The 50,883-nt window shown below is 37.6% G+C and overlaps 3 protein-coding genes and 1 pseudogene across 3 annotated transcripts; all 4 read left to right on the forward strand.

Moving 5' to 3' along the window:
- The first annotated feature begins 15,459 nt into the window (after positions 1 to 15,459).
- LOC116111690 (cyclic nucleotide-gated ion channel 1-like) lies at positions 15,460 to 21,781 on the forward strand. Its single transcript, XM_031397834.1, has 7 exons — positions 15,460 to 15,718; positions 15,884 to 16,418; positions 16,491 to 16,694; positions 17,086 to 17,366; positions 18,122 to 18,233; positions 18,332 to 18,568; positions 20,808 to 21,781. The coding sequence occupies exons 2-6, from the start codon at positions 15,909 to 15,911 to the stop codon at positions 18,458 to 18,460; spliced, it is 1,236 nt and encodes a 411-aa protein (XP_031253694.1). The 5' UTR covers positions 15,460 to 15,718; positions 15,884 to 15,908; the 3' UTR covers positions 18,461 to 18,568; positions 20,808 to 21,781.
- On the forward strand, positions 18,463 to 21,422 carry LOC116111681 (cyclic nucleotide-gated ion channel 1-like). Its single transcript, XM_031397825.1, has 4 exons — positions 18,463 to 18,479; positions 20,270 to 20,381; positions 20,481 to 20,717; positions 20,808 to 21,422. Exons 1-4 carry the CDS (start codon positions 18,463 to 18,465, stop codon positions 21,420 to 21,422), a joined length of 981 nt encoding a protein of 326 aa, XP_031253685.1.
- Positions 21,782 to 29,326: 7,545 nt separating the features above from the next.
- On the forward strand, positions 29,327 to 29,898 carry LOC116111682 (cyclic nucleotide-gated ion channel 1-like; the record flags this gene model as incomplete). Its single annotated transcript, XM_031397826.1, has 3 exons — positions 29,327 to 29,427; positions 29,524 to 29,736; positions 29,839 to 29,898. Coding segments are annotated over exons 1-3 (348 nt in total), but the record flags the coding sequence as incomplete, so codon positions are not given.
- Positions 29,899 to 30,624: 726 nt separating this feature from the next.
- Positions 30,625 to 32,337, forward strand: LOC116111683 (annotated as a pseudogene).
- Positions 32,338 to 50,883: the final 18,546 nt, after the last annotated feature.

A 50,883-nucleotide genomic window follows, 5' to 3' on the forward strand; every position in this document is an offset into this window, starting at 1 on the left:
TGATTTTACATTAAAAAAAAAAGGTATATTTAACCTCTAGCTAATTTAATACATTAGCAAAATAGTTTCTAAAATAACAGTTTGAAGTATACAATGACCAAATGTTCTATTAACAATTGATAAATTACCATTTTAAAATAGTTTTTATTTTTAAAATATATTTAACGTATATACTAAATTGTCATAATCTACACCCTCCTATTGTAACACAAGAATAGGAGCTGTGGTCAATCTTCTTTTACTCTTGAAAACTTTCTTCACAGGCATTCGACAAATGAAAGGAGTTCTCTGTTTAGTGAGAGTTGTAAGCGTTTTGGCCAACTGAGCAAACCCTGCTACAACCGCCTATAAATACCTGCTAGCCCCAAGAAACTTCTAACTTCCTTTACTGTCTTGGCTGTTGCCATCCAGAATTGCTTTACCTTACTGGATCCACTGATACACCCTCCTTTGAGACGGTATGACCCAAAAGAGATACTTGATCGTCCAAACTCACACTTAGAAAATTTGGCGAACAGCTTTTATCTCGCAATCGTTGTAGCAAAACCGTAAGCAACAAAAAATATTTAAACTTTATTCTTGTCCCACTTCAGTCGTCTTGTTACCTTGGTTTGTCAACTCAGCATATAACGGTATGCTTCTAATACTACATACCTGTGCTCCGACATGCCCCTCACAAAATCTTGTGCATGTTGTCTCCCTTTCCAGCATTTCTAATAGTAACAGCACATCCCAACTTTGTGTGCACAAGTCTTTTAATGTCTTTAGGAGATGGACCTTTCCCTCAATGAATGACTGACTTTTGACAGATTGTCCAATAACATCACGCGGAGGCTTGTCAATGCTCCTTGAAATAGTGTCCCAAACCATATGTGTGCTCACGGGTATATGTGCTAACATAAATTTTTGGGACTCCGCCAACCTTCTACAGTAAACCTGCCACTTGCACTTTCGGTCCACGACATGCAACCGTCACAACCGATGAATTAGACTTTTTGGTGATGAACTCAAAATTACCTCTCACGCAACAAGTTTTAGCTCTTTACCACTTCTTCTTTGTGTTCAATAAAATACCTTATGCACAACTTCGCTCCATCCGTAAAAACATGAGCTGATTCACTACTTCCGGCAATTGCCCCCTCTAAACCTGCATAAAGACCATAGTGTTCTCTTCCTCACAAACTACACCTTCACATAATTGTATTTAAAAATCTCTACATCTGCGGGAACATGTACGGGGTCCTCCTCCTCAACATTTTCATTTTGCCGCACATGACCAACCTCTTCTACAGTGTCCTCCTCACCACCCATCACCACCTACTCTTGATTTTTAACTAAGAAATTAATGCCCTCATAGTTCAAATTAAAACCAGCATTCTCTTGCCAATTCCTCGTCATCGCCCTCCTTTGAACAACTTCCAACGGTTCTATCTACAAAAAAACCCTTAAATCAGCCCTCGAACCATTACGCCCACATCAATCATATATAACTTCACACCTTCATCCGGCTTTATATAGCAGGAGGTACCTTATAATGTTCAAGAACTCGGCTTAAATTATACTTCACAACATATCTTACGTGAGCAACTCAAATCACCTTTTCTAATTATTCATCAATCAACCATCATCAAAATTAACCTTTGTGCTCACAGCAATTGGTATAACTTCTTTGCTCTTTCCCAATCCACTTCTACAACTTTCTTCCTTCACCCACTCACCAAAATTTCAACACTCAAAACAACTATCCCATGTCCAATAATACCAAGTACCTATAATGCAAGAAAAAAAAATATTATAAACTGATGTATTAAGGTTGTAAGATTTTAAAAGCATCTGCAGAGTTGTTTGAGCGATTTGGTGTATCGCTTAAGAATCTGGTATATCGCTTAGTGGATCGCTTAAACGTATAATGGATCGCTTAAGTGATCTGGTATAAATAAATCTGATCGCTTAAGCGATCTTCTATCTACACCCAGACTTATAGAGATCGCTTAAGTGATCTTCTGCCATTTACTTGATCGCTTAAGCCATCTGCTACCATATACCAGACTTATAGCAAATCACTTAAGCGATCTTCTACCATATACCTGATTGCTTAAGCGATCTACGATCTGCTGCATTATACCAGACATATTAGATCGCTTAAGCGATACACCAGATCACTTAAGCAATTCATCATATCAGAACACATTTTCAGTCATCTCCACCTACAATTGTGTGCTACCACCCCCAGCTACCCACAATGCAAGAAAATATTCAACAAATTTCATCATCATCATTCAACTTGCATTACATCAAACCACACCAACAACCTAAACTGTTAGGAAACGATCTAGTTACGCAACGAAAACAAAAACATTACAACAACGGATCATTCCTTAGAACCAAGATCAGGCCCAAAAAATACAGTTTATACATAATAATGGAATCTGCACAAAAATCAGTTTAAAGTTTAAGACATACGCACGTTTGAGGCTCCTCCAACTTGTCTCTAAACTACTTTGCTATCGACCAAGTGTAGATCGAACTGACATAGTCCCACACGAATAACCTCAAAGAACTAGTGAAGGATTTACTAGATCCTCTTAGCCTTTAAGAACCAAAAAGAATCAAGTGTATTTGATTTTTAACAAAACAAAACTGGTGTGAGAGTGTTTCAAGGGGCTGGAGTGTTTTCAATTGTGAATGAAATGAATGAGTGAATTTATTTCACAAATTGGTCACTTATATAGTGCACATTAACCCTATCCATCATGAAATGGGCTTAGCTCCAACCCAAACACCCCTTGTATCCAAACATCCCCTTTAAGATATTTTAATTTTAATTTATCATATCCAATTAATTCAATTAATATAATATTTACATATATATATTAACATTTAACAATAATGATAATTTATTTAAATATATGCGAACACATATTAAACGTAATCTCACTTATTATTTATTTTAATATCAAATTAAATAAAGGCTACGACCTCAGCAATTTAATTACACTGTGAAATTACAATATCCCATTTGCCTAAAAAGACAAAAACGCCCTTCTCTAAACTGGTTCTTAAATTACTTCTATGTGTGTGACTCATAGGCTTCTCATCATACCGCAATGTGTAGTATCGCGATTAACACCAATTAATCGTCTCATTACACACAGACTAAGATTGGCCCCTAGCAAGCATCATGACCACCCATGACTCGGATCCAACAAACAGCTACCTATCACGATATGGTTACCAACATCCGATCCTTTCATCATCCATTATCTCGACGAGACCTAGGCAAGAAATAGTGTCAACCTTCTGTTACTCTTGATATTATGTATTCAGTTACTTGACCAATGACCTGATAATAAATTGGATAGAGCAACAACTCAATTCCCACTGTGGCCACAGTTTTAGTGTCATTGTCTTACTGAATTGCACTATGAGATAACTCTCCCGTACCCGGAGTGATGAATCCTCTGTTATCCACCATAGTCTTGATACACTCCTGATGCACCAATCACTACCGTATTGACGCTCTGAATAGAACTGCGTTAGGCTAGTGTCAAACTACACCAATCGGTACACAAGGCACTCCGGTGATCTCAAGTCTAAGGATCACATGACCACCCATTCGTTAGAGGATTTGTTCCATAGAGACATGGGGTTACCATCCATATGGAATCCGCTGGTGTTAGTCCAGCGAACTTGCCTACACAAGCACCATGTGTTGCACCAGGTTTGTCACCAAACAACCTTGACAAATGAGATCAGTCACTGCCTTTCGACGGGTCGTTCACACTGATACTTACCTACGTATTATCTGTGTGCTTACTTCAGAATAATATTGGGGCTCCAGACGTTTCTAGAATGGCCACCATATGTGCTCATAGTTCTCACTATCAAGATTGAAGCTTGATACCCTCATAACGGTTCTACCATTCTAAGGACATATATCATCCATACAATGATGATTTATATTGAATATAATAATGTCTTTTATTGATCAATGAATATTATTACAAAAGGTCAATTCTACAATAATTGATTGGCTCTAGGGCACCTACTCTAACATAAACAACTAAATCAAAATCAACCCAAACCCAATCCATCATTAAATCTCTATAATCGAAATATAAAATGAAAATGGGAGATACACATACCTGGACGAAATGTCAGGAGGAGAGGGATCTGTGGCAGAGAAAATGTTAATGGGAGGAAAGATAGTGTTAATGCGGGAAGAAGAAGGTGTAAAGGAAGGATGAAGAAGAGATTTACAGAAGAAAAGATGTAGACGAAGAGAAATTGTGTACTCTGTCCATGTTGGTTGGTAGAGCCAACCTATAGGCTACCTTTCCCACTTGCTGTAATACTTCAAATAGACCAATGTATCTCGGTGCTAATTTTCCCTTGCTACCGAAACGCATCACCCGTTTGTAGGGGGCAACTCTTAGAAACACTTTATCACTCACTTCGAATTCAACATCTTTCCTCTTCAAGTCTGCATAACTTTTCTGCCTGTCTTGGGCTTGTTTCATTCTACTTCTGATTAACTTGACATCTTCTATCATTTTCTAAGTTAGTTCTGGCCCAAGAGTGGTATTCAACTCATCTTTCTCACATATCTCATCCCAATATAGTGGAGATCTACAACGTCTACCATATAAAGCCTCGTAAAGAGCCATCTTAATTGTAGACTGATAGCTGTTATTATAAGCAAACTCCACCAACAGTAACATCTCATGCCAAGACATCCTATAATCCATGAAACAAGCCCTTAACATATCCTCAAGTATGTGATTCGTTCTCTCTATCTAGCCATCTGTTTGAGGATGGTAGGCAATACTAAAAGTCAATCTGGTACCCAAGTTCCTCTGTAAACTAGTCCAGAAAGCTGAGACAAATCTGGAATCTCTATCTAATACTATTGTCTTGGGTACTCCATGTAGTCTCACTATCTTTTTAATGTAAATCTGGGCCAACTGATCTGAAGTAGTACTCTCCTTGACTAGAAGAAAATGGGCTGACTTGGTCAATCTATCTATTATCACCCATATAGCATTAAACCCTTTCTACACTCTAGGGAGACCTGTAATAAAATCCATCGAAATACTCTCCCATTTCCATTCAGGAATAATAAGCGGCTGAAGCAACCCTGATGGCCTTTGGTGTTCTGCTTTCACTTGTTGACAAACCAGGCACTTAGCTACAAAATCTCCAATATCCTTCTTCATACCTGGCCACCAATAGCATTTCTTTAAGTCTTGATACATCTTGGTTGCTCCAAGATGAGCAGTGTATGGTGTGTCATGAGCCTCCGTAAGAATTCTCTTCTTTAACTCATCATCTTGAGGAATGCACAAACGACTCTTGAAACGGAGGACACCATCTAACAGATGGAACTCTGGTATCTTACCCTCAAGCACTTGTTGACTTATTTTCTGACACCACTCATCGGCAGTTTGCTTTCCTCTGATTTCTTCCAGTAATGTAGACTGAACCTCTAACCTGGCAATCCTTCTTAGGATGACCTCAATCTGTTCTTTGCACAACTCTTCTATTAATTCTTTCTGCCTTGTGAGTCGGGGCAAGTAATCTTTTCTACTCAAGGCATCGGCTACTACATTGGCTTTCCCAGGTTGATATTTAATTTCACAGTCATAATCTTTAACCAACTCGAACCATCTCCTCTGTCTCATATTCAGCTCTCTTTGGGTGAAAAAATACTTCAAGCTTTTATGATCTGTATAAATGTTACTCTTTGCTCCATACAAATAATGCCTCCATATTTTCAGTGCAAAAACTACAGCAGCCAACTCTAGATCATGTGTAGGGTATCTCGTCTCATACTCTTTTAACTGACGAGAAGCATAGGCTATTAGTTTACCCAACTGCATCAATACTGCACTAAGTCCCTGAAATGAAGCATCTGTATAAATTCATAATTGCTACACCCTCTTAATTGTAACACAAGACTAGGAGCTGTGGTCCAAATCTTCTTTTTAACTCTTAAAACGTTCTTCACATGCCTTCGACCAAATGCAAGGGCTGCTTTGCTTTAGTGAAGCTGGAAGCGGTTTAGGCACTGAGCAAACCCTGCTACAAACTGCCTATAATAACCTGCTAGCCCCACGAAAATTCTACCTTCCTTTACTATCTTCGATTGTTGCCATTCCAGAATTGCTTTACTTACTGGATCCACTAGCACCTCTTTGAGACGGTATGACCCAAAAAGATAACTTGGAACTATGCCAAACTCCCTTAGACAATTTTGGCGACTAGCTTTTATCTCGCAATCGTTTTACAAAACCGTAACAACAAAAATATTAAACCGTATTTCTTGTCCCCCTTCAAAGTCGTCTTGCTACTTGGTTTTGTACCTCAGCCATAACGGTATCTTCTAAACTGCATACCTTGCTCCGTCTGCCCCTCACAAAATCTTGTGCATGTTGTCTCCCTTTCCAGATTTCTAGTAACAACAGCACACCAAACTTTGTGTGCCAAGTCTTTTAAATGTCTTTAGGAGATGGACCTTTTCCCGTCAATGAACTGACTTTTGACAATTGTCCAATAACAGCAGCGGAGGTTTGTCAATGCTCACTTGACATATGTCCCAAACCATATGTGTGCTCACGGGTTATGTGCTAACAATAAATTTTTGACTCCCAAACCTTCTACAATAAACCTCCACTTGCACGTTCCGTTCACGACATGCAATCGTCCCAACCGATGATTAGACTTTTTGTGTGAACGCAAAATTACCTCTCACGTCAATAAGGTTTTACTTCTTTCCACTCATCTCTTTTGTTATAAAATAATCCCTCCTGCCAACTCCGATCCATCCGTAAAAACATGAGCTGAGTCCACTACTACCCTCAATTGCCCCCTCTAACCTGGCATAAAGGACCCTAGTATTCTCTTACCTCACAAACTACCTCTTCTGCCTAAATTTGTATTTAAGAAGATCTCTATACTGCGGAACATGTACGGGGTTCCCTCCTCCTCACATTTTTCATTTTGCCCGCACATGACCAACCTCTTCTACAGTGTCCTCCCGACCACCCAAAAAAAAAAATCACCACCTACTCTTGAGTTTCAACTCGAAATCAATGCCCTCCTAGTTCAAATTAAAACCAGCATTCTCTTTGCCACATTCCTCCGTTTCCCCCTCCTTTGAACCAACTTCCACGGTTATCTACAAAAGAAACCCTTAAATCGGCCTCAACCATTATCGCCCACAATCAATCATATAACTTCACACCTCATCCACTTTAAGTAGAGCAGAGGGTACCTTATATGTTCAGAACTCGGCTTAAAATATCTTCACAACTATCTCATTGACGGGGCACTCAAAATCACCATTGTTTTTTTTTCTAATTATTTCATCAATCAACTCATCAAATTCCTTTGTGCTCACAGCAATTGGTATAACTTCTTTGCTCTTCTTCTTCCAATCCCTTCTGCCCTTTCTTCACCCCTCACCAAAATATTCAACACTCAAAACAACTTTTCCATGTCCAATATAGCGAAGTACCTCTAATGCAAGAAAAAAAAATATTATAAACTGATGTATTACGGGTTGAAAGCTTTTAAAAAGCTCTGTCTAGTTGTTTGCGCGATCTGGTGTATCGCTTAAAGATCCGTATAATCGCTTCTGTGTATCGCTTAAAAAAACGATATAATTTATCCCGCTTAAGCGATCTGGTATAAATAAATCTTATCGCTTAAGAGCGATTCTTCTATCATAACACCAACTTCTAGCAGATCGCTTTGAAGAAGATCTTCTTCTGCCATTTACTTGAATCGATTAAGCGATCTCTATCCTAACCAGACTTATAGCAAATCACTTAAGCGATCTTCTACCATATCCGATTCTTAAGCATCTACTATCTGCTGCATTTATACCAGACCTATTAGACGCTTAAGCGATACCCAGATCACTAGCAATTCCTCATATCCACACACATTTTCGTCATCTCCACCTAACAATTGTGCTAACACCCCCAGCGACCCACAATGCACGAAAATATTCACACATGTCACTCCTTTCAACTTGCATTACATCAAACACAACCCAACCAACCTAAACTATAGAAACCTCTGTTACGCAACGGAAAACAAAAAAAAAAAATTTACAACAACGGATCATTCCTTAGAACCAAGATCAGGCACAAAAAATACAGTTTAACCTATAATGGAATCTGTAGACAAACAGTTTTAAAGTTAAGAAATCATTATGCACGTTGGAGGCTCCCTCCAACTTTGTCTCTAAACGGATTTCGCTATGACGCACGTGTAGGATCGCACTGACATAGTCCACACGAGATACCTCAAAGAACTAGAGAAGGATTTACTAGAGTCCTCTTAACTTTAAAACCAAAAGAAACAAAGTATATTGATTTTTAACAAAACACAAAACTGGTGTGCTAGTGTTTCAAGGTGCTGGGTGTTTTTTCAATTGTGAATGAATGAATGGTGAATTTATTTCACAAAGTGGCACTTATTATGTGCACATTATCCCCTATTCCATCATGAAATGAGCTTGGGGCTCCAACCAAACACCCCTTGTATCCAAACATCCCCTGTAAGATATTTTAATTTTAATTATCATTTTCTCAATTAATTCCAATTAATATATACTTACAATATATCTATTCAACATTTACAATAATAATAATTTATTTAAATATATGCGAACCCATATTTAAACGTAATCTCACTTATTTAATTTTAATATCAACTTAATAGGCTAGACCCTCAGCAATTTAATTACATTGTGACTTACCAAAACCATTTGTCCTAAAGACGCAAAACGCCCCTCTCCTTCTAAACGTTTCTTAATTATGCTAGGCTCGTTGTTGTGACCATACCCTACAATATCCGCAGTAGTGTAGTTCGCGTTAACACAATATAATCGCTCGACACCACAGACCAAGATGGCCCCTAGCAAGGCTCATGCCCCCGATAGACGTCGGATCCAAGCGAAACAGCTACCTGTCACGATATGGTTAACCATCATCCCGATCCTTTCATCATCCATTATCTCGATGAGACCTAGCATAGAAATAAGTGTCAACTTTATCTGTTACCGTCGATATTATGTCTATCAGTTATACTTGACCAACTGATCTTATATAAATTGGATATGAGCACAAACTCATCCACATGTGGCCAACATTTAGTGTGGTCATAATGGTCATTTAGCATGATTGCGCTATGAGATAACTTCTGGCTTCTCACGTCCCCGTGGAGAGATGAATGCTCCTGCTATCACCCACCATGAGTCTTGATACACTCCTGGATGCATCCAATCCACTACCTTATTGACAGCTCTAATAGAACTGGTTAGGCTAGTTCAAACTACACCACAGACGTGCAACAAGGCACTCCGTGATTCTCAAGTCTAAGGATCACCATGCACCACCATTCTTTAGAGGATTGTGTGTCTATAGACAATGGGGTTACCATCCATAGGAATCCTCTATGAGTCAGTCCCAGCAAACTTGCCTACATCAAGCACCCATGTGGTTGCACCGGTTTGCACCAACAACCTTGACCAGTGAGATCAGTCACTGCCTTTTGACAGGGTCGTGCACACTATGATAGCCTTACCGTGTTTATGTGGCTGTACTTCATAATAGTATTGGGGCTACGGATGTTCGTAGAATGGCCACCATATGTGCTCATAGGGTTCCACTATCAAGATTTGAAGTACTGTGATACCCTCATAACGGTTCTACCATTCTAAGGACATATATCAATCCTAAAATGATGATTTACTGATTTAATAAAATTCTTTTATGATCATAAATATTATTCAAAGAGTCATTCTACATAATTGATTGGCTCTAGGTCACCTACTTTAACATAAACAACTAATCAAAATCATAACCCAAACCAATCCATCATTAAATCTCTATAATCGAATATAAAACTGAAAATGTGAGATACACATACCTAGACGAAATGTTAGAGGAGGAGGAGGACTGTGGCAAGAAAATTATTAATGGGGAGAAGAATAAAGGTTAGGCAGGAAGAAAAGATGTATAGGAAGGAGAAGAAGAATTTAGACGCAGACGAGGATTGTATATTAAGCTTAGGCAAGAACAACAACTAGGAGGAGAATGTGTTAATGGCGGGAGTAAGAAGAGAAGGTGTTTAGGTTTGTTTGCAAGAATTTCGGCTCTTTGGGGACATATTATAATTTTTAAAGATACACAATACTTCATTAATCCTAATTATCCCTACTCCTGTTTATTAACCTTTCATAATAAGGCTAGCTACTTAACACTTTCAACTACTGGCCTTTTTAATTAATTTAAACTTGATGTGCCTTTCCTAAAAAATACTCTCCTTAAACTTTAGACAAAAAGTTTGGGGAATAATCATATCGCTTCTTGAATGAGCCCAAAGAAAATTGTGCAAGTCCTAATGGAAATGTGTGTAGGTTTGTTAATATAGAGCAAATATCATAAGCTCCTCACAACTAGGGATGGGCGCAGGCTGGGTCGTGCCGAGGCCCCCATGGCCCGTACCCCGTCCCTATTATCCCCCTTCCTCGATCAGCCCGCGGCCCTCCCCGTGTGGACAAATCCTCGTCCATCCCCGTCCCCGACCAACCCGCTGAACGGGCCTTCGCGGGATTTTTTGCCTCATGTAATCAAAACTTTTTCGTACACATAATATTTAATTATTTTAATTAAAAAACTAGCACTTGATAGGTATTCATATTTGACAATTTGACTATTTTAATTTCAGTATTAATTTATTAAAAAGACTAAATTTAGGTAAAAAATATCAAGTCCAACAGATTTCTTGTAAATTCAAATTAAGATTTAAAAAGTATACATAAACGTACTAGTGTCCTATCTCCCACTACAACTGAATCCAATTAGTCCATTTTTGAAAGGACAACTCTTATATTGTAATTTCATCATATTTAATTGATTCAATTATCGTAATTACAAGGTATAATTGAATTTATGTAATAGTAAGTCTTAACAATTGTATATATTCTTATGTTGTTTATTAAATTGTATAATCTAATTAATTTATTTTGGGCCATGTCCCAGTATAATCTGTTTTTGTGAAATTCAAGGTAATAATACATATATTTAATTATTAGACTCCACGTTAACTTATTTTTGTCTATAATTTATATAAACATTAGAAAATATTATAAAGTAAAATATCATATACATTATTTAAGACATCATGATTTACAACTCTAATTTTATATACAATCTCAAAAGGGAAAATAAATAAAAAAACATAAAATTCTAAAAAGCGAGGCGAGCGGGGCTCCATGGGGTTGGGGTGGGCGAGCTTGGGATGCACATCCCCTTCCCCGGCCCGTCCGCAGATGTGGGGATTTCACTGATGGGACCATCTCGTGCCCTTCCCCATTTTTTCGGGATTGCCCCACCCTTTGGGCCGGTCGACGGATCCTCCGGGGGGTCGAGGCATGCCCATCTCTACTTACACTTAAAAGGTATCTATTGAATGAGAGTATATCTTTTCAAATCAGCCACCCAATAAATTCCTTAAATTAGTCAAATTTATCCTAAATAAAAACATTATCTTTGATTTTACATAAAAAAAAAAGGTATAATTATACTCTCTACTAATTTTAATACATTAGCAAAATATGTTTCTAAAAACAGTTGAAGTATAGAATGACCAAATGTCTATTAACAATTGATAAATGTACCATTTAAAATAGTTTTTATTTTAAAATATATTTACGGTATACTAAATGATATTTAATGTACAATAATAAATACTTCAAATCTAAAATCAAATCATTAATAAAGATAATTATAATTAATTAAAGAAAGTCCTGTCACTTTGTATCTCAAAGTTTGTATATATTATAATTTTCAAAAATATTACATTAGATTTCACGCTGAATCTTTCACTGTCCAGTTACTTTTTAATACTGGATCCCATTGAACATGTTTCCGCTATCATTCGCCTCAAGATTAAGAAATGTTATCGTTACTCATTCTCTCTATTTACTTCTCTTACTCCTCTTTGTTAAAATGACAAATGATACGTTTTTATATTTCAAAGGGATTAAGAGAAATAAGTTAGAGGGAGTAATTAGGACTACCATTACCCAAAGAAGTTAACCCAAAAAAAGAAACAGAGAAACCCTTTCACTGTCTTACCCGACAATGACATCATACTGGTCTCAAAGTGCACGCACTAAATCTAAAACAAAGACTTTTGAGTGGCAGGTCACTACCAACAAACACAATTTAACATCAATTTACAATACACATGGGCTTGCTTCTTTTAAGTCAATGTGAACGGACAATTGCAATAAAAGGAAAGAGCTGATAAGTTTGGGATTGGATCACATGATTTAATCTCTGTGATTGAGCCTTGAGATTGCCTGTTATTGGTGAAGCTTATCTCTAATTTTTTTGGAACAGCTGCTAGATTGTTGTTGTGCGATTTCTCGGGGTCAACTTATTCTGGACTTGAACTGATTCTGGTCGAACTTATCTTGGTCAGTACGCGTGGTTCGAACTACCTCTGGCAAGCTTCTGATAGCTGTCCGAGCTTTGTGCCAATATTAGAGACAACATTACCGGTAAACTGATAAAGATGAAATATAATTTCTTTTTTTTTTTTTTTTTTGGTGGTGAGAAATCCGTCAAAAAGTTGAAGAAGGGACCTGTTCCTGATTTATCTGCATATCATCCCTTGAATCATAATGTCTTCATAATAATTCATCAAAGAAAAATTTACGACCACACGACTTGAAATCAGGATGATTCTCTTATCCTCTACTACCCTGCCCCAAAAATGGGGTGGAGTAAAATACTACCCTAAGCATTTTGTTTTCGGGTGATATAATATAAGCAACACGAGGCTCCCTTGCTCTGATACCCACTGTTCTCAACCCAAGGAAGAAGGAAGCCCCAAAGTGACGTGCAAGATTACGGATGTGTGTCGACTTAACCGATGGGAATCGGTGATACTTTTAAGAAACCTCAGAGAGTCCTATGGCTTCCAAACGGTATGTCCTGATTGAAATCTGAAATTCTCTTGTTTTGGTGTGATTTTTACATTCTTCTTGATAACGTAGGTGAAAGAATGATAAACTTGTAATCTATCATTGGCTCTTTGGTGTTTCCAAAATGTACATATGGTAATTGCACATGAACAAGGGAGAGCAACAAACTAAAATGTAAATTACTAATGTTTTGTTCAGGTCAGTTGATTTAGAGATGAAATGAAAACCTAATGAGCTGAAAAGAAACAGAGCAAGTGAAGAAGAAGATTGAAATTTTCGTTAAGTAAAAAGCTTTCACTGTTTACAAGCCTTTTATAATACAAGGCAAGGGTAAATCAGTAAATCCCAAACTACTTTAATATTCTAATATCCTCCCTTAAACAAAACTTCTATCAGTAATAACTGTTACCAACTACTGTAATATCCACCCTTGAACCAAGCATCAATTCCTTGCTATACCATTCACTGGCTGCCTTTGTGGAGCTGACAAGCAATTGGTCAATAGGTAGTAATTGGTCTATAGGTTTGCACCAGAATATGCAAACTATCCAGTAGGTTTTAACGCAGCTCAAGCAACTTCAATGCCACCTGCTTCCAAACAACAGACAGCACTTCCCAGAACTCTAAAAAAATGCTAACAAGCAAAATTCCACGATGCAGCTCTTCCATAATGCAGCTCAAACAGCTTCAATGTACCAAACAAGCTTTAACAAACAAAATGCCATAATGCAGCTCTTCCATAATGCACCAGAGTATGCACCAAAACAAGCTTCAACACCAGAATTCCATAATGCAGTTTCAACAGCTTCAATGCACCAAAACAAGCTTCAACACCAGAATAAACTGTCTTAAAAAAAAAACCTTCAAAAAAAAATCCCAGATCTGTAACATAACTGAGGAACAACTTCAGTCATTTCATTTTTTTTTTTTCAGTATCAACATTGATCTCAACAACCAAAACTTCATTGACTGAATCAATATTCTGCACCAGACCATACATCACAAAAAACCAGCAATCAACAGAACATATTACCACAACTGCATCAGATCATAAAAACTCCACCAGAACAGCAATCAATAGAACACATTCGCAATGAACCACAACTATACCACATCATAAAAAACTACACCAGAACAGCAAAAACAACTGAACACATTTGCAATAAACCACAACTGCATATTAGTCCAGTAACTAAACACTACCAGGTGCTTGTACAGTAAGTTTTTCTCGAAGTGGTTCAAACTTGGAAGCTGAAAGTGACTTAGTAAAGATATCAGCTTTTTGATACTCAGTTGGAACATATTGAACCTTCACCTTGTTGGCTGTAACTTTTTCCCGTATATAGTGAGCATCTAGCTCAATATGTTTAGTCCTACCATGAAAGACAGGATTGGAGNGCAATTGATACCTTGTAATAGCATTATAAAGTCAGTCAGCTAATAGCGACCTGACCCCTATCATCAATATAAGCATCAGTGGACGTAGGACTTGCTATCTTAGCATCTGAACCACTTTAAAAACTGTCTCCATTGCATTTATTATCTCTCATCCATTACTTTCACGTGTGATTTCGGGGTCCCCTGCAACATTTTGCACGTACGTTTCGTTGGTGCAAAATCCCGCATCAACAAATAATAAATAACTTCGAATCTCGTTGACCTACGTTATGTCTTTATCCCCTTCCTTCCTTTGATTTTCTTTCATTAAATTAATGATATACAAACATTTCATTATATTTATTGAATATATGAATTCACAATTATCCTTTTACCTGTTAATGGAGAATAACAATTTTGGGAACTATCCAAAATGACAATTTGATAATAATTTAAGGTAACGTGATGATCCCTGTAATATTCTATATGGTTTTATATTGAAAGATGAATAAATTATCTTGCCTCTGCAGTTACTATACGAAATTATAAGGAAATCATAAATAGACTAAGCAATGAGATCCTACTTGACTAAAAATTTCAAAGCCATATAGTCTGAATAATTGAATTTTTAGAAACTAGAATAATGCAAGAAAGAATAGCACGCAAAAAAGACCCACCCTCTTCCCAAATTTCCAAGTCATTGGTGTCCTTCACTTTTCTTTACTTTCCTTTATACCGTACTTTTCCCTAGATTTACGCTACTTTATCTTATCTACGCGGAACTGTTGACTGTTGCTAGCTAAATATGTGAACCATTTTCTAAATGGTTCACTGTGGCAAGATATATTAAAATCTATCATATCAGTCTTAATTATATAGAAAGAGAACAAATTTAGGATATCTCCAATCAAAGACTCGTAGAAAAGGGAAAAGGAAACACATAGGAAGATGATCAACAGAATCAATATGCAAGTTAGGTAGATACGAAGGAGAGAAGAAGGTGAACTGGGGAGGCCACACGGCCCTCAGATTATTTTGTTCAATAAAAAAATAGAGAGAGAAGGTCTAAGAGCAAAAGTAGTTGACTAAAAACACATTCGATCTTTGGTTCATGCTCCAGACTCCAGAGTCTGGGGATCCTCATTTATACTTGCTTACACTTTGAATGAAGATCCTTCATTTCACCTCCCAAAATCTCTCTAAATCATGTTAAAACATCTTTTAAGCATGCTTCTTCAATCGTAATTTCTAGAAGAAATTGCAGAAACTTTGTTAGTTTAGTTGTAGAACATTAAGCCCTTCTTTGCTAGAAGCTGTGAAACAATACCTGAGAAGGTAAACCTTGTAATTTGCCTTGTATATGGGCTGTTTCATATGCATTTTACTTCTTCATAGCTTTTGACGTTTAGAACCATGAGATGATCTTTAAACTACTTACGTTTATTTTATATACATATATGTATTTTATTTTATTTATTTATTTATTTTTTTTTGCTTCAGTTTCGATGAGGACATAGAGGAAGCCATGCCATTGTGGCAACAACCTTACGAAGCTACGCCATCGAGGCTACAAGGTCTCCAATATATGCCATCGCTGACACAATTTAAAGGGACTCGGAGGAGGACTAGATCACCAGTATTACCAGTGACATCATTTTACCGTTATGTGTTCAGTGTCATCGATACCTTGCTTTATCAGATGACCAGTATCCATCACCTACTATCTAGGAATTGGATTTTACTGAGTTTCTGTTTGGCTGCAATCTTTTTGGATCCTTTATTCTTGTACATTCCGGTGATCAACGATCATAAAAAGTGCCTTGGATTAGACAAGAACTTGGGGACTGCGGTTATTGTTGTCCGTTCTTTCTTTGATTTCTTTCATTTCATCTATATCATTTTTCAACTGCGTACTTACTCTCCTCGTAACCTCAATAAAAGAGGCGTATTAAATGATAAATCCTGGGCAACAGCAAGGAAATATTTGCTGTATTCCTTTCCCATTGACCTTCTCTCAATTCTTCCACTCCCACAGGTAAGAAAATTAATGGAATTTCATTAAATATATGATAACAAATCATTCAAGTTCTTGTTTTACTTTGTCCAGGTGGTGAACTACATTCTCATAAGAGGCTGGAAACTTCGGAACGCAATGAAGTTATTGCAATATTTTGTTATTTTCCAATATGTGCCAAGGTTAATTCGGATCTACCCATTATTTAGAAAAGTTAAAAAGACTTTCGGGAATCTTTATGAATCTAGATTCACCAAAGTAGCGTTCAACCTTCTTCTTTACGTGCTTGCAAGTCATGTAAGTTGGATATTATTTATGCATAAATTTACAAAGAATTCTTCACAATTTTTGCTCATTTTGGGTCGTCTTAGTACAGTTTTAGCCTCTTAAACACATTTTCGGCTAATTACACAATATATTTGTTTCTGTGTAAAAAAAAAAGAAAAGATTTTTACTTGATTCATACAAAGTGCATGACTCTTTTCACAAAAATTAATACAATATAGTGTTTGAACAATCTATACTGTAGTATCATCTACGATTACAGCATCCCTTCATCTTGGACACTCAATATAGTTGCATACTTAAAGAATAATTACCGTGTCAATTTTATGTCATTGGACATGTAATTATTTCTCAACTGTGCATAATGATATATTTGTCTTGCTAATCTTGTATACTCTTGAAGGTCTATGGATCTTTATGGTACTTTTTGGCTATAGATAGAGACACTGTTTGCTGGAAGAGAGCCTGCGCAAATCACCCTGGATGCGGTCATAGATCTCTCTACTGTCATGATACTTTGGGAGACACAACTTTTTTAAACGATTTATGCCCAACAAAACCGCCAAATACCACTATGTTTGATTTTGGAATGTACCAGGATGCTCTTCAGTCTGGCATCGTAGAGGTGACAGATCTTCCGCAGAAGTTCTTATATTCCTTTCTATGGGACCTGCAAAACCTCAGGTAAATTTGTGCTTGTGCATGTAAGAAACTTCAACTTTTTTCCCTTTTCTTAGATGTGCCCTATTACTATATATATAATGCTCTTAAATCTCTATTCTGGTATATATATAGAAGCTGTTTACTCATATAATCTCAGTTCACACTGTTTGTTATCAGTGAACATATATTTCTAAATTTGGAATTCTTATTTTATGCTTTATTTCAATTGTTATCTTGCACAGTTAACCTAATTGATACATCGCTTTTGTTAGGGTTTGAGTCTAAATAATTTGAGAGTTTATTAAATTTTATACTCACATATAAATTTCAGGTGTGAGTTACGTCTTTTAGTGTCTACTGTGTATAATTTTTTAGTCACGTGCTATAAGTTCAACATCTAACTCTAGCTTTGTGGTAGTCGACAATCAACGAAAAATTAGGTACCGAAGTGAGAAGGGTTTTGTAGAGAAGAGACCAAAGATTCAAATGGTGGTGACAGAGAGAATTTTTGTTATCGGAATTGGCTTTGGATAGTAACGAAATATTAACTTGGGTGGGAAAGTGGTATTTTGAAACTTTTTGGGTGGGAAAAATATTGAGGCAAACCTTGGGTGGGAAAAAGTCATTTACTCTATACCATTCGTGTACAGCCTATACAGAGGCTGCCCTGTTTCTTCATATATATATATATATATATATACACACTGGAAATTTTGTTTTTTTTTTTACTTCTGAAATATGTCTGACAAATTTTAATTGGATCTAAATATTTGCAGTTGTTTTGGTCAAAACCTCCGGACAAGTTCTTATGTCTGGGAAAACTTCTTTGGAATTTTCATTACCCTCTCTGGGTTGGTGTTCTTTCTATGTCTCATTGGAAATGTGCAGGTCGGTAAAAAAATTATGTTTCCCATCTCTCAATTTAGACTTTAAGTTAAAATTTTAATTTATTTGAATATAAACTATGTTTAATTTGTGTGAAACAGATATACCTACAGTCCAAAAGTGCAAAATCAGAAGAGATGAGATTAAAGGGACAAGAGATAGAGCAGTGGATGGGTTTTAGAAAGCTGTCAAACAATCTTCAACAGAAGGTTAGGAAATATGGACAATAGGTATGGCGAGAAACCAAAGGTGTTGACGTAGAAAATTTGGTTAAAAATCTTCCCAAGGACCTTAGAAATAGAGTAAAGAGTGAACTCGGCTTAGAATTACTCTTGAAAGTAAGTTTCTTTATCGTGGATAATTGTTTCTTGAAAGAAAAATTTCATTATTAATTTCTTCTTCCTNGGCTTTATGTCAGTAATTTTATCGGGTGGTTAAACGTCGATTCTGTTTCCTTTATGTTGTAGAGTAAACGTTTTTGTCCCACCCAAGGTTTGCCTTAATCACTTTTTTACCCAAACATTTTCAAAATACCACTTTCCCACCCAAAGTTTATATTTCATTAATACTCAAAATACACTTCACTTTGTTAATCGACGTTCGGTGAGTTACCAAGAGTTAGGGTAAGAGGAGTTTTGTAGAGTGAAAGCAGGTGGATCAAATGGTGATGACTGATTGGATATACGCAGTCGGAAACAACCGGAAATTAGCTAAAAACAAGAAACTCTAGCTTTGTGGTGGTCGACAATCGACGAAAAATTAGATGCCAGAGTGAGAAGGGTTTTGTAGAGAAGAGACCAAAGATTCAAATGGTAGTGACAGAGAGAATTTTCGCTATCTGAATTGGCTTTGGATAGTAACGAAATATTAACTTGGGTGGAAAAGTGGTATTTTGAAACTTTTTGGGCGGGAAAGGTGATTTAGGCAAACCTTGGGTGGGAAAAAGTCATTTACTCTATACTATTCATGTATAGCCTATACAGAGGCTGCCCTGTTTCTTCATATATATATGGCCGAACGACTTGTGCATACCCAAGGTTTGCCATAACGACAAGTTGATACCCAAAAGGTTTTGAAACGACAAATAGATACCTTCGGTCATGTTCTGTTAGTGATTTCTGTTTATTAATAGTGAAAAGACTAAAATGCCCTTAAAAGTTTGAATTTTAGTTTTTTATAAATTTAAAAATTTCTAAAAAACCCCCTAGGTTTACAAATTTAACTAAATACCCCAATATATAAAATTTTTATAAAATAACAAAAACACCCCCGCCACCCACAGTGCCAGATTCCGGCCACCACCGCCGGAATCTGGCCGGAAAGTTGCGTTACGACACAGACCCGTCGGATCTGTGTCGTAACGTGCCGATCTTGCCTTTTCCGGCAAGATCTGCCACAGATCTGGCCGGAAAAGGCCAGATCTAGCCGTCGAAGCAGCAGCCAGATCTGGCCTTTTTCGGCTAGATCCGTGGCTGATCTGGCCCGAAAAGGCCAGATCTACGGCCAGATCTAGCCTTCAACGCCGCAGATGGAGTTTTGCGACGTCGACGGCCAGATCTAGCTGTAGATCTGGCCTTTTCCGGCCAGATCAGCCACGGATCTGGCCGGAAAAAGCCAGATCGAGGCCTTACGACACAGATCCGACGGATCTGTGTCGTAATGCAACTTCCCGGCCAGATTCCGACGGTGGTGGCCGGAATCTGGCAGTGCGGGTGACGGGGGTGTTTTTGTTATTTTACAAAAAATTTATATATTGGGTTATTTAGTTAAATTTGTAAACCTAGGGGTTTTTTAGATATTTTTAAATTTATAAAAAACTAAAATCAAACTTTTAAGGGCATTTTAGTCTTTTCACTATTAATAAACAGAAATCATTAACAGAACATGACGGGAGGTACCTATTTGTCATTTCAAAACCTTTTAGGTACCAATTTGTCGTTACTTCTCCCTATATATATATATATATAGGCTTGAAATTTTGTTATTTTTTACTTCTGAAATATGTTTGACAAATTTTAATTGGATCTAAATATTTGCAGTTGTTTTGGTCAAAACCTCCGGACAAGTTCTTATGTCTGGGAAAACTTCTTTGGAATTTTCATTACCCTCTCTGGGTTGGTGTTCTTTATATATCTCATTGGAAATGTGCAGGTCGGTAAAAAAATTCTGTTTCCCATCTCTCAATTTAGACTTTTAAGTTAAAATTTTAATTTATTTGAATATAAACTATGTTTAATTTGTGTGAAACAGATATACCTACAGTCCAAAAGTGCAAAATCAGAAGAGATGAGATTAAAGGGACAAGAGATAGAGCAGTGGATGGGTTTTAGAAAGCTGTCAAACAATCTTCAACAGAAGGTTAGGAAATATCGACAATATGTATGGCGAGAAACCAAAGGTGTTGACGTAGAAAATTTGGTTAAAAATCTTCCCAAGGACCTTAGAAATAGAGTAAAGAGTGAACTCGGCTTAGAATTACTGTTGAAAGTAAGTTTCTTAATCGTGGATAATTGTTTCTTGAAAGAAAAATTTCATTATTAATTTCTTCTTCTTCTTTTTCACCTTGGCTGTGTTTAGGTACCACTGTTTCAAAACATGAATGAACCACTTTTGAATGAATTGTGCGACCGACTCAAGCCGATGCTGTACACAGAGGATAGTTACTTTGTTCGGGAGGGTCACCCAGTTGATGAGATGTTGTTTGTCATGCAAGGCAAGCTATCAAGCGTGGCAACTGATGGTGGAAGAGCACGTTTCTATAACGCTTACTATGTTAGGGATGGAGACTACTTTGGAGAAGTACTTATCTCGTGGGCACTGAATCTTCAGTCCTCGAACGACCTCCCCTTCTCAACTAGAACTGTTAGAGCCCTAACTGAAGTGGAAGCCTTTGTTCTAACGGCCGCTGACTTGAAGTTTGTAGTCTCTCAATTTAGGACTACCCGTAATCAGCAAGAATATTTGTATAGCTACTACACCGGTTGGAGGAGATCTAGCGCAGCTCGTTTAATACAGCACGCTTGGCGCGGATATAAGAAAAAGATGCTTGAAGAATCTCTGCTGCGCGCAGAAGATATTATGTTGCAAGATGAATGGTTTAAGCCTAGCGGGAATTCGTCAGGCTTACACACCAGCACGTCTGTTGAATCCCTATTCTGGGATTTGGATCCTCATTCATCTAATTTTGCTTAATCTTTGAAAGATGTAAATACATGTGACAGTTCTAACATATAACGGTTACTTTCCCTTTATACCACCAAAAGATAATGTTTTTAATTACTTGTTCTCTTTGATTGTACACACCATTCCAAGGCTGTAACAATTAGATCAACTGGCCACGATCGTTGCTGAGGTATTGATGTTTACAGAACCAAAACGGATCGTCTAAAAGATGGCTGACTTATGCGATCATCTAAAATGTATTCGTTACATTTCAAGCTCATCTCGTATGATACAAGAGAACTCGCAAAGGGCTGCTCAGGAAATGGAGCCTGAGTTGCAAAATTGTATTTACGACTCTTGGTGATAAGTCTAAATGCAATGCATTTGAATTTGGTATTGTACTATTGATAAGACAACTCATTTCTCTATTGAATCTTGATTTACCATACTAGAAAAAAAATTATTAGAAAGAAAATAGAAAATATATCATATCAAGGAAGTATATTTTTTCTAATATTGTAATAATATCAAACAACAATCAACGCAAATGCATGCATGAAGAAATACCAACAAAACCTATAATTAATTAGGAAAACCATAACATTTTGAAAATAAGACAACCCCATTTCAAGGTATTTAGCAAATTTCCATATTAATTTTGGTCCTTGCTTTTGTTGTAGTGGTTAGAATTACCAAAATCTTTAAGAAAAAAAAAAATGCACGTTGAAAGAAGCATAAAAATAACTAGTAAATTTACGGGAGTTGTAATTTCCTTTTTGCTTCTTGTTTGTGCAAGTGCAAACAATTGTCAATAGCCAACGGTCTAATAGTAATACTACACATATAGCATTTTTCATACAACATTATGTGACAAAATATGATTGGTTGATTTTAAATTAAAATTAAACTTTCACTTAATCATCTTTTATCACATAATGTTATATATATAGTATTATTATTCATGGTCTAAATGATCATCTCTGCCCTACAATATGGAGGATATTACTGGACTCAACAATTTTTATTAAATAAAAAGAAGAAGCAAAAGAAGAAGAAGAAGAAGAAGAAGAAGAAGAAAAGTGCAACTGAGTTTTGAATCGAAGGAATAATGAGCAGTATATCTCATTTGGTTCATGATCAATTAGCCAAAATCCAGGATGGACTAATCTAATTTGTGTCGGGTTAGTGACAGAAAAAGTGACTAAATCCATGATGGAAAAGTATGCATATAAAATAAAAATAAAATTGTAACTAAATGTTTTGTTCTCTTTTTCTCCTGAAGATTCCACCAATATTAAAAGAGTTCCCACAAAAAGCAACCACGTCAAAAGAAGTTCTCATTTGCACTTTTTCTAAAGATTATGCCTTCCTATACAAGTTTCTCGGTGGACGATTTGACATTTTGGGGTTATGGTAACGAATAATGTGTTATGCAATCGAAACATAAATTCTACTGCTAGCTTATTAAATATAATAATAACAAGTAGTAAAGCATAAATAAATTACCAAAATTAAATACAAAAATAAAGAATACCAGGAATTAACGAGATTCGGTATTAAAACCTACGTCTTTGGACACTGCAAAAGAAAACTCTACTATCTCCAAATGATATTACAAACTTTTGGGCAATACAACAAATACCCAAAACAAAGGAGAGATACAACAAAACTTACAAACTAAAGGGTCCTTAAAGAAAGGACCCTAAACAAAAGAAGTATAATAGAATTACAATTGAGATACAAATAACAATGATTTAAGTCCTTATATATAGGCCCTAAAAGTTTCCCACTTTTCATTCACAAGCAATGTGAGACAAACTAACATTTTGGCCTATTACATATAAGTCCCTAAACCTTTTTCCATTATCACTTCTACCCCCATGTCATTTGCTAAATGAGCCATTTTTCCAACAAATCTCCACCTTGGCGAATTAACAAACCTTTAAAGTTTTGTATTCTTCTGTCAAATTTTGCAACACCTTCAAATGTGCCAAAAAGCACAATCAAGCTCGTAGGATGTTGATCAAGTTCAAACAATAAATGAACTTGACCCTTGTCACTACTGAAGTCAATATGTCTGTAGGATTATCTTCTGTTCCAATCTTCTGTAGAGTCATTTTCCCATTCTCAATATAATCCCACACAAAAACTAAACCAATATCTATAGTACATAAAATATACTGTAGAAACCATTTCACAACTTGCAAATGTCATTTACCAAAGAACATGCATATGCCTGCTCACCATACTAACTGCTTGTGAAATATCAGGCCTTGTGTACCCATGGCCCATCATACATTGATCAAATCGCTTGTCTTGGTGACTGCTTCAAACTATATAGCGATTTCTTCAATCTGCAAACCCAATTTTTCTTTCCAGCAACCACTATAATCATCTGGCTGATTCTTGTAGATTTCCTCTTCCAACTATCATGTGAAAACGCATTTTCACATCCAATTGAACCAGTTTAAAATCAAACTGTGCCACCAAGGTTAGCAAAATTAGAATGGAAAGAATACTTTACCACAGGAGAAAACACTTTATTGTAATCAAATCCTTCCATTTGAGCGTATCCTTTACAACCAACCTAACCTTGTGCCGAACATCTTCTCTATTAGGAAATCCCTTCTTCATTGCATACACCCATTTGCACCCAATCGCCTTCTTATGTAGGGATCGCATTTCATCATTCATGGCCGGTTTCCATGATCATAATTGAACTCCTAAACTTCTTTATAAGTAGTAGAAATATCATCACCTACGATGGAAGTGCATAAGCCACCATATTAGCGAAACGAGCAGGCTTGCGAGTTTCTCGTCTTGACCTATTATATGCATCGATCCTTGCTGAGGAGATTCTTGGGTAAAATCTCCTTTTCATCAATAGTATCCACATTATCACCTCAGAATCATTTCTATCTTTTGGACACTATCTGGTTCAACTGTTGTTTCAAACTCCACCTGCTGCTGAGTATGCTCCACATACATATGCCACGTTTGAGCATTTTTGAATCTGCATCCTCCTGTACGATGCAGCTGTCGTTCCAATAACTGTACTACCATTAAGTAATACAAGTTGTTTCTCCTTGTGCCTTTCATTACCACAAGACGCCTGAAGAAACTTTTAGAATTCCATCTCGCATATTCACCGTAAAGCCTTTAGATTCCAAGGCTTCCAAAGAGATGAGATTCTTTTTCAACTTCGGTACATACCGACATCTGTCAAAGTTCTAGTTAACCCATCAGATACTTCAACCGAATTGAACCTATCCCAATGTTTTATACAGCATCATCATTGCCTATATAATAACTTCATCACGTTCTTCAAAATTAAAGAACCAGTCCTGGTGGAGACACATATGATAGTACTACTAAATCTTAATCCACTCATTTGATCCAGAGGTGGATGGTAGGCTACTAGACAGAAATCTGACTCATCCTCTTCACGCTGAACAACGTATGCATCAGAAGTAGCTTTGCCCTCTTTCTTTTGCAACTCGGACAATCTTTCTTCCAATGACCTTTCTCACGGCAAAGGCTATTGATCCCTATTGAGTTTTCCTTTGAACGAGATCTTCCTCTCTCTCCTTCTTACGACTCTGATTTTGACTTCGCCCTCTGCTACAAGAGCTTCTGCGGACTCATCGCTATTCTCCTTCTGATCCTCTTTCGAATTCATGATTGGACAGAAAACAAACTTCTCAAAGGACAATTTTTCTTTCCCATGAAGAAGTGTAATACTAAGATAGTCCAATCTCTCTGGAAGAGATCAATTAACATATAGCCTTATGCTCATCTTTGAATGTTTCATCCAAATTTAACAAATCAGCAATTAATCTGTTAAATGTATCAAATGGCTACTGATATTCGTACCAGGTCTCAATTGAAGACAACAATCTTTTCATCAAATAGAGCCGATTCTCATTACTTCTCTTCATGTATTTGTTTTCCAACGCCTTCCATAACTTATTGGCAGAAGTCTCTTTCATGATGGATATTTCTGCTTCTACAAAAGACATGAGCGAATTTCCCACACGCTTTTACATTCAACCTCACCCAGTCGTTCTCATAGACATCTTCTGGTTTTTCCTCCTCCAGAACGATATCGAATCCTGTTGATATAAGCTATCCATTACCTCACTTTGCCACAAGCCAAATTATTTTGCCATCAAATTTTTCAACATCAATTTTTGCATTTAAACCGTTATCATCTTTACTGGTGCGGAGGTTGATGCCGCAACGTGCTGCCTCGACGTGAATCCTCGGACGGTGATGCCATTTATGCCTTACTCAATGGCTTGGTAAACAAAATTCCCAATAACCAACTCCCAAATATATATTCAATAGCACCAACAATCAACAATAGCCCTAGTATAGTAGTGCTGAAATGATTAAATACGCACTAGAAAAATTCCAGGAAACAATGGAGGGGTCACAAATGGTCCCACTTAAATCCAGTTTCCTTAGACTTTTATCGTCTTTTTGACAAAATTTTCCTATACATGCATATAACCATACAAATAGCTACTCACTGTCCTAAACCTAGGCTCTGATACCAATTGTTATGCATGGAAACATAAATTCTAATGCTAGCTTATTGAATAATAATAACAATTAGTAAAGCAAATAAATTGCTAAAATTAAATGCAAAAATAAAGAATACCAGGAATTAACGAGGTTTGTATAAAACCTACGTCCTCGGCGCTGCAAAAGAACTCCACCACTATCTCCAAATGATATTACAAACTTTTTGCAATACAACAATACCCAAAACAAAGGGAGATACAACACAAAACTTGCAAACTAAAGGGTCCTTAAAGAAAGAACCCTAAACAAAAGAAGTATAATGGAATTACACTTGGGATACAAATAACATGATTTAGGTCCTTATATATAGGCCTCAAAAGTTTCCCACTTTTCATTCCCAAGCAATGTGGGACAAACTAACATTTTGGCCTATCACATATAGTCCCTAAACCCTTTTCCATTATCACTTCTAGCCCCATGTCATTTGCTAAATGGCCATCTTTCCAACATAATGCTACGTTTACACCACTCTTTTACACCGACTTCATTACATCATGATGTGGCATATGTCATAATCACACAAATTTTTAATTATTTTGAATTTTAATATTTAATAAAATTTATGTAGTTGTAGCATTGCCACATCATGATTAATGAAAAATCATATAAATAGTGGTGTAAATGTAGCATTACTCATGTTAATTCTTTAGTAATTACTATTTCTTGTTTATTACTTATTACAGTAAAACCTCTATGTAGCGATACTTTATATAAGAATAAACTCTACATAATTATACAAATTTTCATTCTCAATTGAGATAATTATAAATAAGAATAAACTCCACGTTATAATAAGTTTATATTTTTCTAATTCCCGTCTTAAGGAAAGTTGCCTCCACATAGTAATAATTATTCTTATATTAACAAAAAAAATTGGTATGTTACAATAAATGTTTAAGATGAATAAATATTTATCTGAAGTTTTTGGGACAATAATTTATGATTTAGAGTGTTATTACATCTTTTAACTTGTGGGTATAGCATGAACATTTCTTTTACAACCAAAACCAATTTCTAACTTCTCAATCATGTTTAGAGCTTCTTGACATAAAATTTTGTATTTTCCTACTATCAACCTCATAATTATTTCTTTCTCTTCTTGTTTAATTGTAAAATGTTTTGTTCTTTGTTAAAGATATATGACTTGTTACTCATTTGGATGATTAAGGAAGACATATATTCATTCGATTAGTATAGTGAAGTTGTCGAATCTGATTACTTAATTCTACAATACTCTTTGATTCCATCATCTACTTCATTTGTACTGCAATTATCGACATCGGGTGTTCTAATTTTGTAATACTTAAAACATTTGGCAATTGTCTGTGCCTTCACATCGTTCCATGCAGCAATTACATTTACAATTCTATCAAGGACAGTTATCTTTGTTAGTTTCAAACACGACCTTCTATTAGTTTCAAAGTAACATTTGAAACGTTAATTAAAACCCCAATATTATTAAAACACGAATTGAAATCATAATATTATACTATTAAAACATGAATTATGAATAAGAAATTTTTTTATACATTTCTATTAAGTTAACATCTTATATTAATAAATTAGTTAGTCCCCCATATAATTTATGAGGAATTTTACTGTATAGCTTTAAATTTTATCAACCCCTCAAATTCCAGAAAAATAAACCACTACTCCAAGCAGGGTTAAGAACAGTTTATATGCATTTAGAAGCAATTAATATAATATTAATGTCTGCAAGACAAACAGAGACACGTTTTTCAATCCTCTTGAATCAACATGTGGAAATTGTATAAAACTGTAAAATGAATAAAGATGAAAAGATTTTTTTTTTTTTTTTTTTTTTGTTGTCCTGAGAAATCCTCAAAAAGTTGAACATGGGACCATATTCCTGATTACTGCACACAATCCATTGAATCACGATTTCTTTATATAACTACAAGTAATCAAAAGAAAAAATTTATGACCACACTACTTTACGATTGTACGTTAAGAAACAGGAGTGATTCTCTTATCCTCTATAACTTGCTAAATGGATGGAGGAAAATACATACCATAGCATTTTGTTTTCGGGTCATATAATATAGGAAAATATACAAGGAAGAAGGAAGCCCAAAAGTCGCCTAAGATTATCGGCGTCTGTTCTACTTAACCCAGGAGAGATCGGTGATACTTTATTAAACCTCAGGGAGGTCAGTTGGCTTCCAAAAGGTAGGGGGCCTGATTGAAATCTGAAATTCTCTTGTTTTGGTGTGATTTTTACGTTCTTCTTGACGATGTAGGTGAAAGAATGATAAACTTGTTGTCCATCATTGGCTCTTTGGTGTTTCCAAAATGTACATATGGTAATTGCACATGAACAGGGGAGAGCAACAAACTAAAATGTAAATTACTAATGTTTTGTTCAGGTCCCCCAACTTGAATTTAGAGGAAGGTACAGAAAGGAAGTTTTCCCGGAAACTTGGAATTGAAAATGAATGGATTAGAAGCTTACCAAGATCTTGTTACGGCATTGTGGCCAAAATTTTGCTGCACATGAAAATTGACCCACAGGGGCCTTTGGGTTTGTGGATCTTTCTTATATTGTGCGTCATTGGCATCTCATTGGATCCTTTGTTCTTCTACATTCCTGTGATCAATGATGATCAAAAGTGCCTTAAATTTGACAAAAAGTTGGGGACTACTGCCATTATTCTCCGTTCGGTCTTTGACTTCTTTCATATAATCTGTATTATTTCCCGGCTTGATAATGATTTTTTTGCTCCTTTTTATAAGCTATATAAGCAAGTTAATTTGCATAAAGATGCTTGCACTGTAGCCAGGAAATATTTGTTGCGTTTCTTTCTGTTATGCCTAAAAAATATGAGGCCTAACGTCAGGTTCTTTCAGCCCACAAAAGTCAGATTATTGGAACAACCACTGCCTGCGTCCGTCAGGACAGTGGGTGCACGTCAGGCTAGTCAAGAGCTGTGGTGCTTTCATGTGTCCAATCCCTGCTCTAAATCGCACAAATCACTCTGGAAGGTGGGCAATGTGATATAAAGAAGGATTTGCACGGATAATCCTACCACCTTACAGATTTAGTGATCATTGCCTCATGGCATCTCACTATAAATTGGAAGCTCATCTCTCATTGAAGGGGATTGGCACATTTTACACGCTTGATTAATTATCCTCTCTTTTCTAGAATTCTTAGCATTCAATACCTTGTAATATTATTGTAAAGTCAGTTAGCTAAGAGCGACTTGACCTTTATCATCAATATAATCATTAGTGAATGTAGGACTTGTTATCTTAGCATCCGAACCACTTTAAAAACTGTTCCCATTACATTTACTATCTCTTTATCCATTACATTCACGTGTGTCTTCTGGGTCAGCACAGCATTTCACACATGCGTTTCGTTGGTACAAAAATCACGCATCAACACTTTCCAATCGACACTCTCGCCATTCTTCCACTTGCACAGGTAATGCAAAATTCTTTTCAGCGTAATGTTGTTAACTATATTGACACAGACACTTCCCTACTTATATAGACTCTAAACTTATTGGCCTTTGTCCAGGTGGTGATTTTATTATTGGTTCCAACAATGAGAGGCTCCGCACTTTTTACCGGGATGAAGTTGTTAAAATTTTCCGTGTTTTTCCAATATGTGCCAAGGGTTATCAGAATCTACCCATTGTTTATGAAAGCTACTAGGATTTCAGATGTCTTTGATGAAGCTATATGGGCCAAAGCTGCATTCAATCTTCTTCTTTACATGCTTGCTGGTCATGTAAGTTAATTTATCATTTCTTTATTGTGTTATAGATCAGAGATAATACCCCTAGTGGTGACTACAAGTTTCTGATTGACAAGTGACTTGCTGGATCTTTAGGTATTTGGAGCCTTGTGGTACTTTTTTGCCATGAGAACTGACTGTAGCTGGAAGAATGCCTGCATAATCATACTGGATGTAGTCAAGGTTCTTTTAACTGTAATCAAAGTTCAGGAGACTACAAATTTCTAATGATTTTTGTTCTACAAAGACTCAGAACACGGTTGCTTTTGATTTTGGAATGTTCCATGATGCTCTTCAGTCTGGCATTGTGGAGATGACAGATTTTCCACAGAAGTTTTTACGTTGCTCCCAATGGGCCTGCAAAACCTCAGGTTTGTTCTATGTTATGTCATTTAAAGTGTCTAGCGCAGGTATTGAACCAAAATACAGTAATACAGCCCCTGCATGAATCTTGTCTTGGTTTCAAACATTTATATCGAGTACTTTGTCTGTCCATGACTCCATAAAATTTTCTTACTCTGTAGAAGTTACAATTCTGAGGTATGTCTGTGTATTAGTCACATTCAATTTCTTTTCAGCTGTTTTGGTCAAAATCTACAAACAAGTACCTTCATCTGGGAAAACTTCTTTGCAGTTTGGATTACCATTTCTGGTTTGTTGTTGTTCCTCTTTCTCATCGGAAATATGCAGGTTGGGTGAACATTTTTCTCTTTCTTAAATTCTCTGATTTTATTGCAATGCATATGATTGATTAGTTCTTACTCTCATGAACATCAATATTTTCTTAAATTCTGGACTTCAATTCCAGAAAGAATGAGTTTTACCAGAAGACAATCTTATAAACTCTTACTAACTTGATAGTAGAAGGAAAAAAATCATTTAATGGACCCCTTCTGCCAGGAATTGAAGTTCAGATCGTGATAACTCAATCATAACATTAATAGAATAAACTGGGAAATTCATTCATAATTTAAACAATAAACTTTACTTCTATGAATCATTCTTCTTGTGAAACAGACATATCTGCAGTCCAAGACTATAAGTCAGCGGAGATGAGACTGAAGAGAGAGAGATAGAGCAATGGATGTCCTTCGGCAAGCTCTCTGAGAATCTGCAACAACAGGTTAAGAAACACCAAGATACATTTGGCGAGAAACCAATGTGTTGATGTAGACAATTTGCTCAATAATCTTCCCAAGGACCTTAGAATGAACATAAAACTGAACTCTGCTCGGAACTGTTAAAAAAATAAGTTTCTTTTTCATTGTCGATGCTACAATGTAGCTATAACCAAACCATTTTCTCATTCTTTTTCTTGGATGTAATTGAAGGTAGAAGAATTTAAAAAGTTGAATGAAACAATACTGGATGCCTGTGTGATTGTGTAAAGCCAGCTTTCTATTGAGCGCACTCACATAATCCGAGAGGGAGACCCAATTGATGAGATGCTTTTCATAGTGCACGGCAAACTATGGACCTACACCTCCAAGGCTAAACACAACTTCCTCTGCCTCTGCCTCTGCTTCGGTGAGCACGGAACATCACAAAGAGAATAAAATGTAAAACTAAAGATCATCTGAAAGATGGCGACTTCTGTGGAGAAGACCTTATAGCATGGGCTCTGGATGAACCCTCATCATCCAATCTCCCTATGTCAACAAGAACTATTCAAGCCCTTACTAAAGTTGAAGCCTTTGCTCTCTTGGCAAATGACTTGAAAAATGTATTTATTAAGTACCAGCTTTCTAACTGTTCTGGATTGAGCTTGAAAAATGTCATTGATGCAGCTCGTGTCATACAAAATGCCTGGCGTAACTATCTTAATAGAAGGAACTGGCAAAGGTCAGCTGGAGAAATAGAGCCTGAATTGCAAGATATATTCAAACATGGTGCTTCAGCACTAGTTAATGTTATCCAGGGTGTCAGATCATCCGAGAGAGCACTACCAGCATTATCTCAACAGCGATCAGCAGAGCCTGAGATCAACATTGAGGAGCCATAAATCAGATGTGAGCTGTTAATATACATGGATTTGTCTGGAAAATAGAGATAATATATATGATTCTAGCTCTATGTACTTCTATATATGAATTTGATTTTATCTAGTTACAGCGCCTCATTTCAAGTTCAAGATATTCAACACATCTCAAAATTGATTCGTATCCTTGGTTTTGTTGTAGCATGAATAAGTTAAAATCACTAAAATCCAGACGAAAAAATGGGCACATTGAAAGAAACAATTATAGGACTTATCTCATGGGCTCCATATCCTCGGTCCTTAACTAATGACCTTCCTATCTCAACTAGAACTATTAGAGCCCAGAAGTTGTCGCCTTTGTTTTAACGATTGATGACTTGAAGTTTGTTGCCTCTAAATTATTCAAGCGGCTTAACAGGACTCAGCTCCTGCATGCTTTCAGGTATTACTTTGACCATTGGAGGACTTGGGCAGCATGTGGTATACAAGCAGCTTGGCGGTGCTATACTCGAAAGATGCGTGAAAAATCTGTGACAACAGAAAGGAATAGACAAGATGATTGGCCCAGGACTGGTTGGATTACGTCAAGCTCTGGTGCCTCCATTCATACTTCATAATTTACTCTGAACTCTCTTCTTGTTAATCGGTGTAATGGTAACGAAAGAATAACAGAGATAATACCTCCAACTCAGAGGCCAGCACTGATTAAGAACTATTCATTGGTTGCTCTCTTTAGTCATTTGTTTGCTTAGATTTTTTGCTGTACAACAGTAAATGAGTTGGCAATTAATTTGGTCATACCATCCAATATATAAATCTACAATAGCGTTGAACCTACAAAATTCGAACACATCCGTTCAATCACAATATACCTGGCATCGACTTGTACAAGAAGGAACTAATGAAGGCGCTTCAGTACAACTTGATGCTTTACAGGGTGTAAGGTAGTCATGCGAGCAGGACCTGAAATCAACAAGTAGAAGCGCACAATATGGCTCTTGCCCTAAACTACTAGGCAAAAATTTAATTATACATAAGACAATGTACAAGTTATACAGTTTAATTTGATGTGTAATAACAAGATCACCTCATTTCAAGGTAGCAGACCTCAATATCAATTCTTAGCCCAGGTTTTATTGCAGAAAGAGTAGGTTAGAACCACTAAAATCTGATGACAAAAAATGGGTTCGTTGAAAGAAACAATAGTAGTAGATACTAAGTTTGCATTCAAGCAAAGACAATGTACGGGAGTTGAGATTAATCTCATCTAGTGTGCGCATTAGAAAAGGATGGTTATATACAAGAGAAAACTTTTCAGTGACAGAAGTGGCTCCAAAGTAGAAGAGGCCTCAGGTCTGCTTTCGTCTGAGAAGTGTTTAGGTGGAGGATGGTATTCAAAGTTGAAACAGCTTCCACAATATATTTTCCTTTGTTTAACATTACACAGCTTGCCCTGCAAAAAAGAAGAACATACTTCGCTTAATCCCTACCTATATTATTGTATTAGCGCAATTTTTCTAGAAAAATTAAAGATAAAGATATTATGCTAGTGACAAACTGAAAAACCTGCTAAGAAAGATCCAAAACAACTCTGTACATATTCAAAGAATAATTATAACCTGGCCTGACCTCAATTAATCAGAATGAATTTGCAGGTTCTCATCCTACAGCTTATGCAGATTTTCAGATCAAAACTGGTCTCAACAGCTATTTTCAGCTGAAATAACTGCGATAGCCTAAGATTTTAAGGCAAGATGGCCAGGACAACAAAGGTAACGTGTGTTTTAGTTAAGTCTTGAAAAACAGCAACATCTAAGCCGAGAATTAAAGCTTGCGTGAAAAGGTAACTCAATTTTACTTTTTAGATTTCCCACCCAACCAGATACCGAAGAAACGCTTTTGCGTCCCGGTTAATCCCATGCAACCACTCATTACCCCAAACCCCATATCCTCGACCTCAGACCCATAATCCTCCAAGTTCCAGTCATCCATAACTGGTGGCCTAGCACCCACCACTACAAATATAGTAAACCTAGCCATGCAAACACGACCCTTATCAATTAACCCCTCAATCACCCATGACCAGCTTACTCAAGCCATTCCCAGCCACCAATAACAAAATATCACCAACATTGACCACCCCATCAATATGAATAACCCATACTACATCCAAGACCCTCCCAGCTCGGCTCCTCCTCATGGGTCGAGTGAACATCCTCACCCAACATCGATCTGCTCGACTCGACTCATCCCCATGGGTCAAGTCCTTGACCATCCACGCTAGCAGAAACACTTGAATTGTCACACTTGGGATGAATCGTCACACTTGAATCATCACACTAGCAGAAAGACTTGGATCGTCACAATCCTCATGGGGATAAATTGTAACGCCCCACTTGAGGTACGTAGTTAAGATTTGTTGTTTTGCTTGAATGTTTATTGTTTTGCTCTTATTTGAGTTGATATATTGTTAATATTGTTTGGTTGGCCCTTGGTTGAAGCGATGTGTTAGTTTGGTTGAGTGTTTGCCCTGAAATTGGTTAAGAATTGCGAATTTTTAGATTTCAGCCTTCGTCGGGGCGAGGAAGAATCTTTGCCGCGGCGACGTATGCTCTGGAATTCTTCGCCGGGTGACGGAAAAGCTTCACTACGGCGACGGGCCAGCTGAAATGTGTAATGAAGTTTCTAGATATTTTTCCATAGGGAAAAAATGACCATTCTACCCCTAATTAGCAGGAAAAGTGGGAGTGAAATGTGAGAAAATTTCATGGAGAATGTGTTGGAGGTGGGGATGTGAGTGCAATGAATCAAAGGACAAAGATGAAATTTTCAAGAAAGAGCAAGGGCAAAATAGAAAAGAGTAGTTATATTATGAGGTAAAAAGGGATTAAGCTTAGTAAACCCTTCATTCTTCTCTACTCCACAGCCATTCCTATTCCCCATTTTCTCTCAAACTTCCACTCAATTTTGCAAGAATTTCTAAGGACTTTTGGAGGGCTTTTGAGTAGTTTTTGGTAGAGAGTTAATCTAAAACATCCTAAAGTAAGGATTCTTGCTTTAGATGTGAAATTTATTTGTAGATGTGTTGAAGTCTTATAGTATGTTGTTTAAAGTTGTAGAGAAAAGACCATCTACCAAAGGAAAAGAGAAGTGCTAGTGGAATCACTCCACCACAAGGTAAGTAAAACAAAACAAGTTAAGATTCAAGAAATCTTTTGAGTAGAGATTTCTTTATGCATGTATGTATTATGCTTGTTGAGAGATTGAGATGTTATGAGTATTTATCTATGTTGTTATTGAATATAATTGAGTTATGAGAAGGGTTGAGATTGCATGATGATGAGTTGAGTTTGATTGAAGTTGGAGGGAGTTTTGAGCAAACCCTATAGGAGTGTTTTTCTTGACAGGAATTTAGAGTGTATGTGGGAGTTTTCTCCCATTTTGGATGGTTAAAAAGAGAAGAAAAGTTATAATTAAAGTAGAGTTTTTGTATGCTCATAAGTTGTTTGATGAAATGCCTAAGAGAAGTATGAACATGAGTAGTAAACCTTAATTCTTGCAACATTGCACATTGGCATTTCATGAGTGCATTAATGAGCATGAACCATCCTTATGCATTAATTGTGCATTGAGAAGTAGCTTGAGAAAGAGTAGAGAATTTTTGTGAATAAGCTACTCTAAGAGTAAAGAGAATGAGAAAACTCTAAGAGTAAAAAGAAAGAGAGATTGAGCACTAGAGAATAAAAGAGAGAGTAGTGCTAAAGAAGAGAACAGAGTAGGCTGTGCGATAGGGAACCCGTGAGTGATGAGTAAAGTCACAAAGAGTGGAACATAAGGTTCCAGTCGTGTCTCCGGCTAGATGGGGTCATGACAGTCACGAAGAGTGGAACATAAGGTTCCGGCCGTGCCTCCGGTAAGATGAGGCCATGATATTCAAAGAGAGAGATAGAATACACTCACATGGCCAAGGGTTCCGAATCCATGTATAACTGAGTCTGATCAGCAGAGAATGAGTAGAAGTCACATAGAGCGGGAGAAGTCCCAGTTGTGCCTCCGGTAAGATGAGGCCGTGACATTCAAGTGAGAAAGAATGAGAAAACGTGAGAAAGAACAGAGAGAGAGAATAAATAGCAGTCACAAAGAGTGGGAAGAGTCCCAACCGTACCTCCAATAAGATAAGGCCGTGACATTCAAAAGAGAGCTAGTAGAAAAGAAATGTGAGAAAGAGAAACAAACAGAGAAAACGAGAGAGTAATGTAAGGAAAAGAATTAAGAGAAAGAGTTACAGGGATAAACGAGTAAAGGATTTACTTACTGAGCCTTTTTGTGCTCACCCCATTGTTTTCTGTGTGTTTTGCAGGATCTAGGTGAGGATGCGGTCGGATAGACATCGACAAGCGAGGAGAAATAGCTACACTGTCCACTACATTTTTGATGACTTTTGTCTAAGTTACTTAACTTTGTATAAAGAATGCATATATTTAATAAAAGAAAAATTTGGGTCCAACTACTTTTGCTAATTTAGATGTATTTTATTATATGTATTTCTATGAGTATTTTAGTATAAAGGAGGCATTACATGAATGGAGCCCCCAACACCCAAAAAACCAGTCACCAAGTTACACCAATTGACTCGGCTCGCCCTACTAGATCGAGTGATAATCACACCTATTCTCAAACAGTCAACCCAAATCTATTGTCTACTGCAACTCCTTTGAACAGATATTAGCAAAGAAGCTGACCGAAATGGAAGCTATGATGAGACGTATACCTAGAGTCCCCACCCCAACCAAGAAAAGCCTTTCCTACAGCTATGCTGACTCACCCTTCATTGACTCCATAGCCTTAGCCGAGATGCCTCAACAATTTTCCATCCCAAACATGAAAACCTATGACAGCGTAACTGACCCAGATGATCACATTGCTTCATACAAATAGAGGATGTTTGTCATCTCCATACCACGGGATCTCAAGGAAGCATGCATGTGCAAGAGCTTTGGCTCTAACCTATCAGGACCAACCCTTCAGTGATATACAAACCTCCCTAACAACTTCATAGGCTCATTTTCCCAGCTCACTGACATATTTGTTGAGTAGTTTGCAAGTAGTAAGAAACTTCAGAAGTTGTCAACTGACTTGTACAGGATTTGTCAACAGAGAGGAGAACCGTTGCGAGAATATGTCAGTTAGTTCAATAAGGAGAAGATATCAACCTCATCCTGCAATCTTTAGACAGCAGTGGATGCTTTCAAGAAAGGGCTCCTCCCTGATGAGAAACTCTACAAAGACCTCACCAAACTAGGCTGTAGTTCTATGGAGGATGCTCTGGCCCGAGCAATCATCTAGATAAGGTGGGAAGATGATAAAGTAAACCATAAAAGGTATGCACCCTACGATGAACACCGATATAACCAATGTGAAAGATGCATAGAAGCTAGACAATATGAAACAAATAACCAACCCCTAGCTCGCGGTTCCAATAAAACCAATCGAAAACTGTATGACCGCCCTCCAGCCTGACATGCATATAAACCATCCAATTCTTTTTCATTCGTGGTCCCTGAGTATAACCTCAATGTCAAGCCAACCCAAGAGGTTTCAATAATGAAAGGGATAAGTTAGACAATCAAGTGGCCACCAAGCTGAGACATGATGTTAAAAGGGACACGACCAAGTGGTGCGAGTTCCATCATGACCATGGGCATACTACTGCCGATTGCATCACTCTGAGGTTAGAGGTTGAGTTTTTACTCAAGAGAGGACACCTTTGGGACCTGCTAATGAATAAAGGTAAGGGCACTTTGAAAAACAGGGATGAGAAAAATCGGTCCTCCCATCCTTCAAATCCAAAGCCAGAAGGTTTTTGTAACATGATATCCGGTCGCTCCAAAATCAGTGGAGTCAGTTATTCTTTGGCAAAAAGGCAAGCTCAAGCAAGTCATCACCTCGAAGCCCGCTCTCCCTATCCACCCATACAGAAACCCACTCAGTAGGTTATCCAGTTTGAAGATGATGAACCAACAACCCTGTATGCCCCATACCATGATGCTTTGGTGATCACCCTCCAGATCGCGAAACTGAGTCATCAATGAAAAGGTAGACAAACTATTGAGTCATCAATGAAAAGATAGACAAACTATTGAGTAATGGGCTCGTTTGGGAGGTTCATGACTCGACTGGCTCGCGAATGTAATGGTACTTCAAAAGAAGAATGGAAAGTTACGAGTCTGCAAAGCATGCCCCAAGGACTCCTTCCCTCTCCCACACATCGACATGTTGGTCAATGCCACAGCCGGTCATGAGTTGCTCAGTTTCATGGATGCCTTCTTTGGCTACAATTAGATACTCATGCACCTAGATGACCAAGAGAAGACTTCTTTCATCATAGAAAGGGGCACTTATGTTACAAAGTAATGTCATTCGGACTCAAGAATGTTAGGGCTACCTACCAACGACTCATCAACAAAATGTTTGTAAAACACTTAGGTGATACTATGGAAGTGTACATTGACAACATGCTCATCAAGTCCCTAATAGTAGAACAGCATCTGGATCACCTCAGTCAAGCTTTCACAGTTCTAAGGAAGTACAATATGAAGCTCAACCCAGCCAAGTGCTTATTCGGGGTCTAATCTAGTAAGTTTCTAGGGTACATGGTGACTCAGCACGAGATAGAGACTAACCCTGATCAAATCTGGGACGTCGTGAACATTCCCTCACCAACATACATCAAAGACGTCTCGCGTCTCTCTGGAAGAGTGGCTACCCTAAGCCGATTTATCTCTTGGTTAGTAGACAAGTGTCACAACTTTTTTGTGGCCTTTCGAAAGTCAAAGCAGTTTGAATGGACCCCAACCTATGAAGAAACCCTACAGTAGCTTAAAAAGTACTTGACTTCTCCCTTTCTGCTTTCTAAACCCCTAACCGGTGAAAAATTGTACACATATTTGGCAGTCTCAGAGTTGGCTATTTTGGCCTTATTAATTAGAAAAGACAATGGGAAATAGCTACCGGTCAACTATGTAAGCCAATCGCTCCTCGACGTTGAGAGTCAATACAGTCAATTAGAAAAGCTGGCACTCGCACTCATCCACGCCTCCAGGAAGCTCCAGCCCTATTTCCAGTGTCACTCCATAATTGTCCTCACCACTTACCCGCTCAAGAAGATACTGCATAAGCCCGAGCTCTCGAGATGACTCACCCAATGGACAATCGAGCTAAGTAAATTCAATGTATCCTTCCAGCCACGCATAGCCATTAAGTCTCAAGTGTTAGCAGATTTCGTAGTAGACTTCACTCCTAACACCTCCACTCAGGCGAAGAAATAGCTACTATGCCTAACAAGTGAAACTCCTTTGAAGTGGACTCTCTTAATCGACGGGTTGAGCAATATAAACGATAGCAGTTTGGGTATAGTGTTAGTTACTCCAGATGGAGATGTTACAGTAGGTGCCCTAGAGCCAATCAATTATTGTAGAATTGACTCTTTGTAATAATGTTCATTGATCAATAAAAGGCATTTTATTCTATACCGCATAAATCATCATTGTATGTATTGATATATGTCTTTAGAATGGTAGAACCGTGACGAGGGTATCTAGTGTTTCAAATCTTGATAGTGAGAACCCTATGAGCACATATGGTGGCTATTCTAGAAACGTCTGTAGCCCTAGTATTGTTCTGAAATAGGGGCACAGACAATACGGTAAGGCTATCATAGTGTTGAACGACCCTGTCAAAAGGCAGTGACTGATCTCACTTGTCAAGGTTGTTTGGTGACAACCTGATGCAACACATGGGTGCTTGTTGTAGGCAAGTTCACTGAACTGACCCACCAGAGGATTCCATATGGATGGTAACCCTAGTCTATGGAACAAATCCTCTAACGAATGATGGTGCATGTGATCCTTAGACTTGAGATCACCAGAGCAGCTTATGCACCGATTGGTGTAGTTTGATACTAGCCCAACACAGTTCTATTCAGAGTTGTCAATACGGTAGTGATTGGCTACATCAAGGAGTGTATCAAGATTATGGTGGACTGACAGAGGATTCATCACTCCCGGGTATGGGGGGAAGTTATCTCACGACTCAATACAGTAAATGGCAATGACACTAAAACTGTGGCCACATGGGGATTGAGTTGTTGCTCTATCCAGTTTATAATTCAGGTCATTGGTCTAGTAACTGAATATATACATATCGAGAGTAACTGAGGTTGACAGTATTTCTATGTCTCGGTCTCGTTGAGATAATGGATGATGAAATGATTGGATTGTACGGTAACCATATCATTGATAGGTAGCTGCTTCGCTGAATTTGAATCTGAATCTATCGGGTGGCCATGAAGCCTTACTATGGGCAATCTTGGTCTATGTGTAGTGAGACGATTAATTGGTGTTAATCACGATACTACACACTATCGGTATGATAAGGAGCCTACGAGTCACACACATAGAAGATAATTTAAGAACCAATTTATAAGAAGGGCATTTTTGTCTTTTTAGGCAAAAAGAGTATTTTGGTAATCTCACAGTGCAATTAAATTTGCTGAGGTCATAGCCTTTATTTAATTCGATATTAAAATTAAATAAGTGAGATTACGTTTAATATGTGTTCGCATATATTTAAATAAATTATCATTATTGTTAAATTTTAATATATATATATATTAATTGAATTGAATTGAGATAATGATAATTAAAATTAAAATATCTAAATGGGGCTGTTTGGATACAAGGGGTGTTTGGGTTGGTGCCCAAGCCTATTCCATGATGGAATAGGACAAAGTGTGACTACATAAGTGCAACACTTTGTGAATTAAATAATTAGTTCATTCAATCATTAATATAAGATATTCTAGCCCCCTTTCTCTTCTTCCCACACTAGATTGCCTTTTTGCTTGAATCAAATATCTTTTGATTTCTTCTTGGTTTTTAAGGCTAAAGAGGATCTAGCAAATCTTTTTTTAATTTCTTAGGGTTGTCTTCGTGTGGACTACATTGGTTTGATCCTACTCTTGGGTCGGTAGCGAAATCCGTTCAGAGACAAGTTGGAGGAGCCTCCAAACGTGCGTATAATTTCTTAACTTTAGACTAAATTTTCTACAAATTCTTATTTAATGTATAAACTGTAAATTTGTGCCTTGATCTTGGTTCTAAGGAACGATCCATGTTCTAAATAATTTTTTGTTTTCCGTTGCCTTGACTTGATCATTTCCTAACAAGAGAGATCATCCAGCAAGCCATCCAGTGCAGCTTCAAGTGTACAAACAACGAGGCCGAATATGAGGCTCTGATAGCCAATCTTTCACTCGCAAAGGATATAGGGGTAACAAGGTTGGAAGTCAAGTCTGATTCCCAGCTAGTAGTCAATCAACTACAAGGCACCTACCAGGCTAGAGATTCGAAGATGACAATATACCTGAACCTGGTCAAGGAGCTCCAGTCGGCCTTCAAAGAATTTGCCATCAATCAAGTCCCAAGAACTCAAAAATACACATGCTGATGCACTCACCAACCTCGACTCAGCCCTTCAAGGTACTTTTGACTCTTCCATCCTACTTCTCTTTCTTCAATGGCCAACCAACTGGAAAGAACCCCAGTCCGAGACAATGTTGATCCACAAAAAAACCCTTAAAGGTTATGGATATTGAGTTGGCCAACTCATGAATGACTTTAACCCTCAAATACTTAGGGAAGGATGAGCTCCCATCTAACAAGAATGATGCACACTGACTAAGGGCTAAGGCAACCAGATTTACCATATATGAAGGACAACTCCTTAAGAAGTCATTCTCTGGTTCCTATCTCAAGTGCATCACTCCAGAAGAAGCCTAATATGTGTTAGCAGAACTCCATGAGGGCAAGTGTGGGAACCATGCAAGGGGACGTAGACTGGCATACCGAGTGACAACCTCTAGATTCTATTAGCCCACTATGTGCTCGGACTCAACCTCATATATCAAGAAGTGTGACAGTTGTCAACGATTTGCTCATGTCTTACAACTCCCCCGGACGACTCAATTCCATTCTCACCCCTTTGCCATTCATGAAATGGGGGATAGACATTGTTGGCAAGCTCCCAATTGCACTCGGGCAGCGAGTGTACATACTGGCTGTCATAGACTACTTCATGAAATGGATTGAGGCAAAGGCATTTGCCCAAGTATGAGACCAGGAGGTAAAAGGCTTCAACTAGAAATACGTAATCTATCAGTTTGAGATTCCAAAAGAGATAGTCACGACAACGGGTCCTAATTCATCAGCTTTGGCTTAAAGGATTTCTATGAAATGTGGGGGATCAAGCTCAACTTCTTGACACCTCGAAAACCCCAGTCAAATGGCCAAGCCAAATCATCCAATAAGACTATCATGCAAACAATGAAGAAGTGCCTTCAGAAAACAAAGAGGACATGGGTAGACAAACTGCCTGGAGTCCTATGGTCATACGAAATAATTGTCTGCTCATCTACAGGTGAGACACCATTCTCCCTTGCATATGACTTAAAGGCAATCATCCTAGCCGAGGTGTCAGTCTCATCACCCAGACTCTAATAGATGAATGAAGAATCAAACAGCCAAAACCTATGCCACAACTTGGACATTGTCAATGAACTCCAGGAACAAGCCTAGATAAGAAATGCAATCTGCTAGTAGCAAGTCGCTCGGTATTATAACCGCAACGTCCGAGTAAGAACATTTAAAGAAGGCAATTGGATCATCGTGCGGTAAGAACATTTAAAGAAGGCAATTGGATCATCCGAAAAGTATTCCAAAACACCAAGGAGATCAACGTTGGCAAACTCGATCCTACCTGGGAAGGACCATGCAAGATCACCAAGTCAGTCAGTAAGGGCGCATACAAACTCCAATCTCCCAAAGGCAAAGACATCAGTTATAGCTAGAACACCATCCACCTCAAGCGTTATCACATCTGATAGACCATGTCTCAGCTTCTTTTTGTTTTTCCAAAAAGGATGCATGGGCTTGTCTACCTCCTTCAATGCCAATCGACCTCAAGGCCTTGAATCAATGAAAGTATTATTCAACAAAAAATTGCTTTCAAATGTTTGACTTCAATCAATGCACTTAATGGCTAAAATTTTTTCAACTGCACAGTCGATCATGCCAACTAGGCACATAAACCTAGCAATTAAACATTCAACTACCAAGTCGGTTACGCCAACTCAGACATAAGACCTAGTACCTCAAAATTCAACTACACAGTCAGTCATGCCAACTTGGCCACATGGCCCTATGCCTCAAAAATTTCACTATAAAGTCGGTCACGTCAACTCGGCCATAAGGCCTAGTGCCTCTAAATTCAACTATGAAGTCGGTCACGCCGACTTTGTCACTAAGATTAAAATTACTTGACCCATCTACTGGTTGGTCAAACTGACTTAACCAAAAGGCCAAATGTCATTACTTTCACCATCCAGTCAGTTACCTTCAGTGAATCGGTCATAGTGATTGAGTCACTAAACACTTACTTTACATACTTGAATAATAGTGAATACTCTAAGTCATTGATTCAACGTTAGTCGATCAAACCAACAGTGCCTTAGAGGCATCAGTTGCAAAATAATTCAAAGCCAGTCAATCATACCGATGCAGACTCAAAACACTATATGTTTACTCTTAGTTAATCAGTCAACTGACGAATACGAATCAACACCAACAAAATATCAAATTTTATAAAGTCTCATAAGGTTGATTTAAGTACATAGTAGTGGGCACACAATGCTACATAGTAGTGGGCACACAATGCCCCAAAATATAAGTCTAGCAAACAAAAAAAGAAAATACATTAAGAAGCAGCATGCTCCGGATCCTCATCTTGAGTCGAATGCCCCATAGTCGGCTCGACCTTCTCTCCTTTTCCAATAGACGCCATCATTGTCGACTCGTACTAAGGAAGTGACTCAGTAAACTTAGTTAGAGTGCCCTCCAAGTCTTCAGCGAAGTCTTCTATTAAGTCCTTAGGCTTCGGCTCAACTTAGTCACCCTCCGCTTGATTGTCCCCGTCGGCTGACTTAGCTTCAATCGCTTCCCACAATTCAATGTCCTCATCAGAGCTCCAGTGAGAAGTGTTCTCTGCCTTGTACTCTTTCATCAGCTTGACTTAGGCTTTGATCATGGCATCCACAACGATTGATCTGCATCGTTCCCTGAGGGCGACTGGCTCCTCCTCATTTTTAGCCAACGCTCTCTTCGCCTCAGCCAACTCTAACTCAACTTCAACAACTTGGCAATGCTCTCCTTTAAAAGTTTCAACATCCAGGTCTTCTAGATGTGCAAGTAAGTGTTAGACTTGGTCAGCTCTCGGATCTTCACAACTTGGGCAACCGCGACCTTCTTCCGGTATAGACTCCCACTCAAAGCCTACAAAAGATCAAATATTTAGAAGTTGTATAGTTAAAACAAATAGTTCAAAGCTGAGACTTACTTGAAACTTCCAAGCAATCGCCCACTTAGCTGCCACAACCATCCCCATCTAGTTTAGTCATCTCTCACCCGCGGGGAACAAAAAGGACTCAGCTAGCTTCCCCATTCCATCCGCATCGAAATAGATAGAGGCAGTCATCAGAAAGGTGATGGTCATTTTGTCAGCATCCTCATTGATTTGGACACTCTTCGACGATCAGGCTCCAGTTACAGGTTGTCCAATCGATGGAGTTATCTCAGTTCGCTCCACTTTAACATTCTCTCTCGATCTCAATGCCAACTCCTTATTTCTCTTAGCTCGATGTCGTGCGGCTACCTCACTCGCACTAGGGATTTCCAGGTAGATGTTCCTCATTAGCCTCTCTATGAGGGAAAACTCTTCAAGAGTTAGAAAGTGAAGAAATGAATGTTGGGACAAGGTTGTAGTAGTAAATCAACAAAACACTCTGCGTTTTCCTTAATGAAGGGTACAGTGTACCTCTCTATGCAAATGCTACTTCATTCCAAAGATGACTCACCCTCAGGTTTGCCTCTTGCAAAACCACCCTCTAATCTCTTTGCTTCGCTGGTATGGCGAGTACTTCCCAGGTGGTCTCATCCAGTCCGTCATCACTCTGCCCGGCCTTATTGAACGAAGGTTCTGCACAAGAATGGAAGATAAGACTCAATTATCAAAGCATGAATGATAAGTAAAAAAGTCACTCACCTGTGGCTCTCCAAGTGGATGGGTTGTCGCCTTGCCCCCTATCCTTGAAGACTCTCTCGCCCTTAAAGAAAAAGAACTTCCCTTTCCAGTTCTTATCACTCAACTTGAGACATGTTACTAGGTGGACTCGGTCATGCTCCAGGGTGACGGCATACCTACCCTTGTCGTTGTCATGTTCCTTTAGGTAATAGGAATAAAAGAACTCGTGCAACCCGAATCTCACTCAGTTCATAGTACAAAAGAGCTCCAATGCAATCAACAGTCTCTAACCATTCGGCATGATCTAAGTCACTGTGATCATGAAGTGGTTTAGCACCTCCCAGACCAATTGGGGAATTGGCAGCCTTAACCCATCATAGAAGTAAATGTCATACACTCCAATCCACCTTGGTATGTCCCAATCAACTCTCTCATAGTGCTTTGGCAACCGTATCTTCGAATCAGGTATATGGAACATAGTTCTTATTCTTCACTCATCATAATGAGCGAGTTCTAGGGGGTAGTCTAACGGTAAAATTCCATCGCCCGGTCGGCTTGGCTTATCCCTTATACTCCCATTTATCGAGGGTTCGCCCTTAAAATTGCTGTCTAGCTCCTCGTCACTATCTTGCCCACTCTCCCCTTGCCCATCAGATTTGTCATCACTTGATTTAGCAGGAGTCTGCTCGGCTATGGCTACACTTAGCCTTTTGGGAATTCCCACTGGCGCATTACCTTCTTCTAGCAATTCCACCATAGTGGGAGCATTCTCGTACTCTCCTCCTGTCTTCATCTCTGCCTGATTCTTCTCGCTCTACTCGAAATATGACATTGGGGTATTCAACACTTCAATTTCCTTCACCATGCTTGACTTGGTCTAGCATACCGACCAGATGACCAAGTCAATCTTCACCTCAAAGGGCTTTGAAGTTACGCTAATGCCAGAATTTGTCACTTGGCTCGATCAAGCACCCCAGGTCAAGTTGAGTGGAGATAGTAGGTAACTTAATCTTTTCTCCTTTCTTCTAGAAAACCCAACTCCCAAAATTCCTAGATATTGGTTCAACTATCCCCTCGATTTTAAAGAAACTTCTCTAAAGACCTTTCAAAATCCCCAGAATCTAAACCAAAAATCACCTCAAAAACTTTGTTCTAACCCCGAAGTCAAGCCAAATCAAGAATCATTCACCCAAACCTTCAAAAATTTCAAACAAAACAAAAGAAACTAGAAAAAAAACCAAACCACTTGAAGAAAACAACCCTAAACTCACCTAAACTACCTCAAAAACACAAAAAAGAATAGAAGCAAAGAAAAAAGAAGTCGATCTTTACAAAGAAAAAAGATTTTACCATGAACAACGAGAGAATTCCCTAGTGACAGAAAAGAGACTTTTGAGAGGAAAAGAAAATGAAGAGGAAGACGAAAATGAACAGTCGCCACAAGGGTTTCCAATTTTCAATCATCCAACTTGATAGAGTCACACGTGGTAGCGACCAATTGGTTGCAACTTTTCAAATCGTGCACGTGTCATATGATAGGCCTACCTCGAGAGTCATAATCTCTCATTTCCCGCTCAAAGTATGCAAAACCCTACATTACACGTGTCTTGTTCTCCTAATGCCACCAAATCGCACTTAGACATAACTCACCTTTCCTAGATGAGCCGACTCGAGCTCTAATCCTCGAAATAGTTAAAATCTCTGTTTCAAAATTCATGGCAGATTGTATTCGCTCTCGGCCTGCACAACCGAGTGAGGAAGACTACAAAGGATGCACTAGGCATCCTATCACTCAGCTCAGTTAGCCGAGTGGTCTCAGCTACATAGGATGCATTTGGCATCCTATCACTCGACTTGGTCAGCCGAGTGGTCTCAACTACAAAGGTTGCACCTCGCCTCCTATTGCTTGGCTCGATCAACCAAATGGCACATCTAAGGTAAAGGTACTTTACATCATTCAACAAGACGAAACACCACTTGGCCAAGGGAACATCCGTTCAGCCTAAGATACCATCATCTGACCTGGTTAACCTCCCTTCGGACTAGTTACTCTCTAAGCTAAATACTTCTTAGCTTAGAGAGTGGAGGGCTAATTGTGTGGGCCAAAAACCACCTTGGGCCTTATCAGGCCCTAGCAGGCAATTTCTACTACACAGGCCCAATGGCGCAAACCAATTCCAGTTATATTAGCATCAGAAATCATGGCATGGGCTGAAATGTGCCGCCCAGATCCAGCCTCTCTCCAGAATGGGCACACTGCTAGCCCATTAAGGATCAAACCTTCTGAACTAAGGTAATTAGAACTCTTCCTATTTTGGGTTCTCTCTTAATTCACCTAAGATTTTGTATCTTAGGTAAATTAGGACTCTTATTACTAATGAGGCAAGTGAACTAGGATTTTTCCTATTCACTAAACCTCTACCATTATGGATTCAAAGTCCTACTAGGATACAGAGATCCTATAACTACTATAAAAACAGGGGTCATTCCTCTGTTTAGGCATTCAATCTCACTACAACCTACTTGTACCCAAGCTCTTACTCCTAAAAGCTATACACTCACGCCGCAGTTCTAATCTCCGACTAAACTTTTGGTAACCCTTCCCCCCTTTATCCCTCACTAAATTAGCCTCATTCAGTCTTACTGAGTTGAGCATCAGAGTGCCTATGGCAAACACCACCCTAGGTGTTTCCTATTTGCTTCAAGTATGTTTCTTTGTGTGTGTAGGTGCAACGGATTGTTAGTGGCCTCAACCTCATGAGATCAAACCCTATTTTCATAACCGTAGATTTTTTGCATCTACACTTTCCTAATTCATAAAATATATTAATCAGCTCAATTAATCACAAAATATATCACAAATATTGATATAAAGGAATTGAAGATATCAATTATTGAACATTTATCACAAGTTCACTAGACTGACGCAACAGAAGATTTCATACAAGATGGTAAACCTACTGTCTATGGAAAATATCATCTAACAGATGGTGGTGCATATAATCCTTCGACTTGAATCACCAGAGCACCATGTGTAATTATCAATGTAACTTAACACTAGCCTAACGCAGTCTTGTTCAAGGATTACCAAAACGGTGGTCGTTGGTTATATCGAGAAGTACATTATGGCTATGATGGATCAATATATCAAGGTGGATTGTTTGAAGTTGACACGATTTTGTACTTCAAACCTTGATGAGATAAAAGATTATGAACAGATTGAATTCCACGGTAACGATACTGTAGAAAAGATAGCAACTTTGCTGAATCTTTATTTGCTGGATAATCATCATGTCTTGCTAGAGGTCAATCTTGATTGGTGTACGAAACACTAATTAGTTGATGCTTAATTAGTTATCAGGACACTGTTAACAAAATAAAGAGCCTTCAGGTCACACACATTAAAAGTAGTTAAGGAGAGAAAAATGAAATGAAGGGTAATTTCATCTTTTGGACGAAAAAGGTATTTTGGTAATTTTTTTGTGCGATTAAATTTGCTGTAAGGTGGTTGCCAATATTCAATATTTATATTGAAGTTAATTTAGCAAAATTGTATTTATATTAATATTAATATAAAACATTAATATTAATATGAAATAAATATATTTAGTAATTAATTAAATATATCAAAACCCATTAATTAATTAATTAATTCATATATATATATATGAATTAAATAATAGTAATATTTATTTAATTAGGATTATATATTTAATTAGGGAATATCCTATTTCAAAATAGGAATTGAGATATTCCCATTCTTGGTGCGAGTGTATCCTTATCCAAAATAAGAATTAGGAGATTCATATTCCTAGTGGAAGTCTAATTAGGGTTACACTATAAAAGGAGGCTTTGGGTTTTATTTATGAGAGAGTTTAGTTGAACTAAAATTACCCACCCAAAAACCCTGAAATCGCCAACCCTTTTAGTGAAAGAGAGAAAAATTTTCTCTCAATATTTCATAGCTCCCCTAAGCAATTGAATTGATCTAGCAGTTAATTCAATTGTAATCTCGTCCTACTTTTGTGCAGATACTACAGTGCTTGATTCATCTAGAGAAGGAGCCACAACGAAGGTATAATATTTTCTAAACCTTGTATGTATATTTGTATTTGCAAATATCAATCCTGATCTTGAGATTGGGTTTTTATCGAACAAAATTTTAAATATTCCACACTTTGTTCCAATAAAATCCTTACAAGTCTAAGCTCCAAAGTAGGGTCCTGCACAATGGAAGGTAGAAGGTTCTCATTAGATACATGATGAGAAATATAAGAAAGATCATACCTTGGATTTATTTTTCAAAGAAAATCACGTAATGCGACAATCTCTTCTGATTCATTTCCGATGTCAATGTCTCCTTTAGACTTTTTAGGTTCCTCAAGTACCAAACCATTTTGTATTGCAACATGCAGCAAATCTTTATTCTTGAGCTCGAACATTTGCTTAGGTGGTTGTTTTGCTTCTTTGGAGTCAATCGCCTTAACTCCCTTTTTATTGGTCTTTTTCGCTCCATCTTGAATCAACTCATCCTTAGTCTCTTTGTCATTAATTGATTTCTTGTGAGTTTCTTCAAGTTGTCTCTCATTTCTCAATGTTATAGCGCACATTCTCCCTAGGGTTGACCACAGTTTTAGAAGGAAGTTTATCGAATCCTTGTGCTTCTAGTCTTCCAACAGTGGTAGCCAATTGGCTAACTTGGTTCTCAAGGTTCTTGATCGATGTCTTCATTTCTTGTTGGAACTTGAGAGTGTTGGTGGCTAAAGAATTTACTAATTCTTCTAGAGACTTCCCTTGAGGTGGGGGAGCATTTTGTGGCCTTACTTGATAAGGTTGTTGTGCTATTGGATAAGGAAAACCTGGCAAATTATTAGAGGCAATAGCTTGGTAGTTTCCCAAATGGATAAGGTTGGGGTAATCCCTCTATTCCAAATTATAGGTATTGGAGAAAGAGTCGTCATCATTATTACTATTATTATTATTATTATTATTATTATTATTATTTTACATCTGATTCCGGCCAACAGTTTAAGAAAGTAAAGTGAGCTTGGACTTATGGTCTACGCCGATAGCATCATAGATGCTACTACCATCCCAAATTGGCATCGTAAACGGCGGTCGAAATCGACCAAACGACAATTTCTCCTAAAACTTTAATTCATCATAACTTTGCAATCTACACTCCGTTTTTAGCTAATAATATATCATTAGAAAATTGTTTCAACAAGGATTCCAATGATACCAAAAGCAAAAGAAATATGTTTTATATGAAAGTTATGCATAATTTACAATTATAGGTTTTAATAAATATATCGTGATTTTCATGCAATATACTCCAAATTTTCATTTCAAAAACTTTTATATATTGTGTGTGTGTGTGTGTGTGTGTGTGTGTGTGGTGTGGTGTGTGTGCGCCAGACAAAGATTATAGACAAGCTTTGATACCAGTGTAAAAATATTCATTCATATGTGTGTGTGTGTGTGGTCTTGTGTGTTTCTGTGTGTGTGTACGCCAGACAAAGATTATAGACAAGCTTTGATACCACGTGTAAAATATTTCTTTCATATATTAGCTTGTATACAACCATCCCATATAATTCTACACATGTTAGAAGTCTTTCCATAAAGACAACTGCCAATGGGATGTAACTACTCAGCAACTACATGTTTACTGAAACTACAATTTAATAAAAGTGTTGGCCAATTATCAAATAGCTACATAGTGAATAATGAATTTTAATTATTTAATTAAATTTCTAACAAATAGAAGCTCAAATCCGTGGGTACAGTAAGTTGCAAATCCTTCAATTAAAGGACAATAAACAGTACTTAGAGTTAGAATTAACTTTATGTAAGGAAAAAACAGTATTAGTAAACATTTAAGTTGTTTATTTTTAGAAAAGAAATTTTGCTAAAAAAATTAAAAACACAAACAATTAAAATTAAATTAAAAATTACAAAACAATAAAAATTAAATTTTTGGAAAAAAAGGGATAGAAAGAGCTTTTTTTTTTTTTTTCAATTTTCTT

The sequence above is a fragment of the Pistacia vera genome, unplaced genomic scaffold, assembly GCF_008641045.1.
Source record: "Pistacia vera cultivar Batoury unplaced genomic scaffold, PisVer_v2 Contig649, whole genome shotgun sequence".
Lineage (NCBI taxonomy): Eukaryota > Viridiplantae > Streptophyta > Magnoliopsida > Sapindales > Anacardiaceae > Pistacia > Pistacia vera.

What these genes read in the sequence shown, in the direction of transcription:
- LOC116111690 (XM_031397834.1), top strand. Translation starts at nt 15,909, where the DNA reads ATGCCATTGTGGCAACAACCTTACGAAGCTACGCCATCGAGGCTACAA. An exon ending in TTTACGTGCTTGCAAGTCAT is followed by an intron (nt 16,695 to 17,085) that starts GTAAGTTGGATA and finishes ATACTCTTGAAG; the next exon opens with GTCTATGGATCTTTATGGTA. An exon ending in TGGGACCTGCAAAACCTCAG is followed by an intron (nt 17,367 to 18,121) that starts GTAAATTTGTGC and finishes AAATATTTGCAG; the next exon opens with TTGTTTTGGTCAAAACCTCC.
- LOC116111681 (XM_031397825.1), top strand. An exon ending in ATCTCATTGGAAATGTGCAG is followed by an intron (nt 20,382 to 20,480) that starts GTCGGTAAAAAA and finishes TGTGTGAAACAG; the next exon opens with ATATACCTACAGTCCAAAAG. An exon ending in GCTTAGAATTACTGTTGAAA is followed by an intron (nt 20,718 to 20,807) that starts GTAAGTTTCTTA and finishes GGCTGTGTTTAG; the next exon opens with GTACCACTGTTTCAAAACAT.